At 44.6% G+C, this 61,082-nt stretch overlaps 1 protein-coding gene across 3 annotated transcripts; it reads left to right on the top strand.

Annotated features, from left to right (window-relative positions):
* The first annotated feature begins 1,639 nt into the window (after window positions 1–1,639).
* ILDR2 (immunoglobulin like domain containing receptor 2) lies at window positions 1,640–60,776 on the top strand. Of its 3 annotated transcripts, XM_036830814.1 has the most exons (10): window positions 1,640–1,915; window positions 16,307–16,639; window positions 17,500–17,619; window positions 35,681–35,737; window positions 38,458–38,604; window positions 39,711–39,887; window positions 48,044–48,157; window positions 52,058–52,274; window positions 53,723–54,395; window positions 55,668–60,776. In XM_036830814.1, the coding sequence occupies exons 1-10, from the start codon at window positions 1,870–1,872 to the stop codon at window positions 55,701–55,703; spliced, it is 1,920 nt and encodes a 639-aa protein (XP_036686709.1). In that variant the 5' UTR covers window positions 1,640–1,869; the 3' UTR covers window positions 55,704–60,776. The 3 variants fall into 3 exon arrangements, with proteins under 3 accessions (XP_036686709.1, XP_036686718.1, XP_036686729.1); XM_036830823.1 differs by lacking the exon at window positions 35,681–35,737 and having other exon boundaries at window positions 1,764–1,915; XM_036830834.1 differs by lacking the exons at window positions 35,681–35,737; window positions 38,458–38,604; window positions 39,711–39,887 and having other exon boundaries at window positions 1,764–1,915.
* Window positions 60,777–61,082: the final 306 nt, after the last annotated feature.

The raw sequence follows: 61,082 nt of genomic DNA, 5'->3' as shown, positions 1-61,082 counted from the left end.
AGGTGTAGAAAGTGAGCTGGAACCCAGAGAGGCTACACAACCAAGAGGACAGCCCCAAACCACACATCACAGTAGTCTGATGGCCTGACCTCTGCCATGGCTGGCCTGTGAACACTGGACGCCAGCTGCCCACCTCAGCAGCAAAACTGATTCTCCGCTGACTCTGCTTCTTGCCTCACGTGCTCCAGGTTCAAAAAGCTCTGAGTGAGAGGGTCCCCGGTTGGGGAGACTGCTCTAGACTTTTTGGCTTCCATAGTTGGGATTCCTTGAAAATAAGAAGGGAATTGCGATGTCAGGCAGCCATGAAAGACCAGAGTCAATTCTCACCATTTCTGATGTTCACATCTCATCCCCGTTTCACATATACGTTCATTCATTCCTAAGCATGTAGAGTCTCTCTCCAGGGACTCTCCTCAAGCCTAGAACCACTCTGTTTTCAGAGGAATTTTCTACCTTTCTGCCTTGTCTCCTTTCTTTCCTCTGCCCAGAATTCCCCCTGCCCTGTCCCCTTTCCACCCCCAATCCCTCAATAGCACAAATCTTGCCCATTCTGCAAATACCAATTGAGATGTTACCCCTTCTTTACTGTGGTGTTGCCCACTCTCCCCCAGTCCCCACTAAACTGCTCCTTCCTTCATGTTCTGAGGGCCCTTTCTCCAGATCTCCATCATCGCATTTGCTCTGTTTTACTACCAGTATGTGTTTTGTGTTCAATGTGCTGATCTTCCTCCCTCTCCGGGACCCAAGAAGAGGCCCCTTAATGGCAGGAAGTCTGTCTTCCTCATCTTTGTAGCCTTGGTTCTTGGCACCTAGTAGATGCTTAATATGTTCGTTAACATACACATTTCTCGGTTGTCTCGAAACACATACATTTAGAATCCTTTCCTACACACACAAGATCCTTTTAAGAAATGGAGTAATCCATGTTAATGCGCCCTGCAAACTGTAAAGTGTTGTGCAAATGCGCCTGATTTTAGACAAAAGGCCGAGAAGCGATTAAGTGTTGGACAAATGTGAGCCGTATGTATAATTGTTCATTTCATTCTAGTTTTACATATTTTCTGTTAAAGAGCTGCATGCCCTTATCTCATAATGCTTTAACCTCATAATGTTTTAACAGGAGAAAGTTTCGACGCGGGATTCCCGCCTACCTTTTCCAATTCTGCTGAGCCCCTCGGTTCCTTGCACTGTCAAAAAGGGAACCGAACGGAGGGGCAGGGGGCTCAGCGAAAGCGCACACCCTTGCCAACAAGTTATGCCAAGTCCCCGCAGGTCCCTCTGTCCCAGTTCAGAATGGCCCTGGCCACGTGCGTACCCAGACTCCCCCTCCTCGAGTCCCCAACCCCGCTTTTGGCTCGGGTCCCGAACGCTGGCTTCGCTGGGAGCAGCCGCGCTGATCGCTCCCGGCTCCGCGCAGCCCGCCCTGCCGCCTCCCCCGCGCCCCCTCTCCCCCCTGTACTTTGTCACTCAGCGCTGACCTGCGAGCCGCAGGGGCGTGCACGTGACCGAGAAACTTTGGTAGCCCCGGGGCGGCTGGCGGCGGAGCCGGCGGCCGAGCTCCCCCGCGCGGCGCGCTCTGCGGCCGGAAGGCGCTCGGTGGGCCGCGCTGCCTGGGCGTGCGGGTGCGCCAGCCGGCGGGGAAGGCGCCACCGAGCGCCGCGTAGACCCCGGGGGCCCGCGGCAGCGCGCGTGCCGCCGGCGGCGCGGTCAGCCCGGGGCCCCGCCTGCGCGGCCCGGGCGGCGGCGCCCAGGGACGCCGGGGGCCCGCTCGCGCCCGCCGTCGCCTCCGCCGCTCGGTTACCTCGATCCTCCTGTCTCTGGCGCTTCCCACTTCCCTCACTCCTTAATCTGGATGGGAAGTTGCGGAAAATGGACAGGGTCGTGCTGGCGTGGGTTGCTCTCTTCTGGCTAACAGGTAAGAGGCGTTTTCTACCGAGACGGATAACTTTATATGTATTCCGGTACTGGTTCTGTTCTAACCCTAGCCCACCGCACCGCACCCCCAGTTACCCCCCATTGTGCTTAAAGCTGCTTAGCAGGCTGGTGGTAAGTGGGGGGAGGGGTGTGTGTGTGTGTTAGAATGATGGGGGAGGCGGAGAGAAACCCGGTATCAAGTGAGCTGGATCGAGATGCAGGTGTTTTGACTCATTCGAGATAAGAGATTGTTCTTTCCAGTGTGCATTTCTCCTTCCATACAACGGTTCTTCCTTGGTCTTATCTTGAGTTTGTAATGCTGTGAGTCCTGGGAAAAGCCTGGTTGGGAAAAAAAATGAAAGCTCGGAGGAAACTGATTAATTAAGAGAACTGGTTTTCTGGGGGGTTGGAAGTAAAGGAGTGTCTTCTTAATTCCTTCCCTAGAGAAGCCGGGAGCCCCAGGGGCATTCTTCAGTGGCTCCCAGGTGTGCAGGGGAGCGGCGATGAGGAAGGACATGGGGATGGAGGCTTGATTGGTTGTGGAGTTGAGGGCCCCACTCGCATTTGGTACCATTTGGGGAGTGGTCCCACAGAAGAGAAGAGCCTTCCTTCCCCCATAAACAGGTGGGAACACCCTCTAATAAAGATAATTTGCAGAGATATTCAGAAGGTAGGGCCTTGCCTTAGCATTAGAGTCACTTCTTCTAGCTGAGACCTCCGTGTTTCCCCCTCCCTTTTGGTGAACTTTCTCCCCACCCTCCTGGGGTCTGGAAAGGCTCTAGTTCCTAACACGTGTTCCCACAGGATGATCTGTGAGGTTGAGAGATAGGTGGCCAGGCTGAATGGGCAGCCCTGAGAGATTCACAGAGCAGCCCTGCCTTGGGTGGAGGTGGAGGGGTTAGGAAGGCTTGGGTGGTCTGGACTGGGTCTGAGGCAACAATTCAAAGCAAGGTGGAACCAAGTGATGGAGGAGAGGAACAAGGGAGCAGAAAAGTGGTGAAGACAAGATGGGGTAGTGAAGGGCAGGAGAGAAAATGGAAAATAACACCAAGAACAAAGTTGTGTCCCCTCTGGGAGCATTGAAGACTGGGAAAAATCAAGTCAGTAGGAAAAGAGGAACAAGATAAAAATATCTAAGGCAAGTGATTGAAAGAGGGTAAAATACATTTAAGAAGAAAGACAAAACCACTATGTCCCTTAGCTTCAGAATAAGAATATAGATTGCCTCAGTTTTTTTTTTCCATTCCTAATGAAGGGTCCCTAACACTGGCTCTTGCCCCCTGCGGGGTTTAGGTTTGGGGAGGGGTCCCTCAGCAGAGTTAGCCTCTTCTCTTGGCTGCTCTGAGTTCATCCCTCCCACATTATTCAAATATGAATCATCTCTAATTTCAGGGATTGCCTGATCCATGCCTCCCCACTCCCCTGGCCTCCCAGTGCCTTCTACTTCCACCCTCACTGATTCTGAATGTCCTTAATTTGCCTCTACTTCTCAATTATCATATTTGAGGGGAACTTTGGCCTTGAACCTCTATCACCGCCTCCCTGAAGTCAGCTAGGCATCTGGGGAGGGGTCCCCAAGTCAGAGGTGCTCTTCCAGACACCCTGGGGTATACCCAAAAAAAGCTCTCTAGGGATTTGCAGGGCATGGGGCAGAGGGGAACATATAGCCCTTGCTAGATGGCTGAGAGCTTTTCATGAAATGGTCCCTGGGACCATCTAATTCAGTCCTCTCAGTTTATACAAATGGAGATCCAGAGAGGCAATGTGCACACAGCAAGTTTGTGTTGGAGCGGGCACTAGACCCAGTCCTCCCAAACCCCGGGCCAGTCCTGTTTGCACTCTCCTGAGCTTGCTCTCTGAGCTTTGTGGGGTGTGTGTGTGTGTGGGGGGTTGTTTTTGTCTTGAGGGGAGGTGCTGCTTCATCTGGTCTGTGCCTTCTCCCATCCGCACCTGGAGAGGTTGCTCCTGCCTGGAAGCAGGCAACAGGTTAGTTATCAGGGCCATCCCAGCTGTCAGAGGGCTGGGACTTCCAGGCTCTGCAAGTAAGCCTGGCTCCAGAGGTCCCACTGATCACCCACTGGCATCCCCTGGTCCCAGTTTCCCCTTCCCCCCGCATCCCACCGTGGACAAGCCTCAGCCTCAGCAAAGTGAAGCAGCTAACAATGGCGGCTGGGGAGAGGGAGGGAGGGAAGAGAGAGGAACAGTCAAGGATGAGATGGATTCAGACTCATCGTTCACAGAGCAACCAGGAGACAAAAGGTAAGACATTTTAGTCCAGCCCAATCAATGAATTCTCTCTTGAGGGGGTGGTGGAAGGGGAGGGAGAAAGGAAAGGACAGATTAAAAATGAGTCAGAGAGCCAGGAAAAAAACCACATTCCTTCTCCCTCTCCCTCCCTTTCTCTGTCTTCTCTCTTTTTCTCTTCCTCTCCTCCCCTTCCCCCACCCCCCACCCCTAGTTTCTCTCTTTTCATGCAGGCTGAGCAATTTCTAATCAACACTTCAGGCTTTTTTCCTCAGACTCTAGCAGCTCCTTCCTCGTCTTTCATTACAAAAATTCTGTATTTTTTTCTGCTGTATATTTAGCCTCATGATTTCTCATTGTCATTGTGATGCTGCTTCCTGTAATAAATTGTTTTGTTGTTGTTGTCCTTGTCGTTTTGCACAAAACAAAATGCTTACCAGCTGCTATTTTAGCAACAGGTGCCATCTAGCAATACGACTTGAGGAGGGTTCACTCTGTCTTTGTTCTTGAATATGGATGGCGTTTCAGCCCTTCCTGGCAGCAGAGGCTGCAAGAAACGCCAGAGCTGTGGCGACACTCTGGGAGCAGGCAATTCGTTTTCCTGGAGACTCTTTTGGGTCTCTCTGTGACAAAGAGTGCTTGTTCTATTAGCATTTCTTTTGGTACCCTTTTGGTTGTATTCATTCATTTATTCATCCTTTCTCCAAGTCTGTATTAAATTCCTGTGGTTTCTAAGTATTATGATAGGTGCTGAGAATAAAGAGAGGAAAGACATAGTCGTTGCCCTCAAAGAGTTGTCAGTCTAGTCAGTGACTCAAATGAGTTTTCAGGTAATTTTGATATGGAGGTAAGAGGTCCCATGACAAGAGCCATGAGAGCCGCACAGGTGCTACGAGAGCACGGATGAGGCATACATGCCTGAAACCTGGGGTGGGAGCGGAGCAGCTCGGAAACAAACTCCCAGAAGAGGTGATGGCTGAGTTAATACATTTATTCATGCACAGTCAGCTGCTGAGTTACTGTCACATCCAGGCATGGTGCTGGGGTTAATAAGACAGCCCTGCCTTCAAGGAGCTTACAGTTTGATGGTGGAGACTCCAGTGATGGAACTGTGATCACCCAGTTATGGAGTACCCTGTACAAAGGCCATGATACAGATCTGCACTAACTGTTGTGGGTGCCTCACGGTGGCTTCTAACCCAGCCTGCAGCAGGCAGGGAGGAATCCAGACACAGTGGCTGGTTTGGTTTGCATTCAGGTAGATGCCTGGTGACCATGAGAGGATGGGCTTGGGTATGGAGGGTTAAAGTGTAATTAGCCCTGGAGAAGGAAGAGTTGCTTTTAGAGATTCCTGACACCTTAATTTCCATTATCGCCTTTCCGATCCTGTATACTTTTCAATTTTTCTCCCTCCTCTGTTCTACTTTTCTCCATGGAAGAGACCTTTTTCATACCGGAGCATCTTCTTTCAGCATCTTGTCACAGCCCTCTCCATGTCCCACCATGCTCAGCCTGGGTGCTTGTCTCTGGACTAGGAGAGGGGGGTTGTTTCAGTATCCCCATTACTCTTTAGATTTTAGACTCATGATTCTGCTGAATGTCTAGTTTATACAGATTTGGGTATTAGTTCTAGTAGTCCTAGTGCAACACTATGCTAGTAGCATGCTGTGGTCTTAGTTCAAGTACCTAGTGCTTAGTACAGCGTTAGTAGTATTAGTACCAGGACTTGGTTAGTGGAAAGAACCCTGACCTTGGATTTGAGGATTGGATTCCAGTCCCATCTTCTTCACAAATTAACTGTATATCCATGGCATCTGGGTCTTATGATCAGTTTTTTTCTTTTTGGCATGTAATTTTATTTTATTTTTTCATTGAGATATAATTGGCATGTAACATTATATTAGTTTCAGGTGTACAACATGAGTCCATGTTTGTATATATTATGAAATGATCACAACAATAAGTCTAGTTAACATCCATCACCATATATAGTTACAAATTTTTTTCTTGTGATAACTTTCAACATTTATTCTGTTAGCCACTTTCAAATATTCAACACAGTATTATTAACTATAGTCATCATGCTGTGCATTATATCCTCAGGACTTATTTATTTTATAACTGGAAGCTTGTACCCTTTGACCCTCTTCACCCACCCACCACCTCTGGCAACCACCAATCTGTTCTCTGTATCTATGAGCTCGGTTTTTTGTTTTTGTTTTTAAAGTTTACATGTATAAGTGAGATCATACAGTATTTGTCTTTCTGACTTATTTCACTTAACATAATGACCTCAAGGTCCATCCATGTTGTCGCAAATGGCAAGATTTTATTCTTTTTTATGGCTGAATAATATTCCATTGTGTGTACATGCATATAAATATAAATTTTATATATATATACACACACACATATAAAAAATATACATGGCATCTTCTTTATCCATTCATGAAGCGACGGACACTTAGGTTGTTTCCATATCTTGGCTATTGTAAATAAAGCTGCAGCGAACATGGGGTTGCATATATTATAATCTTTTGAATGAGGTCACGTCTTAGGTCACTTTCAGCTCTAAGAGTCTATGGTTCTGAACTTTTCTCCATTGAATTTTGATGAGTTGGAAATCAAACTTACAAAGCAATAGATCCTTAGTGAGGAGCCATGGAAGGAGCCCCATTTGTCTTCAGCCTTTCCCTGACCACTACTGATTAGAATGAAAAATGGCAGCTGGGAAGGGAGAGCTCTTGTTAGCATTTTCAGAGGAACAAGTGGAGTAGCACTGAGTGCTTGGTGGACAGGATAGGGTCCACTCTGAACAATTAAATGTAGTCATACTGGGGACTGTTGAAACAAGGCAAGTGCTTTGGGCCAGATGAGATGAATCCTACTCTAGCCAACATGGCCCTAGAATGTCCCTTCTAGTCTCAACTTTTTGTTCCAGGACACACTCACCTCTTCACCCCTTCCAACTATTTTAGCTCTTATATCAACTTACCACCAATCAGGAATATAAAGAAAGGTAGGATCTGATTGTTGCTCTTGCTTATTTAGATACTATAATGATCTTCTGTGTGTTAAATGGCTTTCGTGGACATTATCCCTTTTGATCCTTCTAAGTAAGTAAGGCTGATATTACCTACCTATACATAAAAGGGAGTAAATGACTTGCCTAAGTCTATGGTATCTTATTGATTATAATAAGAAATAGCGTCACTGACTTACAAATGACTTGGTTGTTTCAAATGCCTGAATCCAAGTGAAACATTATTTTCTGGTTAAGGTGGGTAAAACTGGAACTCCTGATTTAAGGGAACATGGTGTCTATTATGGGGCATTGGGTAGTGAGGCTCAGAGTTCATAGAACTCAGGGAAATATTACAGGGAGAAGTGATAAAGAATAGCATTTAGTATTTCTAATTAAATCCTAAGATCTACAGGAAAAGAGTGAATGAGGAGTGCTCTGGTGAGGCACAGGAGAGCAGTGGATGTGACCCTGTGACAGCCGAGACTGCTGGCATGTCAGAGCCCCTCTGGGACTAGGGGCTGGTACTGTGCACCCAGGAGCTACACAGGATGTGACTGTGGCATATGTAGGCTTAAAATCTTGGTCTTCAAGACAGCTTTTGGCTTCCTGAAAATGAAAGAAGGCATTTTGGATAACTAGAGTTCCTTATGGGCCAAGAAACAAGGAAGAACTCAGAAGAACATGCTGCTTCCCTGTTCTCCTACAGCAGCTAGAGCCCTGCAGGAAGTGGTTCTCTAAAATAGTAGTAGAACCTTCACATTCAACTGGGATCCTGCATCGTCACTCCTCCTTTGCCCTTGGCTCATCAGGGGGCTGTTGGGGGAGAGGGATGAGGCTCAAACTGACCTGGATTTGAATACTAACTTAATAGTTTACCTTATTTTCTTTAGCTTTAAAGTGGGGAAGCTAACTTACCTTATAGGGTTGTTGTGATAATTAAAATGAAATTATGTACGACTCCTAGCACAATATTTGGCCAATAGTAAGCTCTCAATACTTATTATGAACCCAAAATAGGAGTATTAGTCAGCATTTTGATGCAGCAACAAGCAACCCCATAATCTCAACAGCTCACAACACCAAACATTTAGTCGCTCATGTAATATGAGAGCTGCAGTCAGTTGCAGGTCAACTGTAGGCAATTGGTGGACTTGGCTCAGTTCCAAGTGTCTTCTTATTCCAAGGCCCAGGATGAAGGAGCAGCCACTATCTAGGCATGCTGTTCTCATGGTGGAGGACTCATGGTGGGTAGGGGGAGGGCACAGAGCCAAACCACACAAATGCCTTTTAAGCTTCTGCTTGGACAAGTCTTATGGCACATGTACTCACATTCCATTGGCCAAAGCATGTCACATGGCCAAGCCTCTAGTCATTGGAGTAGTAAGTGTACTCTACCTACAGGGAACAATCTAAGAGTGAGGAGGGAAAACTAAAACAATCTAAGAGTGAGGAGGGAAAACTAACTGGGAACAAATAATACAATCTATCAACTGAGTTAAATCATTCAACAAATGTGCTGAGTACCTACTACGTAGCAGACTTTTTAAAAGCCTGAAGGAGAGAGCTTGTTATTAATGGCAGAGACAGATGACTAAATAGGAACTTCTCGGGCAAGGTGATGTGATTCTCTAGGGTAATATGACTGTAATAAGAGCAAGAGGAAGCTTCTACAGGAAGTGATAGCTGAGGAAGTCCGGAAAGATAAGTAGGAGTTACTAGAGAAAGAGTGGGATGGAGGGAAAGGAAATTTACAGAGGAAACAGCATGTGCAAAAGCCAACAATCAAAAGAGGATATGATGTTTTTCAAAAAGTACAAATATTTTAGTATGGCTGGAGAATTTAGTGGTGCAGGAGGAATGGAAGAGAGTGGCCCCGTCTGAAATGAGCCCTTGTACTTCTGAATGCCTAGAGGGAGTCTTTAAAAGGGTGAGAGTAAAGGAGTGCTGTGATCAGATGTGCATTTTAGAAATATCATTTGCATCTCAGTGTGAAGGGTAAATTAGACACAGGCAGACTTGCAGCAAAAACCAGCTAGAAGACCCTTGCAGAAAGAGAGGCAAGATATGAGATCCTGAAATCTTGTGGTGCAGTGGAGATGAGAGAAGTGGACAGAGTGACCAGACATGGAGGAAGTAGTCCATAGTCCTGGGTTGGTTGGATGTGGAGGCTGAAAGACAGGAGTATCAAAGATGCCTCCAGGTACCTGGCTTGGGTTTGCTGGGGATGCCATTTGTGGACATGAACTAATATAGGAGGAGAAACGTGTAAGGGAGGGAGAGACAGGTTCAGTTTTTTTCATTAGATAAGTTAGAGTATAGCCTAAGATGCTATAACAAAAAGACCCTAAAATATAGTAACTCATACAAAAGTCTTTTTTTTCTCTCTCCTGTAACAGTAGAGATCAGTGGGACTGAGTCTACCATTCCCAACCTGTGGCTCCCAGGACTGCTCCAGTGATAGTTACTCTTCAGCAAGTAGAAGCAAGGAAAGCAGAGGGTCAGGGCAAGTAGTTTGTTTTTAGAGAGGTGACATGGAAATTACACACATCACTTCTCCTCACATACCTATGTCCTGAATCTAGTCCCATGGCCACAATTAGCTGCAAGGGAGGCTAGGAAATGTAGTATGTAGCTGGCTTGGCTGGCCAGATTAACACCTGGGAAGTTCTGTTACTAAAAGAAGGGGGCAGTTAGCATCTCCATCTATAGAATGATGAGTTTGGGGTGCTTGTATAACATCCAGATGGAGAATGAAGTTATATATTTGGGTCTGCAGCTTGGGTGAGAGATCTAAACTGGAAATACAGGTAACAAGTTGATAAAAGTGGAGAAGAGCTTTCATACAGGAGCTTTCTCTGTCCAAATGGCTGATCCATCCTAGAAGTCTGACCCACCTGAATGAATCAGGACAGCTTCCAAAGTACCTTGGCCCTGCAGGGTAGAGACTGACCTCTCTTAGTACTGCTTTAGTCGCATTGGAACAGCATGTGGGCCAGCTAGACATTACCCACGAGCTCATTTCAGATCTCTGGAAGACGAGGCAATCAGACAGAAAGGAGATGTGCTTCTTGCTTTCATCTGCGCAGTGGTGGCAGAGAATGGGAAAGCATGGCTCCATGGGACACACAGAACATATGCTTAATGAATGGCAAGCTCTGTGTGCACAAGCACTAGAGTTATTGGCAGCAAATAATAACTAGGCCACGAGCAATGCCCACCTGGGCGAGGGCAGCACCAGTGTTTACTTTAGCCCCATGGAAAGGGGGGACATACTGATGCCTTTTAGGACTCTTGGGGAGAAAACATGCAAGAATGCTGTCATATTTTTTACAATCTCAAAATAGTACATCTGGTCACCCTAACCCTAAAATGGATCAAGCCATTAGGTACTATGGTAACAAACAAGAGAAACTGATTCTGTCCAATTTAAGCAGGAAAGAAATTTATTGAAAGGAAATTGATTAACTTACAGGACTAATAGGCAAGCTGGAGAACTAGGCTTAGAAAACAGGCAAACAGCAAGGAAATGTCTACTCTTCTTGGTAAAGGCTTTTTTATTTTATTATTTAACCCAACTATATCAAGAAGATGAATGGTTTCTACTTCTGGGGGAAAAAGGTTCAAGCTGTGTTTTGTCTTTAAAAATTGAGCCTGTGGGTCATCATTTCCCAAAATGCTTTGCTTCCCATGCTGACATTGCTACTAAGGGATGGACACGCCATGGACCAAACCTAGTGGAGATGCTCGGACACTCATTATTCATCTCTTACACTTAGAAAACCTGCCCATTAATTGTTCCTAAAACAATGTCCTAGGAAATTGGGACAGTATGTTAAAAATGTGAGGACAAAAAGATGAATTTCTTAAAGATCTAACTTAAAGGCGGGAAAAGGAAGATGTGTATTGTCATACTGAATGAAGAAAAAACTTAGGAGTCTGAAAGCCAAGATATGCTGATGAATGGGCAATTCTGAGGTCAAATCCCACTTCTGGGAGTTCAAGGGTTAAGGGATGGGTGAGCTTGATACAAAATTTCTAAAGATGCCTGTCTATGGTGATGATAATTTTCCATGATATTTAGCAGCAATCTTTGTTTCTCTAAAATGGGGCTGTGCTTATAGATCTGCCTCTCAAAGATGCTGGCAGGAATAGCTTACAACTATTGTGGGGAAAAGGAACTTGCTTTGAAAAAAATGTAAGTACTAAAATAAGAACAGCATTTCTGTAGATACTGCTTTTGTTATCCTTGCAAGAACACAATTTGTCATGTATAGAATCCTTTTCTTTACATGAGAATTGGGACAGGAACTTATTTTGCCACATGCAGTGAGGCATTGTCTGCACTTGGAGCTGATCCTCCCTGGCCTGGTGACTTGGTACCCCTGGTGACTAGCTGAGATGGGAGCTGATGCTCTGAGCTGTCACTCATCACTCTACTTTTAGGCAGCTTTCCTAGTTATTGACCAGAATCCATTCTCTGCACTGAGGACCACCTGCTAAGTAAGGCCCTTCAGATTCACTTGTTCATTTGTCATTCCACATATTCATTCCATAAAATAGAGCTTGCTGTATACTGAGGATACAGAATCAACCAATCCTGGTCCTTGCCCTCAGGGACCTTAGGGTTAGAAACCAAGTTTATATTGAATTTCTCAAGCTCGAGACTGGTCTTTTAAATCTATGTTCCCAGAATGTAACATTGTATTTTAAAACATGTTTTTGAATGAATTTGAATTAGATAGCCAAGGGCAGTTTTCCTGAGGATGAGGGGCACAATAAAAACAGAAGGAATGGTCTGGTGGTCTAAGAATGATGACTCCCTCCTCTGCAAATGTAGAAAACCACCTGTAATCTTCAATCTTCAATATGTCTTCTGGTGCTTCTTTCAGTCAGGAATCCTAATTTTTACAGATGTGTTCTATATAGTATGATATAGGACATACTTCACTTACTTCACTCTTTCCAGTTTTTCGGGATACTTGCTTTATTTTGTGGGATGAAACATGGATTCTTTCCATACGTCTGTAAATGTTCTTATAAGAGCTTAAAAACACAAGTCCCTTATGGTGTCACCCCTGCCTGGACTCAGAGTCCCAGCCTCCCCACTGTGCCAGCACGTGCTTGTTCATGTGTGTGCATGACACACACTCAGTGCTTCTCTCTGTCTGCCTCCCAGAAACTCCTCAGTTACATGCCCTGATGTTTCCCCAGGATGGGAGAATAACATATTTATAGTCAAAGAATGGAAAACATCTTAGTATGCCTGGAACGTGCATGGGCCCAAATCATGGAGAAGACCTTACATGCCATGTCAAGGCATTTGGGTTTTATCCTAAAAGGAATGGGAAATCATTGGAGGCCTTATAGCCTGACATGATTGGATCTGTCTTTTAAAAAAAAGAATATTCTAGATAGAAAAAATGTGGAGAGTACATTGGGCTGGAAGTAGGGAGACCACTGAAGAGGCTATTATGAAACCAAAAATGTAATGAGGACTTGTGTAAAGTGATAGTAAGAGCTTTGGGGCCAGTCAGCCTGGGTTCAAATCTGTCACTTGCTAACCCTGAGGTGTTTGGCAAGATACATACAGTTTCTGAGCATCAGTTTCTTCATCTGTAAATTGGGTGTAATGATAATACCTACTTTATAGGATTTTTGGAGAGAATTTATTAAGATACTCCATGAATGGCACTTAATACAATTTCTAACATACAGTAAGTGTTTCATAATCACTTCCTGGTAGAAGGAATAGAAACTTGATTTATTCGCACTAGGAGTGACCATGGGAATAGAGAAGGGTCAAATTTGAGAGAGATTTAGAATTAGTGGCCACTGAATACGGTTAGAGCCAAAGAGGAGATGATCAAAGCTATGAGTTCTATCTGGGATGATAGGACAGTGAGTATACTGGCAAAAGAGCTAGGGAGACAAGAAAGACTGGTTTATAAGCAAGAGTTGAGGTGGGAAAAGAGAAGATGATGAACGAAGTTTAGATATGTTTAATCTGAAGTATCTGTTAAACGTGCAGATGAGGTTTCATGAAGTTGAGGGTCTGAGACATAACTTGTAATTGGAACCACAGGAGAATAAGATTTCTTAGATCAAATGCACAGGTGAACATTACAAAGAGGCTTCTGAAAATGTATTCTTTATTCTTTGGAACATGAACTTATGTGTGTGTCATATAAACTGTGAATTGACTAACCTCTATTAATAATTAAGGGAGTGCACAATATTAAAAAATAATAATTAAGGGAGTTGAATGGCTTGGTCAAGTAGCTAATCCATTAACAGAGAACAGAGCTGAGGAGGAGGTTATTCTTAGTAATCATCTAATGAAGAAAACCCCATACTTGACTCTCTCAAAAAATCCAAAAACAACCCTCCCCCCCAACACTTTTGTGCTGCACCTGCCTCCTTTGCTGGTTTCATTTATCTTGGAATACCTAGGAAATGTGATTTCCCAAGCAGAGCCTGGATAGGTAGCAGAGAAGAAAGGTGGTTGGTCAACTACCAAGCATTGTGCTGGGAACAACGCCTGTGATTGGTTATCCAGTCTCAACCACTGCTAACTGAAGACACTTCAACTCTCTGTCCCATTTTGTTACCTGGAAAACTGGAGTGTGAACAAGGTTTTGAAGAAGAATTACAAGTTTAAAAATTAATGCAATAGAATTTAAGGAGAAACTATTAAAAAAAAAGCCTTTTCCTCATCCAGGTGTGTGAGTTGGAAAGAATGGAATCAGCCACACCAACATTTGGGGGTGGTGAAGGGAAGCAGTGGAGCCTGGGAACTAGGGTTCTTTTCTGAGCTGGGGTTCTTTTCTAGGAATTATTTGCCCCTCAATGGGGCTGATCTACATAATTTGGCTGTAATCAAACCTATTAGTGGTGGATGTTCATCGAGATTCAGGAGCCTCAGAATGGGAGGCGAGGCAAAAGGCAGGAAAGGTGAGGTAGGATTTGCATTTGAGATCTCCCCTCTACTGGTCATGGTCAAGGTTCTCTGTTATAGAGCTCACTCTCTGCAGGCGCCCAGAGAGAGAGATAAGGTTTGTTAACAACTCTGTTGAGTAAGGAATATGAGGCTCATTTTACAGGTGAGTATTGCTTAAGAGGCTTCATTAAGGTCTCGCCATTAGTACATGGCCATATGAGATTCAAAGCCCTATCTTTTGATGCCAATGCTCTCTTACTATACTATGCTGTTTATGAGTCATTTAACCAGTTTTCTCTGCAAAGTCCTAGAAATTCCCATGTTAATAGTCATTCATTTGCTCACCCATTCCTTCATTTATTCCATAGTAGCTATCGAGCACTTAGGTTCGAAACACTAAATCTCAAATACTCTGTTGCATTCTCTTCCCAATTCCATAGAATGCAGAAACCTTTTCTTCCTAATAGGAATTAGACCCTAGTTTTCACAGTGCTTTCATGGAAGAGAGGCACTGGTCTGGAAATCAGAAGTAGGTACAAATATGGTATCTTGCCCTTGTTAAGAGAGCTTCTATAAAGACAGGTTCATGAATAAGTGCATGTTTGAGCTGTGAGAGTGAGTTTGCTTTGTGGGATGTCATTGGGACCATGGGAAATAATGAATAACAGTAGGCTTCCCCTGGAAACTAGCCCTTTCTTATATGTCTCAAGTCCACCTGCAATTCTAGGGTGAAACTCTTTGCCTCAAGCTACCTGAAGCTGGTTGGGCAGGCGCCTGGATTCAACTCTCAACCTCTCTATCATGTCTTTCTATTCATATTCCTTTTTTCTGCCTCTCATCATGATTCTACTTCTGCTTCTAACCTCAGATCAAGCTAGAAACTCTTTAACTCTCCCATTCACCTGAAGAAGTTATGTTCTCTTTGCCTGGAATTTCTAGATCTTACCATTGAGTTCATAGAAACCCTTTGCCTCTCAAACACTCCCCTGGGCTTTCATTCACTGAAATTTCCCTCTCTTTCTTGGACATCAAGCCTCAAACTGATCTTTTTAAACACTTAAACTTCTCATCTGCTTTCTAGTCTCCCCCCACCCTTTTTTGGATTACCCTTCAAAGCTTTTGAACTTAGTCCACTGTTTTTGATCCAAAATTCTCCATTCCTCTCAAAGCCTTCTTTTCCCCTTAATCTCTGTCTCGTTTGCTTGGTCACCAGCTGGAAGGGAAGTCATTCCTCCTGAAGTCATATGTCCTGGCTTCACTGTCCTCATTTATCAAATAGCTGTTGAGAATCTATGGGTTTCACCCTGGACAGCAAGATAAGACACAATTCCTTACCTGACCCGACAAGTCTGATGGAGGCATGAAAATAAGTACAAAATTATTACAAAATTATTATAGTAAATGTCTAGAGGAGAATACTGGGGATACTGATGGCACAAAGGAGGAAGTGAGAAATGGATTGACTGGTCACAGAAAGCTTGACAAGAAGCCTTTGAATTGGTTTTGAAAGATGGGAAAGAGCTTCTCAGGAAGAGAAGTGAGGAAAAAGCATTCCATAAACAAGAAACATCACATGCCAAGATCTAGAGGTGTGATATACCACGTCCCACTTGGAGGAACCGTTAGTTTGGTATCATCGGAGGTTGGTGCTCAAATGGAGGTGCTGCAAGACATGAGGCTGAGGAGAAATAGATGATGGGGCACCTTAAATGCCTTGCCAAGAACTTTGGGTTTTATCCTGAAGGCCATGGAGGATGAGTGAAGGGTTTTAAGAAGGAGAGCCGTAACAGTCAGATTTAGAAAGATAACCTGAACTTATAGCAAGGAGAATGGACTGCATGTGGGCAACTGCCAGCAGGGAGACCAGACAAGAGATTATTGCAAAATTATAAGCAAGAAATGAGGAGAGCATACACACAAGCAATGGTAGTGGGGTTAAAGAAGGGGAAGGAAATATTAAAGATGTTAAGAGGTCATGTTGACATGACTTTGTGACCAACTGGACATTGGGAGTGAAGGCAGGTTTCTGGACAAGGCAACCAGGTAGATATTGATGCTATTTATTGTGATGGAGAAAACAAGGGGAGGGACAGGTTAGGGAGGTAAGGTGGAAAGGCACACCTATGATATGTGAGGTGAGGTCCAGGATACCGATACCATTTGGACATCTTCATTCTATTTTGCAGCCATAGCTGGAGGCCTTCAGGTCACAGTGCCCGACAAGAAGAAGGTGGCCATGCTCTTCCAGCCCACTGTGCTTCGCTGCCACTTCTCCACGTCTTCGCATCAGCCTGCAGTCGTGCAGTGGAAATTCAAGTCCTACTGCCAGGATCGCATGGGGGAATCCTTGGGCATGTCCTCTCCCCGGGCCCAATCTCTCAGCAAAAGAAACCTGGAATGGGACCCCTACTTGGATTGTTTAGACAGTAGGAGGACTGTTCGAGTGGTAGCTTCCAAACAGGGCTCAACCGTGACCCTGGGAGATTTCTACAGGGGCAGAGAGATCACAATTGTTCATGGTAATAATGTCTCTGTTTTGAATCTAGGGAAGATTGGTTCCATCCTTCCCAGATACAAGAGGATGTCAGCCTTGCACCCTTTCAGTCCCTCAAGATTTTGATTTTATGGGGGATGGGAGTATCAAGAAACCTAGCAAATTGCTTTAATGGGATGGCGTGGAGAGGAAGGATGGAGGGTTGTAATATCAAGAGAAGACAGAGATGAGCTTTGGAAATAGTCTTTCATGAGCCTGACCTCCAGTCTGAGGAATTTATTATCAGAACTGAATTGAAATGGGTTCTAGTGAAAGCTTTCTCAGTCAAATACCTCACACCTTGACACCAGCCTTTACTGCCCTTTCCTTAACTCAGAAAGCAGACTTCCCTAAGAAGTTCCTCTGCTGGGAGAAGGGATGTATGTGTACAAGTTGCAGAGCCAGTTGCCATGGCCCAAGCCTCAGGTAGTTTTACATCAGTTCCACCCTTTTTCCTGCTCCCTAAAGCTTTGGGCAAGGAAAAGTTCCAAATTTTGAAGAACTCCTCTGAACCCAGCTCATTTCCAGGAGTCCAGGTTAATTCTGGAATTTACTTGGCTTTCAAGGGCCTCTGCAGGCATGGTTGAAAGCAGTCTTCTATTCCAGAAACCAGACTGGAACTAGACCAGTTTCTGGGGATGCTCTAATTCTCTCCCCTTAGGGATGCTAGCTTTTATTATTGTTTCGTTGTTTGTTTTAAATAAAGCAAACATCTCCTCAAACACCATCCGGGTAAAGAAATAGAACACTACAGACACCCAGAAGGGCTGCCCCCCCCCTCCATTGTTTAGTGTTTTCCTTCAGAGGACAGAGTTTAGGACCGGGTCCTTCTCTCTGTGATAACAGATGCAGATCTTCAAATTGGAAAACTCATGTGGGGAGACAGCGGACTCTATTACTGTATCATCACCACCCCTGATGACCTGGAGGGCAAGAACGAGGACTCGGTGGAACTGCTGGTGTTGGGTAAGTGACAACCCTCAGTAACATTTTCATCTTAGACTGCTTGCACTGTTCCCTCTTCTCGCTTCTCCTCCCTGCGTGCATCAGCAGGTTGCACACACAGGCTTTACCTTTGGTGCACAGACAAACCAGTTTTAGAATATGTTCTTTATGAGCAGTAGTTGTTATTTATTATATTTTGTTTCTTGGTGTCTATGGCCCACTTTTTAGCATTTTCCTGAATGTTTCTTCTGCTTTCTTAGTTTTTTCCCCTCCTTTCCACTTGCACCTTTAACCCCAATTTCTCTCTCCTCTTATTCTTTACATATGCTAATGATTGAGGAAAATGCCAGAGGCCTTTGAAGCAGGGTAGAGACAGCTGAGAGATAAGAATTCGCTGGTGTGCTAGGATCTCCTGAGACAAAGGAATCTTTTCCCATTCAGTTATCTCCACTTAAGACAATCTTAAGGAAAGATGGCTGTAAACTTTTAATAATAAAATGTGCTCGGGTGAAAAGAGCTATGGGGGAGACGTAATAGTGTTTAATTGGAAGGCAAATTTCTTGAAACCTAAAAGTGTCCAAGTTATTCGCAAAGCAAATATAATCTAATCCTTATTAATATTAATTTCTTCATAAATGAAAACTCATTACTTTTGGCTACTTTTCTCTTTTGTGGATTGGAGGAATACCAGCGGGAGATGACCTCCTTGTATGAAACTGAAAATTAAGCACATATTTCGTGCTCTATAAAGGTTGGCTGGACAAGAAAATTAGAGTAAAACATACAGAAATTAAGAAAAGAAACAACATTAATTGTAGGAGAAAAGGTAAATCCTTGAAGCCATTTTACATTTTTTTGTAGCTTCCAAGAAACCAGGTCTTAACAATTTGGGGGAATATTTAAGGTGCTTTCTTTTAGAGGCAAATGAGGTTGAAGGTTAATTTTTACCCTCTGTGGGAAACTCAGTGCCCCAGGAGAAAATGGAATTTGCTTAAGATTTTTAGTTTTACTCTATCATGACTTTGGCAAATCAACTGTACTGCTTGCCTTAATTTTATAGTTTACAAAATGGATTAAGGTAATAATTATTTATTAATGATTAACCCTTTAATTAATAATAATAAGCCCTTTTTACACAGTTAAATTAATTTCAAATACATGTTTCTTGAGTCCAGTATATGAAGCTTAACTGCTGTGATTTGTAAAAGAATGGGAAATATGACATATATTCAAAAGGAAATAAAAATGTAAAAGGTTTATATTGACATTGTAAAAGACTACAGGGCAATCAGATTTGGGATCTGCTGTGACTCTGTAGGAAATAAAAAGATAAATTTCTGCCTAATGACACAACTCTAATGGCTAAGTTTGAAGGAACAAGTGGCTCATTGAGCCTGCAATTAGCTAATTGTGAACACAGTTATTTGGCCAGTGCAACCATTTGCAGCAAAGTAATTGCCTGTGCAGGAAAAGGAGGCCAGGTAAAAGCCACTTTAAATAATTTGGTCCCAGTTCTGCAAATGTGGGGAAATAAATAGAGTGAAAGCCTTGTCATCTGAGGATGTGCTGAAGTGTATGAAGGGCATTGCTCTGGATCGAAACATACAAAGCAACTTGGGCAAAGATGCTGTCCTCAGGACCACAAGGTGGGTGAAAGGAAGACTCAGATGAAAATGGTCAACAATGATGGAAGAAACGAAAAGAACAGAAATCAGTGTACCCTAAAAAGAACCATAAAGGGAAAGTGGGGATGCTGCAAATCAGCTCACCACAGTAGAAGCAGCGTATCTGTGAGATGAACAGATACATACTAGGGTTCTTGGTGAGGAGTAAGATGTAATTCTGCTATATTCCACATTAATTAGAAATATATTATTCTAAATAATTAGAAACGTTCAAAACATGGTAAATTTGCCATGTAAACTTTTTAGAGCAATGCTAGTTTTGTTAGTTAATTAAAGGGGTTACTTTGAAATCTATGAGAATTTTCTGGGTGCAGGAAGTACTGTATTTACTTCCAAGTGCAACATTCTGAGTCTTCTTGGTCTTGACGCCCCTTTATGGAATTTTTCAAAGTACTGTCACAGTTTAAAAAATGCTAATTATTTGGTGGTTATATCCTGCAGGCCCATTTGTTAGGTATTCTTTTTATGTGAGACTGGGAGAACAACCTGATTTCTGAAGTCATCCTCAAGGAGATTAAGACCTCAGTGGGAAGATAACTGAGTCCACAGTTTGCTAATTACAACCTCCATAAGCCACTGAACTTAATATGAGGAATGGTAGGAGGAATTGGGAGGATTTGGTCTAGTGAAAGAGGACTTGGGAAAGGGAGCATGGGAAGTGTCTCCAGATATCTGAAGTGAAATTGTATAGAAGAGAGATTGGAAACCTACTCTGTCTGTGTGGCTAGGTAAAACTAGAACCAGGAGTGGAAGTTACAAAGGGAGCGAGTCCATCTCAGGATAAAGAAAGAACTGTTAACAATCAGAGAGACATCTAAAGATACAATCAGTGTTCTTAGGAGTAGTAATTTCTATATCCTTAAGAAGGTGCAAGATTTTTTATGAGTTATTATATCAGGCATTTACGTATAGGAAAAGGTGTTCAACTCAGTTATTTTTGAGTTTTATTTCAATTTTAAAATTCTTGGTTTAAAAAGTAGATGAATGTGAGTGATGTGACTACCTTGATAAATGAGAAAATGAACTCCCGGTAATTCAGTCCTCATGACAGAGATAAAAGGGTTACAGGTTGGTTACAAGAACATACAGGATGGTGCTCACTCACAAGGAAGCCAGCAGGAATAAACTGTGGTCTTCTGCAGTAGGTCAGGGTTAAAAGGACTAATTCCACAAGAATGAGAATAACCTATTGATGGAGGCTTGAAGGAGCTGAAACTTGAGCTCTTCTTCAAGGATGATCACGACATGGGGAGTAGAAAACTGGTTGGAATTTCAAATGACCAATTAGGAAGGAAAGATAGTTAAAGGGATAAATCAGAGGCAAAGTTAAGAAGAATTTTGTTTTCTCATTATACTCACAAAGGTAAAGATGAAAAAATTGATGGAGCAAGATTATGAAGTGTCTTATATGTCAGACTAAGAAGTTTGCACGTCATCTGAAGACTTTGGGCAACCAGTAAAGAAACCATAACAGAGGAATGAAATTAGATCTCAGGGTCAAAACAATAATTAGCGGCAGGGTGGACAATGCATTAGAGAGGAGTGCTGGAACAGAGGGATGGGTTATGGGGCTGGTGCAGCAGCACGGGTGAAAGGGTATGTGATTCTGAAGCAGAGTAATGAACTGAGAACAAACAACACAGAAACATTTCTAAGATGGCAGTGATGGATCTTGGTGACTAATGCATTAAAAAAAATGAGAGAGAGGGATGAGTCAAAAGGACACCATGGTTTCTAGCTAGCTGGGTAGCCAATTGTTCCGTCAACCGAGAGAGAGGCCACAGTTTGGAAAGCAGGTTGGAGAGGCAGGAGAATGAGTTTGGTTAAAAAAAAAAAAAAGGTACAAATGAACTTATTTACAAAACAGAAATAGAGTCACAGATGTAGAAAACATGTGGAATATGAGAGGCCTGTGGGACACCAAGGTGGAGATGTCTTGCTGACAATTAGAAGTATAGGTCTGGAACTCAGTGGAGAAATTAGGATTAGAGATAATAGATTTGAGAGTCATGAATGATACTCACAACCATGAAAGACTAGATGAGTCACCCAAGAAGATTATAGGAAATGAAAAGGGTCAAGGACAGAACCATATCAGTCTTATATTCTAGTTTGAGTTCATGTGAGTGGCCACACGGGTACTGCATGTGTATTTGTCTTGATTTCCCCTACGACATCGGACGCTTCTCAATAGCTCTGGAACATGAGCTCTTCAGAGGCAAGAACCAGTTCTCATTCATCTTTCTATCTGCAATGCTTAGCAGAGTGTCTAGAATAAAGAAGCTTGAATGAATGTTTTTTTTAAATGATAAATGGGCAGAATCTGTAACTAATATTTACTTTGTGCCTCTTAAATGTTAGTCAGTGCTGAGTATATATTTGTTGACTTATGAAGTATTTATACAATAAATGTCTACAGTCTCAAGTGATATATAACATGGTTTAATCTCATCGGTCATGATTCTTTATCTGGGTATTTGAATTTTTACGAGTGACAGAACCGTCCGGGACTATGGTTGAAAGCAACAGAAGTAGACTTTGGCTAACCTAAGCAGGAAAGGAATTCATTGGAAGGATATCAAAATTGAAAGAAAGGCTGGAAAATCAGTCTCCAAAAAGGATAATATATTAGGGTAACACTTACTAGCTTCTGTAAAAACAACCCCCAAATCTCAGTGACTTGCCACCATAGAAGTTCATTACGTCATCTTGTCATAGTCAGATGTGGGTTAGGAGGCTTTTACCTGGGGAGCTCCCTTCCAAGTATGGTGTAGGGGTCTAGGCTTCTCCATTGTTTTAGTTTGCTGTATTGGAGAACTTTGCTCCCGGCTGCACAGAAAGAAAAAGTAAGGAAGGTCATTCATGGGGGACTTCTTAGGGGTCAGGTCTGTCAGTGACATGGGTTACTTCTCCTGTTATTTTGTTTGTGTCCAGGAAGAAAGTAAAAATGTTTTGATGAACACAGCACCATTCCTGCCCCCGCCAGAGATGCTCCAGGGTCTATGTAGCAAGAATTAATAGACAATGTATTTAGGGCTCCATGGACATTAAAAAAATCAACTCATCTCTTTTTTTCTGATCTTGCATTTTCTCGCTCAAGAATCAGTCTCAGGAGAGAGAGTCCAGCTGGTCCAGTTGGGTAGGTGTCCACTGCTTAGCATTAGGAGATTAGAGGCTCTTGGTGGCTAGTCCATCAAGGTATGGAGAAGAATTAATTCCCCAAAGTAAACTGGGGCACTGTTACAAAAAAAAGGGAGAATGGATGTGAGATGCCCCCAAAAGCAATAAATATCCACCAAAGTGATGCCATTACTACATCTACTACTAACATTAATGTACACTGATAATAATTTGACTTCACAAAATTTTTCTATTATAACCTTGTAATGTAGGAGAGCAGGCATTATTTCCCTTGTTTTCCAAATGAAGAAATTAATGTTCAGGTTTTGTAATTATTATCCCCTTCAAAAAAAGTGTCTTTGATCAAACCCAAGTGTTTTGATTCCCAGCCTCATCTCTTTCCACGATACCACGCGACCTGTCTATATTAAGAAGCTATAGAATGCTCCCCTGCATAAGTCATGTTTTTAAAAATGTTGCTGCTTTAGGCCATAGGTAATGAGTTTTACTTGTCCCAGATTTGCTTTAGTATCTCATTTCATTTCTCAGTGAAACCTATAACCAATGCCTATAACCACTGACCTGGGCCCTCACTTCAAAGACATAGCTGTTTTTGTCCAGACTGCATACCTCCCCACTGAGCATGACCCACCTTCTTTTCCCCGTACATCTGAACCATCTACAAATTGCTTCAGATGCTTCTTTCAGAGGTTTCAGAAATATCCAAAGATGTGATTCAGAGAAATGGGAGGATGACCGCTGATTCAACACTAAATGCAAACACTATACTGAACACTCTTTAATCTCTTTTTGATGATTCAGAAGGTAGAGTCATTCTGAAGCTGGAAATGCACGTGGTGTTTAGGGTGCTTTGAGATGACAGTGACAGGTAGCTTAGAAATATTTAGACAGATGTTTGGGATCGTAGGGCCATACCAGAAGACAGTCACAGAAGGTGGAAGTGTCCAGAAATCTGCCACCCTGAGATTAGACATTGGTCTAGGATCAGTGGCGGGAACAGTCTGTTTATAACCTGGAACCATGCCACTGTTTGGATAGGAATAAAGTTCCCTCGGTCAGCTCCAGCTGGCAGGAAAAGGACTTCACCATTCAGGAAGGCTCAAGTAGGGAAGTTGTTGTTTTAAAATCTAAAAGCAGCTCGCCTTGTTCTTACTTCTTTCTATGCACAATATAAGGGCCTGACCCCTTCTTTCTGATGTGTCATGTGGTAGCTTGTTTTTTAAGGGCCAAGTAGATAAAGGAGGGAAAGGGCCCCAGTGGAAATATGGCTGGATGTACACTTGTGCCTCTGGACCGAGAAAAGAATAACAGGACATGAGCCAAGAGTGTTCAGAATTAAAGCTAAGAAAGACTTTCCTAATGGTAAATAACAATTTTTGGAAATTATGGTTGGTTGAAGGAGATTATAGAGACTCCCTCTCTGATGAGCTTTCAACATAGAACAGGTTCTCTTGTCCAAAATATTAGGATAAACAAGATGGCTTTAGCATCCTTTCTATAATTTTGACTTTATCTAAAATATCCACAGATTGCAGAATTAATTCTCTGTATAGGGTGATGCCCCAAATACTGCTGTCCTGTTTTGTTTTAATATTGTTTCTGTTTTAGAAAAATGATACGTTTATTATAAAAATTTCAAACAAAACGGAAGAAGAAGAAAATCTCTCTTCAAACTCTCACCATCAGAGCTAACTATTGTGTTCTTCAGAACTCTTTTAATTGCAAGGGATAGATTCTCAAACTGGCTTAGGGGACCTTTTTGGCTCAGGTAACCAATAAGTCCAAGGGTATTCCTAGCTTCAAGCATGGCTGAGTCCCAGTGTTCAGATTATGTTTTAAAGAATCTCTATCTCCTCTGTGTTAGCTGCATTCTTGGGCAGGCTGTCTCCAAACCTGGCCCCTAGCAGGTCTTTAACACCTTTGCTCTCAGGAGGATAAACTGCCTCTCTCCACAGTGTCAGCAAACATCCTGTTGTTGGGGGGTGGCATGTAGGGTACCACCAGCCCCAAATGAACCATATGAATTGAAGGCAAAAGGGTAAAGGACTACCTTCCTAAAGAGAAGTTGGACATTTGTTTCCAAATGAAGAAGAAAAGAATGCCAGGCAGGCAAAAACACACACTGTTAATATTTTGTGGAATTCATCAATTTCTGCTTCTTTTTAGGCCAAATGCCATGCTATTTCAGGAGGCCAGAAATAGGCTTGCTCCCAGCAGGTCCTTGTGAGTAGGCGCTAAGTTGGGATTGATTATTCCCTGTGAAGAATAATGCCACAGAATGTGAAGGTAATGCCACAGAATTACCTTTGTTTTCCTGTCGTGCTTCTAGTTTTCCTTCCATTTCCTCCTGTGACTTATCCAGAAGTAAACATATATTACCCAGACAAGAGGTGGAGAAACAGGCATGCATTAATTTAAAAAAAAAAAAAATCACATTATTCACAATACTGTGCCTGAAAGTGTTATTCTGGTCTAAAATCCACCTTTCTGCCCATTAGTATTAAAAAGCCATTAAGAACATAATAAGAAATCAGGGAATTCTTGGGAGGGGACATCTCGGAATTTGTGATGGGCTTTAGGGATTTTTGATGGAAGTCTGTTTCTGTGGCTGTGCAGAGATACTCAGGCACTCACCCCCGGGCCAGTGCTGCCTCAATTTGAATCCTGTCCTACCTCCACCCCCAGGTGGAGTCCTGGCTGTTTAGAAAGGCTACTTGTTGCCAAGAGTGCCCCTCCCCCTTCTCTTCCTCTTTACCAGCCCCAGCCTGTGCTGCTAACCAGGAGATCTGCCGATTAAAAGGGCTTCAGCTCAGAGAGTTCCCATGGCAACAGCTTCCTCCTCGGAGGTCTTTGTTGCCTGCTCAAACTTTGATCTCTGAGAGTGACTGTTGCTGTTTCTCTCAAAGATTTACAAACAGAGGAAGAGGGGGAAAGAATTGGAGAAGAAGAAAGAAAAGTTGACTCCTGGCAAAAGGGAGAGAAGGAATTAATTACCGAGTCACAGTCTAGCCATAAATCTGGGGGTTACTCCTTTGGAACATCTTTCAATTTGGGCTGTGCCCACATTTTCCTTTGCAGACTTGATTATACTTCAGATATCTTGGCTTCACATGAAAGACGTCAAGGGGAGTTGATTCCTCTAGGAGGATGGACCTACCCTATCTATCTTCAGATTTCCTGAAGAGCTGAGATAACTGCACTGTCTCCCATGAAAGGGGGGGGACACAAAACTTATAATGGGAGGGAGCTTTTTAGGCCTCAGCCCCACTGGCTTTTCTCCCAGCCCTCTCTCCTAGCTCTGGCCTACTCTGCCCTGAGCTTACCTAGATGCCTCTGTTGGTCTTGGTTTTGAGAAGAACCAGAAAACTGTTGAAGGGGCGGAGGAGAAGGAGGAGGCAGAAAAGTCAACCAGGCATCAACTAGCATCTGATTCTGGTTAATGGCTGCCAATAATGAGCTTTCTACCATCTGAGCAGTGGAGTGGGGTTTGTGGTTGCTCCAAAGACTAGGGATCAGGCCTTTTACCCTTTGCAGGAAGCCTCCTCTGGCCTTCAGACCTCTCCACTGCATAATCGCAACCTTGCTCTTTGATAGGCACCATGCGATAGAGTCAGTTTTGCTTCAAGCGTGATTTGTACTTGAATTATGATTTAACTTTTAACCAGTCTTTTTTGCATACTATGTCCCTAGCACAGTGAGGATACAAAATTTAAAAATGGCACTGTTTTGTCCCTATGAAAATTACTGTCTTTTGGTAAAGATAAGTATTATATTTCTGAAGCAATGAGAGAACAATACAAGAAAAGATTAAAACTATATTTGATATTAAATATCTAGGCTACTGATTCTCAAGAGGTGCCTCTTTGGACCCCCCAGGAGATACTTGGCAATGTCTGGAAACATTGTGGTTGTCACGTCTTGTGGGGTACCATGGCATCTAGTGGATAGAGACCAAGGAGGCTGTTGAATATCCTACAACGCACAGGGCAGCCCTCCTACCCCCAACAGAGGATTATCTGGCCACAAATGTGAATAGTAGCAAGGTTGCAAAACTCTGATCTTGACCAAAGGTCAATCTGGATACTGGATAAGGTCCACTGTGAAGAGCACGGGGCTTTGGGGTCAGATATCTGTGGACTCAGTGCAGCAATATAACCTTCAGTAAGTCAATGTTGACGAGTCTCGGTTTCCTCATCTGTAAAAATGGGGGAGGGAAAATGAAAGTTACATGGAAGACCTAGTATGAGGATTAAATAACACATAATACGAACTCAGTAAATGTCAGTTCCCTTCTCCTACCTTTTCCTATCCCCCACATCTCATTGCCAGGATGTCATCCCTAATTTGAGGGAACCCTCTTTAGGGAATTCTGTGTTCCGGGACTCCTCCTAGAGAGCTGATTTTCTTTTAGCCCATTCCATGAGCAGAGGCTTTAATGAGCCATCTGTTAATTGGCAATCCTATTACTAATAGATTCATGTTTTCTCAGTGACATCTGTGCAGTGCCTTGCGAGTGGTGACCCTAATCAGCCCTGTGGGAATCTTCCTGCTAGTGGGTTTCAGGGTGTTCTGTCCCAGCATGCCGACTTTTGGTTGCTATGTTTTGGTAGCTGTCGGAAGCCCCCGTTTCTCAGTTAATTACAGGGTGTTTACTACCTAACCTAAATACAAGGATTAGGTCACACAGGCCATTTGATGAAGTCTGGAAGGGTTTGGGGAACACCTGAGACTTGGATTAGGATCTGGATGGGCCTGGAAAGACTTTTGATAGTGTGAGCTTATAATTTATTGTCCACATTAGAATACTCTTGAGGGTGAAAAGGGGAGACTTTTAATAATTTATGTCAAGACAACAGGCATACTGGTGTGATGGTCACCCCATCTTTAGAGATGATCACCTGGGAAGTTCTTTTTTTGATTGAAGAGAACAGAAGATCCAGAGGAGCTGGGATCCAATTAGTTTCAGCTCACCTTCACCTGCTGCACCCTGGATGTTAGCTGGCATTCTAATTATGGGGACCTAGGGATGTGCACATCTCCATTCATTTACTAGAAGCAAAGGGGCCCAGCAAAGAGGTGGTGGTTTGCAGTAACAGTTGTTCACTGAAAAACGTGTGCTGAGGTTTCTGACCGGTAAACGACGTCCTTTAAGGTTCTTCACTGCCCTGGGTTGTGAAGAGAACAAACGAGGTGTTGAAGGCGCTGTTTGCCCTCCCCTCACCCCCAGCCACCCAGTCTCGCTCTGTGACTGCTCTCCCCTCCCTCCCCCTGCTCCCTCGAAGCCTTTATCCCGCCTCACTATTTTTGCTTCACTTGTTGCTCATCACTGTGGGAGGAAACTCGCCCTTCAATTAGTGAGCATTCCTGAAGCCCGCGGTTGCCGTGGTTACCCAGGCGTGAGCTGGAGCAGCTGGGTCAGCCCGCCGGCCGCATTGTAGTCGACAGAGCCGGGAGGCGGCAAAAATGCGAAGCCGGTGCGCGGGAGGGAGGGGACGGGCCCCGCAGAGGGGAGGTCCTGGAGGCCCGCGGGAGAGCGGGTGTCGCCGAAAATCGGCTCAGCCCTGGAAAGAAAGAATGGCAGCCCTTGAAAGCCGGTCAGGAGACAGCCATGGCATTTTTCTCCAAAGCCAGCTGCCGCTATTCAAGTGTGCAGGTCTGAGTTCACACGGTGCAGTGCCTCAGAATTTGCTCTGGGAAATGCTCCATGCCCAAGCCCTTCACACCGAGAGGGGGCTGGCCACGGAGGAAAGGGCAGGAACTCTGACAATCCGAGACCTACCAAGCTGTGTGCCCCTCCGTGTCTGCCGTGGACCGCCTGGGCTTTTTGGGTTAAGGAAACTAGCCGTTCTTGATATCTTTGCATCTGAAGTGTCTGTGCAGGTCTGATGGTTGGAGCACAGGGAGCTCAGGAAATCACACTGGGCACCAAGAAACTCAATTTCCTCCTTGCATTAAATCCCACCCTGCTCCACATCATTTTGGAATCAAATCTAAATGTCTTAGTCATTTCATCTCAGGCCAAGTTGAGCACGTTATAGTACTAATAACACTTTGCAGCTACTCACTCTTGAGGGCTAGGGGGTTGGATCACTATAGCACTTTGCAAAGGCAGAGTGCTTTGCAATCATTTTTATTATTGTTTATTAGTTTATAGCAGCATGGTGAATGCCTTTTAATTAGCTCATACTGTGTTATGATGTATTCAGTAATCATTTTCTGGTCACAGCTTTAAAAGGTGCTGAAATTGTTAACCATCTCCAACACTCCTATATCCAAACGTTATACTTTAATTATGTAAGTAGAGCAGTAATGCCACAGACACAAATTTCTGTGTTGCTCACTGCAGATACTAGGAGATTAGAAATGCTGCACATGTCTAACGTTTCTAAATTAAGAATAAGCAAAGCTTGAAGGGGAGTGAGATACTGGGGAAAAAAGATAGGGATGGGGGTGAGTAGACCCAGGTTCTACTCCTGGTTTATTAGTCAGCTGTGTGACTTTGGGTAAGATTCTTAAGCTCTCTGAGCCTCAGGTTCCTGAAAACATGGAGTGGGTTATGGATTAGATGACCTCCGAGATCCTTTCTGGCAATACAATCTGATTTTAGAATTCTGTGTGAATAGAAGTCAGTGCCTTAGGCCAAGCTTATAATCACTGCCGAAAAGCCTGAAGCATTTATTAACAGTTAATTGCAGATGGTCTGATACTACTCATTTTGTGGAGAGAATTCACTGTAAGAATTATTCACTATAATTTAAAGTGAGCCAAAATGAAAGGGACAAAAAAAGAAAAAGTACACACATGAAATGCTTAAATACATAGTTTACATATAAAAGAAAGGGAGGCTATATCCACATTTGTGATGGATAATCATAATCTTTATTTATTGAATGCATGGTTGCCATGGGAATATAGAATAAAAACAGGGATGTGTGTGCCCTTGGGAAATTTCCAATTTGGGGGGATTCCAAACAGCCACAGAAACAACTTTACACTTAAAAGGGCCAGAGAAAAACATCTGCTCTCCTCAAAGACTTAGGAGAGAAACCTTTTAGAGGGTTAGGATCTGAGAGATCAGGGGTGGATACAGTACATCCCTGAAAACGGATCCAGGGCATCTTAGGAAAGCTTGGAAGTGGGATGAAGCCAAGATGTGCATTAAGCAGAAGGGAAAAGAAGGGAACCTCAAGAAGCTGGGGAAGAAAAACATTCTAGATCATCCTGAACAGAAGGTTCATTTGTATGATATATTGGCAAAACTGAAAAGGACTCCAAGTTAGTACGTTTCAAAGAGATGAATGGAGCTAACTATGCTGTCAGCAGTGTTGACATCACAAGGACAAAGGAAGTATTGTTTTCCCTTCTTTTCATAAGGTCCAATGCATTAAATAATGTGTCTTTTGTCATCAAATAATTGAGTAGCAGATCTAGGATCTGAAAACAAGTTTGTCCTACATCTAGAACTTGGACTAATGATCAGAGCTTGGATTTAAGTTTTAAGACTAGAGACAAAAACCAATTTGGGGCGCATATTGTATCGCTCTGTAATGGCTGCCTTGAAAATACCCTAGGCTCGTGGCTTTCAGCTTGTAGGGGTGGGATGAGATGGTGCTTCAATCCCCTGAGATGGCAAGATGGCATTTGGGGATATTCCAGTGAGTAGAGGACGTTCCTGGTGTTGAGCCCTGAGTGCAGGGGTGCTAAACATTCTCCAGTACATAGAGTAGTGCTGAATGAATGAATGGCTCCTTCATATGCTCATTAAGAGTCCATCTGAGCTGGATAAAAGGCACGAACGTGAGCAGTAAATCAGAAGTCCAGCCAGAAGCCCAGCATAGAAAACAATGGGGATTTACTACTGGGAAGAGTTCAAGGTCCTGACGGGTGAGGTGCCGCCTCATGCCACGCTGTTGGGGATGCAGAGGGGTTTCCATCCTGCTAGTGGAGGCACATGTAAAGGAATCACGGCAGCTGAGAGACAAGTGCTCTCATGATGCCGGGAACATGGAGGAGGACGCAGCCTCTCAGAGCAGTATTCTTACACGGCTCTGTCGGAACATATTTCAGAGTCTTGTACACTGTGTGTGGTAAGAATTTGAGTGAAGCAGAAGATTGAGAAGTTCGTTAGCTGGTTATCTTAGTAAAGAAGGTTAAGTACATCCTGCATTGAGGGCCTGACTGGCCAAGAAAAGGGTATCAGAACCTTGGGGAAATGTCACCGGGACATGGTTTGTTGTGAAATATGTGAAGATAATGCCATGGGTAGGAGAGGAGTGGGAAACCAGGCAAGGACTGTGTCTCTGAGGGAAGACCTCATGACTGGGGGAACCTGATGTCAAAAATGCAAAAAGAAAAAAAAAAAAGCTAATGAAAACAGGGGACTTGGCAGGAAGAAAGTCCTTTGACCTTGGTAAGTCATGTGACCCAGAAGCAGAGAAGTAAAGCTGAGTTCTTAGCCTCACACTGCTGGACAAGCTGCATGGGCGAGCCTGAGGCTTTCAAGCATAGGGATCGAGTCTTGTTCCTCTCTGCCTCTCCACCAGGCACAATATACATTTCTTTGTTGAATGAATGAATTGGAGACATTCCAGAAGTGAGCTTGTTCTCAGGAATATGTACCAAGAGTTCAGTTGGGGATAACTTCAAGGTGTCAGTGGCAGAAAACAGCTGAAATAGGGAATTATTTAGGTAAAATCTGTAAGTTGTTTTATTCAAAATGATTGTTTCTGCCCTCGTCATTCAACCCAAAATACATGAATGTTTTGGGCTATGATGTTTGTGACGGTATGGAATGATACTGACACTTGCATGTGTGTGTGTACAAACTAGTAGTATGCCTGATTCATTTGGTCTATTCATGTGGAAATTTCTTAAAAGTAATGGATTCTGCAAGGTTTGGGGAAAACTTTGAAGTGCTTACATGAAAACTATTTTCTACTCATAGTTTGAGCTGGGGTTTGAAAAGAGTAAATGTGGCTTTCTATTTGCTGGGTCTGTTTTCCATCCTTTTCTTAGACATTAAAGTGACTTGTAATTGCTACTCTAACTGAATCCTGGAAGAATGACAGTGATTCACAAGTGTTGGTAAAGTGCTGCTGAAATCTGGAATGTATTTACTGCAATTGTTTGGACTCTCTAACATCAGACCTTCATTGGATGTGACAGAATAGAATAGAGTAGAATAGGAAGAAAAGTTAGAGCATTTCTAACTGGCAACAGCAGTTTTTAGGAATTGTTAAGCAAGAAGCTGGAAGCAAAATGACTTTTAGAAATATAGGATTCCAGCATAAATTCACTTTTTAAAATGCCTTTAGCTCGAGGAAAATATAGGTCATGGTATAAAAGCCAGAGAGCTTTGCTCTCTCTCTCCCTCTCTACTGTTGACATAACATAGTGGTATAATCTGCTATCCCCAAACTCCTACTATGTTCTGAATTCTGAAGACATTTAATTTTACCCATTTTACTGCCAAAGTCTGTCACCCACACCACCCTGGGGCTAACACTACACGGGTGCATTATGGGAAGGCTTCACCATCTTCTGAAGTGTCAGCTATTGGCCATTGCTTCAGGGAGAATGAGAAGCTTGATGTATGTCTTTCTGTTGGAGTGACAAGCTTTGTGAATCTCCTGTCCATGTTTCTTATTTTAACTTTTTCAATTACACGTGTAAAAAAAATCTAAAACATGAAAGCCCCTTCATTGTTCTTCCATGATGCCCATTCCAGTGCCCCAGAAATAGGGGCTAACAATTTGGTGTGTCATACTGTTGCTTTCAGATTTCAATTTGAACATAGCTGCCTAGAGCTTATATTCACTAACATTCTGTGTGCAGAAGTAGTGTCAGAACACCATCAAGGTGTTGTTCTAAACAGCATGTGTGGAAATCCAGCTTGTGTGTTTTATCCATCATAATTATATCTGTGTATATATACCCCACAGTGGTTGCAAGCACATGACCTCTGGGTTCTATACAGTCCCAAAACATATTGTATATGGCTTGTCCAGTGATTTTTAAAAATCTATGAATCAGTTGCCAACATTTGAAAATCAGGATATTTCACATAAAAATCTGGGGTCTGGCTAATCTTGAAAAATAGGAAGATTTGCAACCCTGAAGACACATTTCTGTGAGGCAACAATTGGCTAGAGGTGCGTAGAAGCAGCCCCTACAGACACAAGATGCCATTTGCCACACGCCCAGCTGCTCCCAGTTGTATTACATTTGACCAGCTGCACTTGTTTGCATTATCTACTGGTCCGTATAAACATATGGAATTGAGTTTGCAACTCTGATCACTGAGTATCAGATTTGAGAACTGAAAATGTTATGGATAGGGTGACCATATAAATAATTGTCCAAATTAGAACACTTTGGAATTAAAAGGGGTGCTATTAATAATTACACCAGGACAACAGGCATAAACCAGGACTGTCCCAGACAAACCAAGATGTATGGTCTCCCTATTTATGGATCTCTTCATTCAACCGCTTCATTTGACTAATGAGAAAATTGAGTCCTAGAAAGAGGAAGTAATCTGTCCATAGTGGTCACCAAGTAAACTAATGTCAAAGCTGCCTTCAGTACCCTGACTCCCAGTGCACTGCTTACTCCAATAGAATATGCTCTATATAATATGTGTGAGTACCATATCCTCCTTGAATGTATGGATTTTTTTATAGTTAATTATTATCACATAGCTAATTTCCTGTGAGAAATTGTATACAAATCGATAGCTTATATCATCAATAACATTTCTCTTATGAATGTAATTAATGATTTGGGCTACAGCACATATAAGGATGTTTAAAACAGTGGTAGGCTTGAGAACTAGAAAGTAAACACAATAAAAGCTTCTCATTTTACTACATACAATAAGATATATTTAGAAGTACTAATTGTCCACATTAAAAAAAACACCATTAAGTAAGCATCTGATAACTGCCTTGCTAAAAGCACAGTATATTGACTTCTTTTTTTTTTAATATTGACTTCTTGATCATTGGCTGTTGGCTGTAATTAATACTAATTATGCCTTTAAGAGATGTCCAAGATCCCAAATTCCCAAATCCTTGACCACCTGTCTCTTGCCTTGTTGAGCTTCCAAGAGATATTTGTACAGAGGACATTCCATGTGAGACCAATGCATGCTCTTAATCACTTGCTTGGACTTTGGCCCCAAATCCCTGTCGGGTCGCCTATCCTAGGGAACTGGACTAGACCACGTGTGAGCCTTGGGGAACCTCCTAGCCTTTCATGTTGGCTTAGGCCAAAGGCTAGCCCATCTCTCTTTCAAGATGCCCTTTTCCAATGACCTACTTGGCTCCCACTTGTCTTTGCAAGAGACCTTGCAAGCACCAAACCACTCTTACCATGTCAGCTGCACAAGATGGAAGACAGAAAGAAGGAAACTCTTCTTGCCAAAACCTAAAACAGAGCTAACTTCAGGACTTCCCTGGCGGTCCAGTGGTTAAGACTACCACCTTCTACTGCAGGGGGCACGGGTGTGATCCCTGGTTGGGAAACTAAGATCCCACATGCTGCATGGCGTGGCCAAAAATATAACTAAATACAAAATAAAACAGAGTTAACCCAGTGGCCCACTCCATGCTTTCTTTTCCTTGGAATGTACTCTGGTACTGATTAACTTTTCAAATGTGGGACCATTACCCAGGCAGGAAACATGACTGGGACACATTTTACCACACTGGCCTTGTATAGTTGAGAAGAGCCAAGAAAAATAAAGTGAGCAAAGAGCCCTTTTACCTGACTCCCTAACACCTTGCCCCTGCTGCAGCATCCTCTCCTAGTGCCTTGGAAGAACTTCTTTTTCTTTGACTTTTGGCAGAGCTGCTTTTCTATGGGGTGATTTGATAGAGGAGAGGATCAGTGACCAACTATGACCTTTAGACTCAAAATATAAACCACACACATGGGTAACTTTTTCTCTAATGCACCTCAACAAACTTCAACAGGAAAAGTTGTTTTCTAATGAACCAAAGAGACCAGACCCCTAGAGGTGTGTTTTCTAATAGTGATGTGTGGCTACAGAGCCTTTGAAGTATTAATATTTTGGCTACATTGGTACAAGTAAAAATATTATGAAGGTAATTTCATCTTTTTTTAAAAAAAAACTTTTAATGTGATTACTAGAAAAGCTAAAATTACTGGTCGCTCACATTACATTTCTACTGGACAGAGCTGTTCTAGAAGCATATGTCATGCCCATAAGTGAAGTAAGATTCAGTTGTAGGCTTAGGAACCATAGTGACCTTTTGCCATCACAAGCCTCAAAGGAAGCAAGTTTGCTAGTTGTTTCCTAGTGCAACTTGTTTCTTAGCAGGGCTGCACTGTGATAGAGAGAACCTGGTACAGGGCAGAAGTCCTATTACAGCCTTTATATTTACCTGGATATGAGAACATAGTGGAAGCATTCAGCACTTCTTTCTGTATAAACCAGGCTAGTTTGTAAAAGGACTAACCTCCTCCCCAAACTCTTCCAGTGTGTTGTTTCCTGCATAGCTCTTTGCTTCTCAGAGCCCCGAGGGGCACCTGTTCTGACACCAGCCCTTAAGCTTCTGTGCCATATCACGCAGAAGGCACTTGGGTCCATACCACGCCAGCTGTGGGTGCCATATGGAAAAGCCGTACCATATACATATGTACAGAGTATTTCTGAAGCCAGAAGGAGTGTCGAAGAGTGTATAACTGATCTAGCTTTATCATTTCCTTGCCTTTGAAAACTTTAATCATTGAAATATCTTTAGGCTATAAATAGAATCATGTAGGGAGATAATTCTGAGTTAAAACCAAATATGTACTTTTGTTTTTATATGGACATGGGACTGTGTATGGATGTATGAAAATGTAGGTTGAACGTTTGGATACAGACGGGTTTGACTTTCCAATAATATACGTGGAGTAGGATGTATAAATGAATGGAGATGGTATATGTCAGTCTGCTCAAGCAGGGTTTTTCACATTTGAAGCAGAGATTTCCTCCTTCTATAACAGTTGGAGAGAAATTTCTGTTTCTGCTTCTGCCTGGTTTAGGTGCAGAGTTCTTAGATGGCTGCCAAAGATTGATGGAGAAGGTCATTCTCTTGACTGAGCCCAGCCCAGTGATGTGCGTGTCATGACACAGACAGCATGGATCAATGGCCCCATGTAGGGATGGTGCTGGCTGGAGCTAGGCTTCAGGCTGTGTTTTTCCTTTGGAGTAACCTCTTTACTTCTTTTCCTTCCACTTCTTTTAGGCAGGACAGGGCTGCTTGCTGATCTCTTGCCCAGTTTTGCTGTGGAGATTATGCCAGGTATTCAGTCATTTAACTCTGTATTTGCTTAATTTGCTATCCCTCCATCTGTCTTGCCTCTGCATTAGTTACTAATTGCTCCTTTAATTTATTTGTACATTTGTCTATATATGTCTGTGGTATTTTCCAGGATGAATTAAGCCCATTGGAAGAGCCTTCAAATTGTATTTCTTCTGTTACTAGGCCCTAAAAGAATAATGGTAATTAAAAATAGGCTGAGATGGGGACCCAGTCCTTCAGTGTCAGGTATGCAGGCCTTTTCGCAATCTCAGTATCTCAGCTGCACCCAGATAGCTATAAGTATCCTTAACGGAGTGGTTATTAATCTGCATTCCTTATTCCCTAAGTTTTATGTTTACCCATTCATTAGTGTACAGCCATGTTACTCTGAATTGCCTTTTATAACTTTATCAAAACATTTTTTCAAAACTTATGAAAGCTATGCACCCCTCCTCCCTTGAAAAGTACACATTTAGAGATCTACATTGCTTTGTATACAGTGTTAGGGGCTTCTTGGCCCCCTAAGTCGCTGGGGTCCATGGACCCTATGTCAAGGACACCTGCACCAAGTGTACACCTCTGTCTTTTTATGTAGCTTCTGTTGAACATACCAGCTAGACAAGCCAACATCAGTTTGATGCTGCACTATAGCCCATCGTGGAAGGAGGATTAGAGAGAAACAAGAATGAACTATGGGAGAGGACACATCCAAAGGCAGGGAATAGGAAAGGATACGATTCAGCCTTGCTTTGGAGAGCTTCTGCCAAAGGATTAAGAGCTGCTTAATAATTGAGAGCAAAAGAGAGAAACAAAATAATCCTGGCGATTGGTTTTGACTTGATTCAGGTTTTAAGAAGCATCCAGAGTCTTCACAGTTGAGCTTCACTAATTATTCTTCCGTGAATTCTCCTGATCCTTTCCCATTAGCTGGCCAACCCAAATACAGACATTCTTTTTACTGATGTTGATCCCAAGGACGCAAACAGATATTTCTTTGTGATCCGCCTTATCCAGAGTTCCATCAATTTGTATGCATTTGCTCATCACAAAAAAAACAATGTTACACTGCATTGCTTCACACTAGATGTTATATCCCGCAGTCCCAAGGAAAAGTTACTGTATTTTTCATATCTGGTCCTGGTCGCCTGAATTTCTCTCCCTTTTGACTCCAAGAATCCTTTCATGGATAACATTCTTTGTTTCTCCAAGGTAACCTGCCAGTCTTTTATCCTTGACTGCCTGACCCGAGTTGTAGTCACCATACCACACAGCTCATCTCATCCTCAGGGCCCGTATCTATCTCAGGCCGCATTGTGTTATTATGTTAGTGCTAAGGCACAGGCCAAAGCCCTCAACTATCTACTGTCCTCAGCAAGAATGCTCTCCAGAACATTCTAGCTGGGCACAAGGCCTTCTCACTTCCCTCCTGAATAGAGGGTGACCTGGTTATTTTGAATGTGTTTCTGATGGGTGAGTGAGGAGGACCATTCAGGAAACGTAAGTTGTTTGTTTTCTCTCTGAGGAAATCATGTTCTAAACAAAGGTCAAATAACTTCATCATTATCACAAAACCCTTTATATAACCAAAATATCATATTCTCAAGCTCCAACTGAATGTTCCATTTCACCGAAGGAATATTTAATAACTAAAATTCAAACAAAACAATGTGTACTTGAAGCTGATTGCAAAGGGATTTTGGGGAGATGGTTTTCAATCACAATGAATTGCTTTAATCTTTTGCTTTGAAAGGAAATCATGGCTCATTCCAGTCTGTCCCAGGCCCCCAGTGGGACATTGGATCCTATAGCCAAGTCCCAAAAGCATGACATCAGGTCACTCCAGGGCCACAGTCATTTTTATCTAAGCCAAATGGATTTGTTTCCTTTCTCTTAATCTCTTGGATGGGCAAATGAATTAAATTCACGTTCAGCCTCTGGCAGAGCTGTGAAAATAGCAGACGTTAACAAACACGGTCAGATATACACGTGAGAGCCTTCCCAGCCACCACGGTCCTGAGCCACTTTAGTCCGTGGCTATGCTGGCTGTGTAGCGTGGTCAGCTGGAGTGTGATCAAACCATTCTTGGGGAACGGGGACAGTTTCTTCTCTTCGGAGCCTGTGTCTCTAGTTTTCTTTAGCAAAGGGTTTTGATCTCAGCCCTGATGCTGAGTACAGGAAAGATGTTAAGAGGCAGTCAGTAGGGAAAGCAGATGAATACACAAGGGACCTGGACCACCTAAATATGTTCTGATTTAGACCATATAGACATAGAGAACTTTTTCTCAGGACTTACACTTTTAGGGACAAGATTAACTTGGCTACAAAAGATACGAATTCACAGAACCCACCACTTTATAGCTCAGCAAGCAAAGTTCCCCTCTACCTAGCCAGGAATCTCTGCTCTTGTCCCATACTTGTTCTGACACTACAGTTGGTAAGGTGAGCCCTTTCCCCAGGAAGGGGCCCTAAAACTCCCCCATCACTTGGTACTGGTCGTTATGTGTGCTCAGTATGACCCCGGTAACCTTCCTTGCTCTCCATGCCCCAGCCCTGGGAGGGTCTGCACCTCTCACTCTCAGAGTTCCTCCGTAGTTTGGGGGCTGTGTGCCCTGTTACGAGATACTGTCTTCCCCCAGGTCCCTCCCACTCACTCGTCTCCCAGGGAGACACTGATGAGAGGGTGCCGCCTCGAGTGTGGGTTTCTCTGTGCGTCCTTCCAGAGTGGGTGTTTGTTGGCCTGGTGATCCTGGGAGTCTTCCTCTTCTTCGTCCTGGTGGGGATCTGCTGGTGCCAGTGCTGCCCTCACAGCTGCTGTTGCTACATCCGCTGCCCCTGTTGCCCAGATTCCTGCTGCTGCCCGCAGGCCTGTGAGTAAAGTGATGAGCGTGGAGACGTAGAGTGATCAAAAGAAACGTCACCTTTCCATCAGACAGTTATGTGCCCTGAGCGCCTTCTCCACCCCAAAAGCGATCGTTCCAGACTCTCCTCTGCTGGGAGCCCCCGGCTTCCTGAGATGACCATTCTTGTTTGCCTTCTCACCTACAGGCACCTCTCCATGCTTCTGATTTACACCTATCACCCCTGCATTTGGAATCCTCACTGACACTATTGCTGAAAGGAAGGGCAGGTTCAGGATGGTGAGGTTGCGGGGTAAGGCTTTTGCCCTCTCCTCGGGCATCCAAACTAGAGAAAACCTTCTCTGGTCATGCCTTGTGCGTGCAGAGAACTCTTCTTGTTTACCAACAGCGTGTGCAAACCACAGCCTTTGGGTCCCATCCAGACACAGATGAGTTGTATTTACTCCTATGACAAAATGGTCCACAAAGGAACTAGTCCTCCTTTGGGGATTCACAATTTTACCTCCCTGGCCAAGCCCATATAGGCAGTAAGTTTGGCACCCTGCCATAAACGTCTTGAAGGAGAGAGACACCATGTGTATCTTTCGTATCCTTAGGAACACGGCAGTTTCCGCGCGAGGAGTCAGAGTGTTTGCTCTGCTTTTGGGCTCACAGAGCGGGGCCGTGTGTCAGCACATAGCTGGCTTTGCCTCTCTAGAAGAGGTTAGGAGCCTCCTGGAAGCAGCCCTGGGCAGCCCCAGTGCTAGGCCTCCTCCAGAGGGGCTGAGGCATCCTGCAGCAACGTGGCTCAGAGTGGGCTGCTGCTGTCACAGGGGAGGCTGCTGTGACAGCTCCCAGCACTGCTTAATTACGCAGTTGCCAGGTACTACTAAACACTGTAATTCCTTATGTCATCGCTGGAGGAGTCCAAGAGAGTGGGGGAGAGGGGTTCCAATGAATCAATTCAGGACTAGTAGAACACACACACACACACACACACACACACACACACACACACGCCCGCGCCGGAGCATACATCCAGGAGCTCCCTCAAGCACACCCTCAGGAATTTTTGGTGTGAGGGTTGTGGAGGGTGGGATGATGTAATCTCTCTTGCTCTTCATCTCCCTCCACAGTGTATGAAGCAGGGAAAGCAGCAAAGGCCGGGTACCCTCCCTCTGTCTCCGGTGTCCCCGGCCCTTACTCCATCCCCTCTGTCCCCTTGGGAGGAGCCCCCGCATCTGGCGTGCTGATGGACAAGCCGCATCCACCTCCCCTGGCACCAAGTGACTCCACTGGAGGAAGCCACAGTGGTAAATCTAGTTCCCGACTGCCCTGCCCCATGCTCCTGTCCGGCTTCCACTCTGGTTCCTTGCTGATGAGAACCATCAGTTCGGTGACGCTTCTTTGGACAATGATTATCTCCATTCTGGGAATGGGAGCCTGCCAGCTGTATCAGATATCTCCTGGAATGCATGCCAGGCTTTCCAAGGGCTGCAGGACATAGCTGCCCCTTGCTTTCTTCCCAGGCTCCTCAATAACTAAAATTATAAGAAAAAGAGGCAAGGTGTACCCCTTGCATGTTGAGCATTCAATTAATAAATAGTTATCTCTTCCCTACCTGGCGCTTAGGACTCTACCAGGTACTATGAGGAACACTCAGAAGTGTAGGACAAGGTTTGTCTAACAAGCAGTGTGGCCCAGCCAGGGAAAGAAAATGGACCTTTAGTGGGACAATTAGATGCTAAAGCGTATGGTACTGGGAGTTCAAAGGAGAAAGAGCTGGGATGGTTACAAAGTCTTCAGGGAAGAGGGGAGATTAGAGCTGGGCCTAGAGGAATGAGAAGGATTAGGAAAGCAGAGACACACACAGGCCAGCAGGGTGGAAGCCCAGAGCTAAGAGAACACAGTGTGTGTATTTGACAGTGTCTAGCTTGTCTGTCTGACTGGAAGACAGTGGAAGAATATGGTGGAGCCAGATTAGGGAGGGCCTTGAAACCCCTCCCGGAAGAGCTGGGGCTTGGCGCCATAGCAGATGAGAGCCACTGCAGGCAGGTTCCTGAGTGGAGAGGTGACGTGTTGACAAAGCGAGTGGTAAGTAGGCAAGAGTAGAATCAGAGACCTTGAGCTGAGGTGTGATTGAAGTGGGACATGTGAGTGTCTGGATTATGATGGAGACAATGGGCATTGAAATGAGTGGATGAATCTGAGAGATGCTTTGAAACAGCAAGCAGTTAGATGTTAGGAGGCTTCAAAATGAGCCCAGTTGTCTAGTGGTGCATATCCTAGACAGAAATGAGATAACTGGTAAGGAGAGTTTATTTGGATGAAGATTAGCCCCACTGAGGGCATGATGAATTCGAGGTTATAGGCAGGGGTAGAGGAGTATAGAGGCATTAAAATGTAGCTTTCCTGGAGGCATCTGAACAGGACTACAGAGTAGTAAAGGTTAGAACTGTGTATGTAGTATGTTTAGGAGGTGATTTTTAAATCCCTAGGTGTGAATGAGCCACTAGGGTTGATGAAACAGACATTTCTCCCCTGGAGGTATCTGGATGGCCTTCAGTGGGGAGCAAGGACGAATGTCTAGTCCATTTAATGAACTGTCAATGCTCCACCCTGGAAGGACTGGATATCCTCAGTGAGTAATTGGTATTTGTGTTTTTTCTCTCTCAGGAACTATTAGCAGAATTCTGACGTCTGAGATTGGGAATGAGTCACAGACTGAGAAGTAAAAGTTAATGATCAAGGACACACAGGGTATTAGAGAGATAAAGACAATACAGTCCATTTCCCCGAAGGATGGAGTGGGCAAAAGAGGCATTAATAGGACTTGTCTCATGCTCTGTTTGCAGCTTGCCTTTTGCCCCCAATCTTCTGTCTCCTTCCTTCCCATCAGAACCCTTTCCCTCTTACTTTTTATTGCATGGATTCTCATAATAAAATGACTCTAATTCATAGAATGGCAAATACTTCTTCTCTCCTGTTTTCAACCTGTTTCCAGTTCCTGCTTTTGCATGCAGTTCAGTCATTTTGGCTCCATCGTGCCATACTAACCAACTGCAATTAGAAGTGGCTTAAAAAATAGAAAAAAAAATATTATTTCCCATAGCAGGAAATTCCAAGGTAAGGTGGTTCTGGGGTTGGTTAATGGAACAGTTCAGGTGGCATCACTGAAGGACCTAGTTCTTTCCATCTTTTGTTCTGGCATCCTGAGTGCATCCTCTGTCCTCCCGGGCTGGCTCCTCTCCAGATTCCATGATGACTGCCACAGTCCCAGATACTAAATGCATGCAGAGATGGAAAAGTTATGCTCCTTCCTTGTGCTCCTTTTCTCAAGAGTGAGGAAAACTTTTCCAGAAGCCTCTTCCCCTTCCAGCAGACTTCTCCATGTAGTTTTATTGGCAAGAATTGTGTCCTGTCTCCATTCTTAAACCAGATTGGCTTGGACCAACCAAGACTCATCTCTTAGGCCAAAACACCTATTCACCTTGGAAATGAACAAAGTCAGGATTCTGTTAGCAGGGGAAAAGGGGAGAATGCACAACCAGTGTTGGCCAAGCTAGTCTGGCTCATGTGATCATTTTCTGGCTCATTGAGTCAGGAGTGAGTTCTTCATGATCCTCACTGGGCACATTTCTGTACTCATGGTCCCATGGCCAGAAGTACTGATGGCATTTGGCTATTTCTCCTTTAAGAAAAATGGTTTAAGCCACTGTTCCATGTAGATTGTTCTTTAAAGAATGTTAGAAGTGTTAAGAAATGCTGATTTATAAAGATGTAAATTTAGCCTATTTTTTATTTTTATGCTACTTCAATTTTAGGGTAATCATCTAGCAACAGTAATTTTTCAGATTACATTTGTACACAATACTCTTTTGAACACTCTGTGTAGTTGAAAAGGCATCTTTGATGAGCTCTGTATAGTATAGCCAGTTAGTTACCGAATGGGCAAGAGATAAGAGGCACCCTGATTCCTTCTCCCATTCTTCATAGCAGCTACCTGCTATGTTTGTTTGTTACCTCTGTTACAAAAAAAGATGACTGTCTCCTCCTGTCCTGCTCTGGAGCCATCCCCTTCAGCTTTGTCAAGGTTCGCTCTCTACTGAATCTCCATACCCCACCCCATTCCCACCTCACGTCTCCAGCCTTTCCTTCTTTAGCGACTCCTTCCTATCAGCATTCAAAACACACTCGTATCTCTCCCATTAAAATACAACAATTTGCAAAAACCCTACATTCCTCTGATGCTACTTCCCTATCCACTTTATCCTCTTCACAGCCAAACTCCCTGATAGAGTTTTGAATCTTTAACGTCTCCATTTCCTCTCCTCAACTAACTTCTGTCTTGCTATTGCTTTCACCACTCCAAAGACCAGCTCTTGCCAAGATCGCCTTATTGCTAACTCTAATGGATGCTTCTCAAAGCTTGCCCCCTTGACTTCTCAAAAGCACTTGCCACCCCTGACAACACACTCATATTTCTTTGCCCTCCTCAACACTGTACTTTGTAGTTTTTCCTACCGTTTTCACTGTATGCTGGCTGTTCTTTCTGTGCACATCCCCCAGATGTTGGTGTTCCTGTTTGTGCAAGGTCCTGTGCCTGGGAAATCTCGTCTAGTCCATGGCCTCAGTCATCATCTATATACTGATGGCTGCCAGTCTTTATCTCCATCCTCTCTCCTGTTCCTCAGTCCCATATATCCACCTGCCTTCTGGACATATCCATCTTAATGTATTACAGGCATTTCCAGCTCAACCTCTATCTAGGAAATGGAATTAATCTGCTGTTTCTCACCCTCAAACCAACTCCTACATTTCTTATTTTCAGTGGATGGCACCGTTATCTACTTAGTAGCCCAAACCAGAAGCAGGGACTTGATCCTTATCTCTTCCTCTCCCTTACTTCTCTCATCCAGCTGGTCACCAAGTCCTTCAGATTGGACCTCAAAAGAACCTTGAATTGGTCCATCTCTACTCAACTATCCTAGTCATTGCCACCATCATCTCCCACCTTGATTAATGCAATTATCTTTTCCCTTGCTTGAATCCATTTTATTTTCACGTCTACCTGGTCTCCACTCATCCTTCTTGCAAAAGAATTGAATAGGCAAGTAGGGTTCTGAAATGTCATTTTTCAAACTAACAAGGATGTGTGTCTATATATATGCCTACTGTATGTATACAGAGAATATGCAAATTTTAAGCATCACTTCTCCCACAACTGAGCTGCTGTCACCCTGGGGGTGGAATCTGGCAGCTGTTCCATTATCCATAAACAGCCTTCCTTAGCTTATTAAGATAGGACAGGAAGAACAAGGCTATATCCATGGATATCTGCCTTACAGACTTCTTTTGCAAGTTTTACAAATTGGATTTGGCTTTAAAGGGGAAATTAGCTGAAAAATAGTTGAGCCTTAATTGGGTTAGAAGTATCACCTCAAATCTTTTACCAGTAAGAATTTTTGAAATTATAGTTTGGCATCAAAATGAATATCCCAATAGTCCCTCTCCAGTAAAAATCAAAGTTGGCAAGGCTAATAAATTAGAGGAGCTGAAGTATGAAAATCCACACCAACCAAAGGACTTGGACCAGACTGAACTTCAAAAGGGAAATAAATCATCCATCGACCCTAAACTGAAATATCACCAGGAAAAAAGTCATTTTCCAAAAAATGCTGGTCTTTGGCCAATAATGTAGGACATTTCTTATTAAAATATTGCCACACATCAGAGAGTTCTCTGATCTTCAGACAAATTACAGATAAAAATCGGCCTGACACCATTCTATTTATTTTCAAATCAAGAAAAATTTAATGAATGCATACCAATTTTCTCTCGAGTTTACAGTCCAGCAGAGTGGTTTCTGGGGGCTTGTGAATGGAAATAAAATGAGTGAAAAATAGAAAGGAGCATATGATAAGACTGTTCTCTAATGCCAGCTCAGAGAAGGAAAAGTTTCATCTGCTTGGAGGGATCAAGAACGGTTTTCTGTGCTCCTGAGCATATACGTGACACAGAGCCAGGTGCTACCACGAAGAGAGAATTAGTTATAGTGTGCCACCCATCGAATATACAGCTTTCAATTAAAAAAGGAAAACCAACACCTCTTAAAGGGAGAAGTGCCTAGCTTTTTAACTACTGAAACCAAACGGATGATGCCTCTAAAGTCTAGACATCAATACTCTGCCTCTGTCCTTTTTGACAAAGTACAGGGATTAAGATTTCTGAAGTCATGAGCTGGTGTGACTGAGAAATCAAAGCTGAAAGTATCCAGTACAGTGGTGTCTCTTTATAATGTCAGTACTGAAAGGCGAAGCTGCCATCGTCATTTGAGGCTGTGAATAGTTACTGTAACTTTTCAGGGGCATGATAGCCTATGCATACATGATCAACTCTGTCTCATAATGAGGAGTGCAATTTGTTATAATGACACAGAAAGCAATCTAAGCGCCGGTCCAAGTTGCAGATAAGGGAGCAGTTTCCAGCTGTTGCTCAGGATGGCCGCCATCTCTCATTGCCAGGGGACAGCTGGTACATTGTTCCCTACAGCAATACTCTTCCCCCCTTTATCTCAGTGTTACTGAATGTTTGCTATACAGTGCTTCACATATTAAGAACACCTAGATAAAGCCACAGCTGCAGGTAGAGTAGACCCTTCCCTAATGCCTGTAAACATGCTCATTTTCTTTACTAAAAAATAATCATCAATAAAATAAGAAAACTTACCTAAACATTGCTGCTCCCTCAAGCTACCATTCAAGCCTTCCCCTTCCTGGTGAAAATTCTCCAACAAACCCATCACATGGCCTTTTCTGCCTTACTTTGTAATTCTTTGTGATATAGTTTTTATTCCTGATTTTCATTCATTCATTTATTCATACATACAAACACATGTGTTTTGAGTGTCTGCAATGTGTCAGGTTCTATGCTAGGTGCTCAGGATGCAGAGATGAACAGAGAGAACTGGTCCTTGACCTCAGGAAGTTTACAATCTAGACGGGGAAACTACTGAAAATACTCTTTCTAAAGAAAGCATTAACCCTACCCCCAGCCCCAGGCTGGCACCAGTTCAGCTCAAGCAAACATTTAAGTGCATACTATGTATAGAGCACCATCCTGGGCTTTACACTAAGCTAGAATGATAAGCATTCGTTTCCCTCAAGAATCTTTGGGAAGATTAGACATTTATACAAATCATTTGAAACCAATGAGAATATATTAAGGGCCATGATGAAAGTTCAAAATAAATGATTTGTAAGTTAGGAGTGGGATAGAGAGAGAAGGGAGAGAACTTTTTCTAGCTAGAGAAAAAGAAAGCCTTTTGGATGAGGTGTCATTTGAGCTGCCCCTAATAATTACAGAGAACTCAAAGGGCTCCACTGATTTGGTCTTTGTTGTCTCCTTTCTTTTTTCTTTTTCTTTTTGGTTTATATATTTGTCTTTTCCCTATGAGATTATTTAAAAGGTGAAAAGTATTAGCTGTATCTTACAGACATGAAAACTGAGTCCTGGATAGGTCACCACTTATTTGAGGTCCCTCAGTAAATCCAGCGGCATGCCTACAAGATGCCCAGTTCCCCACGTCCCAGCCCTGTGTTTCATCCATCAGACATAACTGCCTCAGAACAGACATAGCAGTTCTGTGGGATAATTGCATTTTAAGTGAACTGTCTGTACTATGTAAACACCTCTGCAGAGATGGAAGAGTGTGTAGCTTGATAAATAAAATCATTCCTGCTAATAATTGCTTCTGCGTAGGGATTATGGATCTAACCTCCAGGAGAAGGTGTACTAAAAAGCGTGTGCTGAGATTAATTTTTTTTTTAAGTAATTCCACAGTTGGAGCTGAATGTGGACTGCCCATTCCTGTTCTCATATAGAAAACCAGTGCACCTGCAAATGGATGTGTGGGCGTCTTCCCAGTCTTCAGTGCCAGGGCTGTGATTAGAGTCTGTGGAAGATGATATTTTAATCTTCCGTGTACATGCTTGTGTGGGGGGCTCTGTCCACAGCCAGGGTAACATGACCAGAGTGCAGAAAGCAGGATTTTCTCCAGAGGTGCATGCAGTCATATGGTTTCTTTATGGTATTTGCCCTACTCTGGAAACAGAGAATATTGGAGGTGGGTCATTTGCTTCCATCCCACTGTGCAGTCCTGATAAGGTAGGCTGTAAGGTAGGACCGTGCCTCAGATGACACTGCCTATGGCACACCGAAGAGCATTTTCTACTCTGGGCTCTTCCTTTTTGTCTTCCTCTCCTATCTCTCCATACTGTCTCTGCTCCTAGACTCCAGAGAGGCAAGATGCCCAGTGTGGTTGGGCTTCAGTCAGACTACATGGTTCCAGTCCCAGAACTACCACTTATTCCTGAGCAAGTTATGAAACCTCTCTGAACCAAAGTGTCCTCAACCATGAAATGCGGCTACTAACAGTTAACTTCCTTATGTAGTTGTGAGGAATCAATGTCCATGTAGAGCATTTAGCATGGTACCTAGCACATTTCAGTGCCCAATTAAGTGTTGTCTATTACTCTTATTGTTCTGTCCCCATCCCATTCCTTTCACTCTTTCTTGTTTTCTCTTTCTCTTATCTGTGAAGATTGGACCTGCCCGTGTGTCTGATCACCCTTGGGGCTGGTATTGGACTCGACTGATGCTTAAGTGACATGGGGCTTCAACAGCCTTTGTCCCTGACAATATGAGTGATGGGAATGTAGGAGATGGTATTATCTCTCATGCTTTAGTTTTGTTTTTTATTAAGCCCTGAAAATAACACCTGCCTGTAACCACATAGCAGCAGGTTGAATTAATCATGTCAAAAATATGGTAGTCCCTTTCCTAAGAGGAAAATACTAAAGAAATAATACTGGAACCATAATTAGTAATCCATGTATTTTGCATTTTATTTTGTACTAATGTGTATAAAGCCTATAATCTAATATTAGCTCTCATGCATCACCTAGTTATGGAATTTTTGCACAATCTCCCAAGCAACTAGAGGCTTTTAGGCCACCTGTGTCAAGGTTCCTGACGTTTGGGTATCTGTTTTAAAGCTACATGTGCTTCCACCAGGTGAAGTTATGATCCTCAGACTGTAGGGTGATCTGCAGCCCTAGTCTAGAAAGTGGTCTTTTTCTAGTGTGAGTGTACTCCCCCAAACTTTGAGAAGATGAGCTTTAAGTAGAGCTATAAGAGGTCAGGAGGTAGGAAGCAGAGGTTAACAAATGACTAAAAATATACTGTAATAGAATTTTGTTGTTGACCTGCCGATCCTCCATTCTAATGGAACGATCTGATAAAGGGGATCTCGCGTATGGTTCCATATATAGAACTACAGGTTACTATTTCTGGGTGATTTCAAGAAGAGTTGTTATTAGTGGGACCCATGTTTTCTACTTAGTAAAATAAATGGAAGCTGCCTTCTCCTGATTATTTTCACCTCACCTTCTTGTCTATTTCTCAACAGTTCGCAAAGGTTACCGGATCCAAGCTGACAAAGAGAGAGACTCCATGAAGGTCCTATACTATGTCGAGAAGGAGCTGGCTCAGTTTGATCCAGCCAGAAGGATGAGAGGCAGATGTGAGCATCTGTTAGTTTTATGTGATCTGTGCATCGTGCTAAAGGGGATTTGGGGGTGACCATATGTGGGCAGGCCTGAGCTTTCAGGGTCAGAACTAGTAGGGGTTGCTGGTGATACCACCCTAAAGAAAGTAGCTTTGAGTACATAGAGAAAAGAAAAAAGGGATTCTGGTATGAAGAACAGAGCAATCACAGGGAACTATATTCAATATCCTGTAATAAACCATAATAGAATTTTTAAAAAATGAATAGAGCAATCATGTACCATCTTGGTTCCTGTTGTGTCTCTCCATGGGGCAGTCAGTACTGCTGGGGCCGTGCAATCCTGGGGTTGGAAATATTTTATTAAAACAGCCTTTCCCTACTACTCCCTTTAAAATATATTCAAAATAATGACTTAGGATGTGGAAGCTTGAGTATCAGTTTTTTCCAACGTGAAAGGCCCTAGCATTGAACGACAGTCCAGCTGCCCGACTTGCCGTATCAGTGAAAGTGAAAGAGCAAGTCTGCCAAAGAAATCTCGTAAAAAAGAGGCCTACATTCCTTTTAGATGCCCAGCGGCAGAGGCTGAGGGGCAAGCAAAGAGACTGCCCCTCTTGTCAAAAGAACGTTTTAATTACTGAGTCTGTAGGTGTCAGGGCCCCAACCCTTAACTCACCCACAGCCCTTGGAGACTTTGCAGCTGACACAGCTGATTCTTGATTTGGATTCCAAATTACCATCTATCATGAGAGGCAGCACAGGGCAGGTCTGACACGGACAGGCTAATTATCAGAGGGTGCTGGCAGGCCTGGGAGTGAGGTCATTACGTTTCTCTCTTTGAACCCTCCTCGCCTTGGAATCAACGAGAGACTTGATGGCATTGTTGGGGAAACAGTCCCAGACTAGAGGAGCTTTATTCAGATTAAAGACAACATATCCCTCCCAGTTTGCAATTCTAATTTCATCCTGTCTGAGTTGCATCCATTGCTGCCTCCGCCCACCACACTGGTTATAAAAAGACCATCTCCAGATTGGAATGTCAGGAATGCAGATGTCACTGCACTTGACAAGCTAGTTGTAACAGTGTTGTCATGGATCCCTGTACGGGGACAGAGACAGAGATAGTCAGAGATCAAGGAGAAAGAGCCCACGGAGGAAATCTGTGAATCTCACACACACAGCTCAGAGAAAAAGTGAAAAACGGAGGTTGAAAATAAAGGGTGGATCCCAGTTTAGGTGATGTCTTCTGTCTGCCTGGATTAAAGTGGTCTCCGAGGGCTGGCTGGCCATAAGGTAATGACCAAGGAATCTTAGAGTCCAAGGGGTGGCCTGGGTCGACAGATGAGGAAACAGAAGCCGAGAGGGTTGAAGTGATAGAATCAGGACTAGAACCCAGCTCTTCGGATTCCCGTCCTGTGCCCTTTTGTTAAACTAGAAACTTTGGAGCCAACTGTGGACGGTGCCATAGCTGCAGCGGCAGTTTCTAGTCGAAGACCACAGCCTTCTAACTCATAGGACTTTAGGATGTTGGAGCTGGAAGAGACTGAGGCTGTTGAATCTACCTCCCTCATTTTACGGAAGAGGCAAGGGAGGCAGAGAGGGAAAGTAACCAGTGCCCGTGCTCAGTGTCGGGGCCAGAACTGGAGCCCAGCGCTCCTGAACCTGCAGGTTGACATTACCGTAACTGCAGAGACATGAAGTAGGAATCTAGTTCTCTTTAGTTTGAGAGGTTCTATTCCTGAAGAGCAAAGGAAACCCTGGGGTGGATCATGGACATAGGACACTCCTGAAGATCTCATCATAAAATGAGTCTCATCGTTTCAGGTGCTGCAAGGCAGTAACAGATTCTGTAAGAAATGGGAGTTTCAGGGTCAGGCCCATGACTTTCCCAGCCAGTGTGATCCTCATTCGCCTGCCCCTTGTAAATAGGGGGTTGCTCCTAGGATATTTCAGTCTGGAATCGGCAAACTACAGCTCCCAGGGCACATATGTTCCACCTCCTGTTTTTGCAAGTAAATTTTCTTGGAACGCAGCCGTGCCAATCCACTTCTGTATTACTTATGACTCCTTTCATGTTGCAATGGCAGAGTTGAATAGTTGTGACAGTATGGCTTGCAAAGCCTACGATATTTACTATCCGGCCCTTTACAGAAAAAGTTTGCCTATCCTGCTCTAGAGTTCCATTATTAGGTGTCTGTGAAGTGGGGAATGTTCATGTTCATGTTCACTGTGGCAGAAATTTTAGAGCAGCAGACAGCCTGGGCTATCCATCGTACGAATGGTGAAACAGAGCTAGCCCTTACTATCTGCAGAAATGAAAACTGTCCATTATTCCCCGAAGTTTAAGGAAAGGTCTGAATAAATAATGTCATTTTTCAATAAGCACACTTGGTGCATTTTCAAGTTCTCTTCTGTGTGGTTCCCGGGAGATTGGAGTTCGCTGGGATCATGAGAAAAGAAAGGTTCTAGATTTGATTAATCAATAGGATCTGAGTTGTTTTCCTTTAAAATAGGCACGAACTAGTCCATTCTCCTTACAGGGCAGAAAAGGCTTATAGTTAGATTATAATTCAAAACCAGCTGATCACATGACCAAACTGAACGGCATTCCTGGTCAGCCTTGTGTCCTGGTAAAACAGGACAAGGAGGCTGTGTTTATGCTGTGGGGGGAGACCCTCCCTTCCCTTCATGGGTGGGAACCAGCAAAAATTCTCTGCTGCTCTAAGGACCGTTGGGGATGGGGAGGAGACGAGGCAGAGGGGACACTGAGACACACCTCTGTGCTTCCCACATCTGATCTCGGTTTACCTCTTGCTCGGCAGCCAGGCCCTACACCTCATAAATGTTGATTTTGATAACAGTTTGAAGTTCAAAGGATTTTTAGAAAACAAATGGATTCAGTTACATTACAAATAGATTCGCTAGATTTAGTTTTTAAGTAATGTGAAATTCAACCCATTTCAAAGTTTTATAAATAAATAGTTTCTTTTTTCTTTTTTTTTCTTTCCAGACCGTGACTCTGGTCCTTATTCACAAGTGCTTTTGTGAAAAGCTACTTAGGCCACCCTAGGAAATGAGAAGGCTGTGACCATCCCCTCCCTGTTTAGATTTCTGGGCTAGGACCAGAGTATAAGCGGAGGCCCAGAAGCCCTAAGTGCAGCCCAACCTCCCCCTTTTCTTCCCACACCTCCAAACAGCTGTCCTGGCCACCCATGGCCCCCATACTCTTTGGGGAGTGGAAGAGGTCTACTCAGGCCCTGGAAATGGACTTGGTATTGTTTGGGGAAGATAGTCCAGGTTCCTGGATGAACATCCAGAAGGGGGGTGGATGGCCACTAGGTGTGTACATCCCCTAGGCCCTGTGGACTCGCTCTGTGGGGAGGGCACAACTGAAGGAGGCTGGAATGGGGTGCCTCTAAAGCGGGGGTGTAGTACTGACACTGAAGGCCCCACCTTGGGACTCAGCCAACAGTAGGGAAGGTCCTGTGGTCTGTGGCTTCTCTCTCTTTTTGCCCCTTTTGCCTCATGCCTGGGATCATCATGGCTCATCACCGAATTAAACAACAAGAAGAAAAACATTTGAGCAAGGATGCTGATGTACTAGGAGGACACCAGCTGTAGAGAGCCCAAGTTCCGGGAAGCCTGCCTTAGGTGGAACAATAACAATTGTTTTCCTATTCCAAGAACACAGCATGTAGGAAGCCTGCCTCTCTGTAGGCAAGTGGGCTTCTAGCTGGAGCCAGTTCCTGCTGCGCTAAGAACACAAATACCACTAGTTCAGGTCTACAACCCACCCTGGACAGGATTGAGGCCCTCGGGTGGGAGTTTCCCAAAGCCACTAGTCTCAGCCGTTAACCGGGTTCCCATTCTGTTCTATGGGTAGGAAGCTGTGTCATGCCTGGTTTTTTGTCCCTGCAGATAACAACACCATCTCGGAACTCAGCTCCCTGCATGAGGAAGACAGCAGTTTCCGCCAGTCTTACCATCAGATGCGAAGCAAACAGTTCCCTGTGTCCGGGGACTTGGAGAGCAATCCTGACTACTGGTCAGGCGTCATGCGAGGCAGCAGCGGGGCAAGCCGGGGGCCCTCGGCCATGGAGTATAACAAAGAGGATCTGGAGAGCTTCAGGCACAGGTGAAGACGGCCGTGGCAGGGCGACACTGGTGCTGGGCGTGCGGGGGCAGGAGCCGGGAGGCAGGGTGCATCGGAGGCTGCTGTGATCCAACAGCATCTCTGTCTGCCCTTCTAGGTTATCCTGCCACATCTCTCTGTGGGCTGTTGAACATCCCTTTCCCACATGTATTAAGCAAGGGAACACTTGGGACACCATGTGCAGAAGTAATCACTCAAGGCTCTTTGAAGAGGGTACTCTAGACCCCTTAATGAACCTTGTTAACATTTCTCTGCTCTTCTCATGTTTTATCCTATAACCTCTAAAAAACCCCACCCATCACCTCCACCATTTTTTTTTTTTTTTTTTTAATGAAAGCTTCTTTCTTTCCTTCTTTTTGGCTGTGTTGGGTCTTCGTTTCTGTGCGAGGGCTTTCTCTAGCTGCGGCGAGCGGGGGCCACTCTTCATCGCCGGGCGCGGGCCTCTCACTGTCGCGGCCTCGCTTGTTGTGGAGCACAGGCTCCAGACGCGCAGGCTCAGTAGTTGTGGCTCACGGGCCCAGTTGCCCCGCGGCATGTGGGATCTTCCCAGACCAGGGCTCGAACCCGTGTCCCCTGCATTGGCAGGCAGATTCTCAACCACTGCGCCACCAGGGAAGCCCCACCTCCATCATTTTTGATCATTTGTTTTGTGAAAGGTCAAATGCCAAACATGTTATACTGTTGCATTTGAGTCTCATAATTCTAAAAGGGAGGTACTATTAATGTCCCCATTTTAAGTTGGGGGAACTGAAACTTACAGATGCTAAGGAACTTACCCTGGGTGACATGGCCAATGAATGTGGGGCTGCCAAGTTGTCTGTCTAGTTTTGTGTAGCCAGTGCCCTCCGGATAGCACCTTCCCCACTCACCTATCCTGTATCTTGAAGGGCAGTAGATATTGCTTTTCTCTCAAAGTACCAACTGCAGGCTCCCTCTTGCCTGCCACCCCAAGAGGTAACTTGCCCTCAGCTCTGAGGAAGGAAAAGGCCTCTGTTTGTCACCAAATATTACAGGGACTCCGTGGGCCACCGCTGTGTGTACTGCAGGCCCACATCACCCACGCTGGCTTTGAGGGTGTGAGGAGTGAGTCAGGAGGCTGTCAACCAGAGGTCACATCATAATGGCCAAAAGAAGGCCCAACGTGTGTTTCAGCACCGTGTAGATCACAAAGTATTTTTATCCACACAACCCCATCTTGATCCTTAACACTAACACTCGAGATGGGCATGGCCGCCTTGAGCTTGCTGTTTGTTGATTCTGAGGCGTGAGAGATGCCCGAGGTGATTCATCCAGCCAGGAGCGGAGCCGTGGTTCGGACCTCGGTCTCCTGACAGAGGCCCCAGATACGACAGGGGCCCTTAGATCCCCGCTCAAGCTCCCTGCCTCGCGCACGGCTTACCTGGACTGACCAGCGCCTCCTCTGCCCGCAGCCAGCAGCGCTCCAAATCCGAGATGCTGTCGCGGAAGAACTTCGCCACCGGGGTACCGGCCGTCTCCATGGACGAGCTGGCGGCCTTCGCTGACTCCTACGGCCCGCGGTCCCGCAGGGCGGACGGCAACAACCACGAGGCCCGGGGCGGGAGCCGCTTCGAGCGCTCAGAGGCGCGGGCGCACGGGGGCTTCTACCAGGACGGCTCGCTGGAGGAGTACTACGGGCAGCGGAGCCGCAGCCGGGAGCCCCTGACCGACGCGGACCGCGGCTGGTCCTACAGCCCCCCGCGCCGGCGGCCGCCCGACGACGCACACCTGCCCCGCCTGGTGAGCCGCACGCCGGGCGCCGCGCCCAAGTACGACCACTCGTTCCGGGGCGCCGGGGTGGAGCGGCAGGCGCTGCCCGAGGGCGCCAGCCGCGGCGGCAGCCTCGAGACGCCGTCCAAGCTGAGCGCGCAGCTCGGCCCGCGCAGCGCCTCCTACTACGCCTGGTCGCCGCCGTCCACCTACAAGGAGGGAACGCCGCAGGGCGAAGAGGAGGACGCGCCCGACGACGCGCTGCCTCCCTACAGCGAGCTCGAGCTCAGCCGGGGCCCGTCCTACCGCGGCCGTGACCTGCCCTACCACAGCAACTCGGAGAAGAGGAGGAAGAAGGAACCCGCCAAGAAGACGGTGAGGCCCAGGCAGCCTCCACGGGTCGGGCGGGGAGCCAGCGGGCACGATCGCTGTCCAGGAGCCGCGGGGCTGGGGAGGAGGGAGAGCTGAGAAGGAGGGCCCTGCCCCAGACGCTGAGTGGGGCCCAGGTGGAGGGAGCGGGTCCTCCTGCTTGGGGAACGCAGGTGTCAGGCTGCTTTGTCCCCCGCTTCCCTCTATCCAGGACCAGGTGAAGTGAGTGTGGGCCCCTGGAGCATTGAAAAAAGGCAGAAGTAGCAGGTGCATAGGTGTAGAGTATTCGAGAGCATTAATGACGAGCTTTAAGAAGCATTTAGCATCAGGGATTCTAGGGGTCATTACTACCACAGGCCTTTAGGTGGGCTTCTGAGGTCTGCGTGCAGACGATCTATGCTCTATGCATGCTTATATGTGTCTTCCTCCCCATCCCTTACCCCCTTTAGGGTGAGGGTTTGTAACTTGCATCAAATGCCCCAAAGAGTCCACATTCCCGAGGTTAATAGCCATCGGTGTTCATGAAGGACAGCTCACTTCTTTTTTCCTTTGATGTTTTGTTGAGTGTAAACTATCCTATGCCCTGTATATGTGAAGGAAGTCTTTCAGTCCCTGCCCAGCTAATTGTCTCTTGTGTAAGTGGCCTTATTTAGACTTTGTTTTCTTTCTAAATGCCAAGAGCAGCCCGTTCCATCCCTCAGCCCCCAAATGTGACCTCAGAGATTGTTGGGGGACAATCACAGATGTGGGTTTCCAAGGTGCCTTTGTACTCCAGAGGCCACTCTCCAAGCCCAGATGCTTCTGCCCCCTCCTCAGTTACCCTGCCTCTCCCGCCATTTTGTTTTTCATGATTCCAAGCTGGACATTTTCTTTAGTGTGTAGTATGGGGAGAGAACATGAACAGAAAAAGGTTCTGGCATGATTATTAACCCCTCCAAAACAAAAACTGTGATGACCAAAGTACTGTGAGTAGGGAAGGAACTTTCAGGTGATATCAGGTTTATGGTACACCATCTGCACTAACTGTTGTGGAACTGTATACATTGTAGTTATCCTTAAAGGAGTGAGAAGTTATTCTGTGGCCATGGGACTAAGTTTCATGAGATGTATGTTGGCTTCAGCACCAGTTAAGGCTTAGGGACAGTAGTCACAAGCCTAATGAAATGCCCTAAAAGTCAGGGTGTGCCAGGCTCTGAACAGGTGTGGACTCTGCCCAGGGAACCATCTGTTGTGTTGTGTTGGGTTTCTTTAATCAGGCTCTTCCTGCTCTTCCCCCAGAGTGACTTTCCAACCAGGATGTCCCTTGTGGTCTGATGTTTGTTTTCAAGACAACTCTCTGGATGACTAGAAATCAGAAGCAGAAAACGGGAACAAGACACAAATCCAAGAAGCAGCAGGCCCGGGACCTTCTCTGGCCACCACCTTGGAAGATTTGCTGATCTTTGCTATGGCAAGGGATGGGGGGCAACCTTTAAGGGAGGCTGATTCCAAACCTCAGTGCCCATCTAACTAGTTTGAGAAGCTCATCAAGAAAACAACTACGTGTGAGCACATTCCCACACATGGAGTTTCTCACCCACAGAGTTCATCCTGCCCAATCTCCTTCCTTAGCCAAACCAGGATTCCTTTTCCAATTCTGAAAGGGAGTTAGCTCTGGACTGCTAACTTCCAGATAATGCCTATGCCGACAGTCTGCTTTTCTATACCTCCTGTGCTGTGCTTAGAGACAGAATTGATTACTACTATTAGAAGGGATTCACTGACAGCGGAAGATAGCTTCAGACAAAATATACCTTTTAGCCCCATTACCTCCCAGTCACTAGTCAATGACTGTTGTTACACTGAAATCAGGCCTGTGGTGAGCTCAGTGACAGTGACCTGTGGGACAGTCACAGAAATGACTTCAGTGTACTGTTCTGAATGACAGTTCTTGAGTGGCTGGAACAAAGCAAGAGCTGTCGAAGTGGTATTTCTTCTTCCATCCTGAGAACATAAACTGCTTTTTCTCTTTTGGCACAGCGACGTCTGAGTCTTGGACATCAAGGGCTCTCCCTGTCCTCCCTTCTCCTGGACTCTCCACAGGTTGGTGCCACACGCAGAGCCCTGCCTCCGTCTGCACTCTGATTAGGTTGTCATCAGGTGCCTTTTGATAAATGATTAAAATATACACATGAAAGAGAAGAGGGAGCAAAAGAGGAGAAGACAGTAATGCAAAATAGAGAAGAATGAGAAGGAATCTAAGAAGAAAAGAATATATTGTCTCATTATAATTTGAATATGGGCCATTTCCCCCGCAGACTCCACTGGATCTTCTGTGTGTTTTATACTTCATTTACCATGAATTGTTCCTGCCATCCCAGCTTCATCATTCCAGGACACCTGAGTGTGGGACAGGCATCCCTGGGCCTCACCAGGCTGCCACTCTAGATGCTCTTGGGAGATGAGAGGTATTACTTTCTCAGGAAGGAGCACTTCCTACTCCCACCCTTGTCTAAATGATAGATTTTGCCTAAATCCTAAAGCTAGATCATTCTGGATTTTGTAATTTGGATAGAGTGTGAAAAATGGCCACTCTTCCCTTCTCATCAAGAGGTGCAGTCTGTTTCTCAACCCCTTGAATCTGGGACCGGCCATGTGATTTGATTTGGCCAGTGGCCCAATAACAGATGTGACACAAGCAGAGACTTGACAAGTTCTTGTGCATGGGGCTTGTCCTCTCTTGCTGCTCTTGGGAAACTTGCAGTCACCACCAGGTGAATGAGCCTGGGCTAGCGTACTGCATGACGAGAGAAAGGGGCCCAGTTACCCCCATCACCCTAACTGGCAGCCTATCAACTCTCAACTGATTGCAAACACATGAGGGAGCCCAGCCAAGACCAACAGAAGAACTGCCTACCTGAGCCCAGCCCAAATTGCTGATTCCTACTCAAGGCATGAGAAGTTGGTGCACTCTTTAAATGTTCATTTCTCTTCAAGGAAAAACTGGCTTTTTCTTCTTGTCTGAATGTTTAGACCTAAAACCCTGACTCCATCTAACCTTAGGGATCTCTCAGTCTCCACTTTCTTTGACAGACTTTTGTCACAGCTTTTCATCCCACACTGTTATGGTGGGATACATGGTTGGGTCAAATACTGGGGGACAATGATGCTTGGCGCTATCCCTCTGCTCCCAGCAGTGGTCCATCCTCTATCTATGGATCCATGGACAACCTCTGAAAAAGGCTTCTTCTTCAGCATCTCCTTGGTCTCTCCAGAACCGTCTGGCTGGAGCTAGGCCCTTTTCTCAGAGTACCATCCCTCTGGTATCCATTTAATTCATGGCATTTCCAAACCGGTCCTATGTGTGCAATGAAATAAAGAAGTGGCTAGGTGAGGGTCAGAAGGATGAGTTGATATCATTGCCTGGGGGAGAACTGGCCTGCCAAAGGACTTCACAGTGGCCTTGGCCTGTGTGAGCGGAACCAGGAGAACAGTTCAGCCCAGTGCTGGCACTTCCAAGGGCTGGAAGACACAAGCCATAACCCTGGTGCTGAGTTTTAGACTTGCTGGTGTCCCTGGCCTCTGAAAGCTTTAGGTCTAGTCTGTCTTTTTGGGCCCCGATTCCGATGGTAAAGATGATTAAAACATCGTTTCTTAGTCACCAGCTTTGGATTTCAACTTGCTCAGGCAATTTTAGAGAATCTTGGGTAGCTGCAGTAGCTATTATCTCATTATACTGAGCACTGTGTCAGGCTATTCACCACCAAAGAGCCCCGTAGCACCAGCTGCAGAGACCAAAAATACTGCTTTTATTAGTCAGGGGCATGTATGATTTTGGTGAAGGTTGAAGGGAGCCATGGGAAAGAATTATTAAAATTGGAAACCTGCAGTCCCCAAACAACAGAACTACAGACAGACAATAAAAAATACAAAGATGATAACAGGCTACTGAAATAACCTGGGGAGATGGGACCAGGTTGTCCTCCGAAGGGCTGCATAAATCACTCGGACCTCCAGGCCTCCAGTCGAGAGAGAAAACAGTCATTTCTGGGTATGTGGACAGGAGATAAGGTTGACTGGACAAGTAAAGGCAAAGCTGGCCATCCTCAGCACCCCAGCTTTTCTCAACACATCCTTCTGTTTCTTCTCCCCTAAATAGTCTGTCCTGCATAGGAAGTGCTTATACATGTGAGCTTCCTTCCTAGGTGTTACTGGGGGTACAAGATAAGACTTGTGTAAGACTTGGTCTCCGTCCACGGGGACCCTGCCATTGAATAGGGGGAATAAGACATGCCCAAGAAAGAACTGGGAGATTTTATGCATATAATATGAAATACTGCTATGGATAAATTACAACAAACCCAGAGAATTAAAGGTTTTTAATTTAAATGGGTATATTTTGATATTTGTGTTGTGTGTGTTTGTCCATCCATCCTATTTAAAGATATGCTCAGTGATCTGAAAAGCCAATTATTAAAAAGTCTGAGCTGGAAGAGGTGAGTTAGGATGGGGAGGGCTGAAAGGCAGAGGCCCCGGTGGGATGACGCGTGAGAGTGTTTGCCTGTGAGTCACAGCTGAGTCAGGGACGTGTTGGATGAGGGGGCATGGATGCAGGTGGCATAGATGAACTTCTCTAGGCCATGCAGAGACTTACGAGGAAGCTGGGGGCATTTGCTGGACCTCGTGCTCACGGGGGAGCTCTCCAGGGGTTCACTTCTGCAGCCGTGAGTGTTGCTGTCCACCTCCACTAATGCAGAGAATGTCCTGCAGAGATGATCGGCCTCATCTCCATGCTCTGCACCTGGCACGGGACTGCGCAAACTGGGCATGAGAAGTGGCTGCCCTTCTAGCCCACAGCTCTCCACGCTGAAAAGACCTAGCCACATCTGTAAATATTTCTAAATAGTCTGAAAGACTTCCTGTAGGTAATCTGATGAGACCTTAGGCAGCCTTTGAGAGAGGCTAAGGTCACAGCTAGTGTTGTAACTCACCCCCTCTTTTCTCGATAGATGGAAAGATAAGCCATCGCTGCCATTAGTGAAGTCAAAACCCTAATTGGGTCTTTCCTGTTGGATCAGTGTTTTCCCAGATTGCCGAACCATATGAATTACTTGATTGCTGTTGAGAATGTGTTGTTGGGCCCTGCCTGGGAGATTGACGGGGTGGGTCTGGGGCTAGGATTTGTACTTTTAACACGTATTTCAGGAGAGTCCTATGATCACATGTATTTGGGAAATCTTACGCTAGATCATACCTCATCGTGTGCCCCAAAACACTTGGTCGTGGGGCTTCCTCAGGCTTCGACATTTTTTCTTCAAATGTCCTGGTGAGGTCGCTCGTTCTCCCTTGGGGCTGGCAGTGGGGAACCCCCCCACCCCCCGGCAGTCTGGCTCCGATGCTGGTGATTGGCTGGCCAGGGTCCAGGGGTAGGAGAACGGTGTGAGGCAGAGAGAAAGGAGCGCTGGGAGCACGCCCCAGCAGGCTGTTCCAGTTGTTTCCAGTCCTAGAATAGAGATCCTGTTGTGACAATCTCAGATCTGAGAACAAGAATTACGGGTAGTTTTCTCATTCCCTTGATGTCATTCTGAGCAAACCTTAGATCCTGAATAGAAAGAAAAGAGACCATTGGGGAACTGGCAAAAATAAATCACTTTTTGAAGCATTCAAATCGTCAGCCTGGCTGGTCAACACCTACTTCCGCCTTTAGACCCAAAGTGGGATGGGCAAGAACAATAAAATCTATGTTATATATCCTTCCAGCATCAGATTTAAATGCTGCCACAATCTTACAGGGGTTTGAAATTGATTTATAAGATGTACAGATCCAGAGTCACCAAAATAGGGGCCAGGTACTTAAAAAAAAGTGCCTAGTTTTTTCCCGCCAGTATCCTTCCTCTCTTCACCCGGGAAGCCGCTCAGTGAAGCTCCAAGTAAGGGGCTTTTAACAACAGAGAGAAGCAAGGATAGTGTGGAGCTGCTTTAAGCAGCAGCCTGAGCTTTAGCACTGCCTGAGGGTAGTAAGAATAAAGTTTGTATTATTTTTCTGGTGTATTACTGTTTACAGACCACTTTCACATGCATTATCTCATTTGATCCTCACAGAGACCCCTGTGATAGAGGCAGGGTGGACGTGGTGGTCCCATCAAACAGTGTAAAACGGAGGCTGAAAAAGGCTAAGTGATTTGCCTACAGTCAAGTAATTTTTTAAATCATAGAGCCAGGCCTTCTGACCGTCTGTCAAGGGTTCCTTCCAATTCCTATAATACCCGTGGAGTGGAATCAGCCCAGCATCTGGGGAGAAGAGTCCCGGATGCAACGCTTACTCATGGCATCACCGGGGTGATCTGTGGAGACAGGCACTGTGGCTGCTTCGTCCTCCTAAGCGCTGGTCCTCAAATACTGCTCTGAGAGGGAAGTTATGTTAGGGTTTCTTGGTGAGGCTGGATACAGGTCCATGTCGTCTGGCTCATTTCTTCTAGGGAGGCTAGAAGAGATACAAACTTGCCTCTTACCTTGGCTTTCAGAAAAGCCACTCTATTAACAAAGGTATTGGGCACCGTCCAATGAGAATTTTCCTTGTGGGAATAAAGGAAAAGGGAATAGAAGGAACAACAGGACAAAGAAAGGTCAGAAAGCTGCTTCATGAGAGTCACCTGCCCAGTTATTTTTGTGCCTTGTCTGTGGCATCAAAACTGAAATACTTGTATCACTGTT

Source organism: Balaenoptera musculus, chromosome 1 (genome assembly GCF_009873245.2).
Source record: "Balaenoptera musculus isolate JJ_BM4_2016_0621 chromosome 1, mBalMus1.pri.v3, whole genome shotgun sequence".
NCBI classification, from domain to species: domain Eukaryota; kingdom Metazoa; phylum Chordata; class Mammalia; order Artiodactyla; family Balaenopteridae; genus Balaenoptera; species Balaenoptera musculus.
The sequence above is the reverse complement of the archived record's forward strand: the minus strand, read 5'-3'. Positions and strand labels throughout refer to the sequence as shown.

Coding starts and splice junctions, on each gene's coding strand:
- ILDR2 (XM_036830814.1), top strand. CDS start 1,870: ATGGACAGGGTCGTGCTGGCGTGGGTTGCTCTCTTCTGGCTAACAG. Junction 1,916..16,306: donor TGCTCTCTTCTGGCTAACAG/GTAAGAGGCGTT, acceptor TCTATTTTGCAG/CCATAGCTGGAGGCCTTCAG. Junction 16,640..17,499: donor AGAGATCACAATTGTTCATG/GTAATAATGTCT, acceptor CTGTGATAACAG/ATGCAGATCTTCAAATTGGA.